The 72,089-nt window shown below is 40.1% G+C and overlaps 1 protein-coding gene across 1 annotated transcript; it reads left to right on the top strand.

Annotated features, from left to right (window-relative positions):
* The first annotated feature begins 12,972 nt into the window (after positions 1-12,972).
* LOC144531381 (matrix metalloproteinase-17-like) lies at positions 12,973-61,388 on the top strand. The gene is made up of 9 exons (XM_078271477.1): positions 12,973-13,083; positions 13,214-13,349; positions 29,050-29,336; positions 41,766-41,942; positions 42,952-43,054; positions 46,597-46,679; positions 49,625-49,777; positions 50,314-50,571; positions 60,969-61,388. The coding sequence occupies exons 1-9, from the start codon at positions 13,044-13,046 to the stop codon at positions 61,292-61,294; spliced, it is 1,563 nt and encodes a 520-aa protein (XP_078127603.1). The 5' UTR covers positions 12,973-13,043; the 3' UTR covers positions 61,295-61,388.
* The last annotated feature ends 10,701 nt before the right edge of the window (positions 61,389-72,089 follow it).

The following is a 72,089-nucleotide window of genomic DNA, read 5'->3' as shown; positions in this document are numbered from 1 at the left end:
ATATAATGCAGTTGTGGACACATACATTTCTAGTCTCGGATGTAATACAATCCCCAATGTTTTCAGTTTCTAGGAAAAATATCTTATATTCAGGCCAATATTGCAGTCAACTGTCAACTGTTTAGGTACTTAGGTGGAATAAACTTGGGTTTGGGTACAGTCAGATGGCTGAGATGGTAACTCTATATTTTGGAATGGTCTTTCATGCTTATAGGTTGTAGAAACTCCTCTTTAAAAATAGGCTGGATGTTATTTTGTATTAAGGGTTTGCAAAAAAGGGTAATGTTATGTACATGGAGATTGAAAGAAAAACTAAAAAATAACTGGTGGTTCCAAACTTTTGATTGGTAATGTATGTATAATAATGGTCAAAATCACAATAAGTCTTACTACCATGTATATGAAATGTAACATTTTCTGCCCTGAACGGCTCACCCCCTTACCTCCATGACCAAAAGCAAAAATCTTCATGTTCTGTTGTCAGCAAAGAGCACCCAAGAGGCAAGAGAAAGCTCTGTCCTTAATTGGCATTAATTCTAGGGGTGCAAGATATATCGACTCAATATCATTATCGCAATATATCGAAAGTGTCGCAATAAGTATGCAATATTTAGTTTATTTTGTGGAGCGCTGCGTCCCGTCCGTTGGCTGTGTGGCTTAGTTGTGTTCGATTTAGAGCTTGAAACGCTATAATGATCATCATTTCATTGGCCAGTTACCGTGCCACTTGCACATGTTAGTGCACGTCAGCGCACGGGTCCACTACATGAAAAACCCTATGGAGTGTACCACGTGTGTGCATATTTCAACAGTGTAAGTGAAGAAATTGATAGTGACAACAAAACGGAACGAATCAGAGAAGCGAAAGAAAAGTTGTGTCCTGTTCTCTTTATTTATATATTTTATACTGTACAACCAGTAAAACATTTATTTATTCATGTTGTACCAGTCCAATATGACAGTTGAAATAAACCTTGTGTTGTAATAAAACTTGTTTGATTTGTTATGATCTATTTTGATGCGTTTTCCCGTAACTTTTGTAATTTTACGTATGTTTAAAAATATCGAAATGAATATCAATATCGCAATATTCATAATCGATATCGCAATATCACATTTTGTCAATATCGTGCAACCCTAATTAATTCATGGATTCAATTGATGGAATCTCGAAACCCATAATGCCACAGCGCTCGCTTTTCCAATTAATTCAACTTTTCAAAACTTGTTTCTACTCTAGTGCAGCTTCATAACATGTCAAAGGTCCGTGAGGTCGGCCACAGGCCTGACCTCATCCTTGAGGTAGGAAGGGGGCGATGTAAACACTATAATGGACTGCGCTACTTCATGACCCTTTAAGAGTCAGGCAGGTTGCAAGGTTAAATGTCTCCCAGCGACTCATTTCCTGTCAGTGAGGCTGAAGATGAAGGGGCTCAGCAGCTGTTCATCAGGGTTAAACAGGGAGGTATTGTTAGACAGAGGAGGCCACGCGATTCTGCTTTTGAGAGATGTTGCCATGGTGATACATAGTCACAGAACTCATTTTTGTGTGTGTGTGTGTGTGTGTGTGTGTGTGTGTGTCTGTGTGTGTCTGTTTTAGCTGACGGACATTTATATAACAGGTCCAACATAGATAAATAATGAAATGTCTGAGTCTGATACTGGAGTTTCTAGTCTGAAAGTGTAATATTGTACAAAATGGGTGATGTACAGTGTTAGAATAATGACTCCTCCGATTTCAAACACAAGATGCAGTTGTTTCTACTTGCAGGTCAAAGTTAAAGAGCAGTGACCTTTGACCTGCAAGTCTGCCAGAGCCAACACTGAAACAGGAAACTCATTGTTCAACTCAACAGTTGAGACATGGGTGAATATTTGCAGGAGCTGGTGCAAGTGTGAAAATGCCGTGTACATTTTACACTTGCATCCACACTGGCATTGCCAGGTTCTTTCCATAAAGATCACTGTGTACACTAAAACACCAGCCTGAGAGAAAAATCTTCTTCAGTGTCTACTTTTCTGTTGGTAAACGTGCACTGCTAACGTCTGTTTGCAGGCTAGATAGCTTATTAGCTGCTCAGCTACATTAAGAAGCATGTAAACGTATCTAAAATGATCACTTGTGTTCCATACTCTTCAATACCACTGCTAACAACACACTGTTGCACTATTGCTTGTAATTTAGCATTATTTGTTTACTTTTTCTATTGTTCCCCTGCCAGCATTCTGTACCAAAGCTAATCAATCGAACATAGATATTGACACGCCGTCCCAGCCGGCTGAGACAAAGAGGACCATTTCCGATATTTCCCCATAGACCTTTTATTTTTCCTTTTTAATTACAAATAAAAACAGTTAACCGTACCTTTAAAAAAACATACATACAAACAACAATATTTTTGACTGGAAAAAGGGATGACTAAATGTGATTTCAGTTGGACTTTTAAGTGTTAGGATTCTTTACAGCTGGCTTTGGTGGGGGATGTAAAACGGGAATACAGACAAATTAAAATATAAAAATGTTTATAAAATGTCTGTATAAACAACACACCTGGAAGCAAACATTCCTCAAACTCACACACTGCCTCTTCGTCTCAACCCTCTTGTTTCAAACGCTACACTGATGCATCTGCAATTCAGCAACGCTTCAAATCTGCGGCCACATTAATCAATGTCTCACACGCATGAAGTTTGGCTTTCTATCTCAAATCTATTTCATCCTTGGCTTGGACTAGCAGCTTTGTTGCAGAAAGGCGGTGAGCAGTTCACTCACTCTGCTGTGTCCACAGCTACAAATTGCCATTGGGATACAATTAATTTGAAATATTATTTAATTAGGGAAAGTTTGGGTAATGTTGTTTGTCAGACAGCGCTGCCTCCCATCGCTAACAAGCTCTTTAAGGACTATTTGTAAGGCCTATACTCTCTTTCTATAGGTCTTCTTTCACTCTGAATATTTGTATGCATTTGTAGCTTCTTTTCTATTTCAGACAATACTGTATTACTATATTAAAGGATTACAGGAACAAGGGATCAGGATTACAGAGATAAATTATCCTTCACTTCCAGATACTGCAGCACAGACTGGAAGTAAGTCAAACCGTATACACTCAACAGCTCAATTATGTGTGTATTTGTGAGAAAGTGGAAAACTAAATGTGTGTGAAGCATGTGTTATGTCCTCTTTGAATTATTGTTTTATTGTGAATATAAATACAAGATTTGAATGTGTGTTTGTGCAATGTGTATGAATGAGCTCTTGGGCCAGTACACAAGTGTGTGGTAGTGGTAGTAGTGTGAGTCCTGGGAGAGTAAAAAAATCAACTATCTTTATGCTTTATACCCACATTTGCAACATTGGTTTGTAGAATTTTGTCTTGAAGTATTGTATACTGTAGTAAAGAATGTCTCTCCACACATTGTTTCAAAAATAATTAGTGTCACAAATCATTGGAAGAGAGTAGGTGTGTGCAATATGTAATATCACAATGTGTAATTTATACACAAAGTGTTACACCCAGCGTTCAAATTGATTTTTGAAAAATTGTAACGTTTGTTTTTTATTTTCGAGTTATTTAATTATGTGGCAAGCCTGAACAAATTTGCAAGCTGCCTCACAGGTCTGACAGCAGCAAAAAAACCTGACTGAATTTCACTGGAAGAACCCTTCCATGTTATCTCAAAGTGATTGGTTTCTTTTATGGTTTGACATTATTTATTCAGGACAAGAGGCAACATCCAGCCAAGGCAGTACATACTAAGTAAATGAAATGCCTGGATATGTACAGTATGTGTTTATATTTGTACATATTTACATGTAGGTGCAGGTATAGGTATATGCATATACTGTAGGCATTGCAGTAAAACCATTTTCTTGTAACCCAGGAAGGGAAAAGGGAGGGATTTATTCCTGTTTTTATGTGTATTCTACGGTGGCCTTGAAGTGCAAATCACAACAGCAAATAGAAAAACGCAACAGTAAATCATAAAACACAACGGCAAATAGGAAAACACGACAGCAAAATAGGAAAACACGACAGCAAATATGAAAACACTTCAACAAATCATAAAACACAACGGCAAATAGGAAAACACAACGGCAAATAGGAAAACACGACAGCAAATAGGAAAACACGACAGCAAATATGAAAACACGACAGCAAATCAGAAAACACAACATTAGGTATTAGGTTATAGTTCAACTATCATGGGCTTTTTGGGCTTCAAACCATGTTTTAATTAACATTACCATGTGGAGTTCTTGACCACTAGTAGTGCTAAGGAGCAATGTTTTTAAGACTGCAGTCCCTGTTTTTTTCTTTTTTAAGATTATTGCTTGGGCATTTTTAGGCCTTTATTGACAAGACAGCTGAAGAAATGAAAGGGGAGAGAGAGGGGGAATGACATGCAGCAAAGGGCAGCAGGTCGGAGTCGAACTCGCCTCAGCTGCGTCGAGGATTAAACCTCTATATATGGGTGCCCGCTCTACCGACTGAGCTATCCAAGCGCTCTAGTCCCTGTTTTTTTGTGTTCTCATTAGTGCTGTCAGTTAAATGCGTTATTAATGGCGTTAACACAAACCCATTTTAATGGCGTCAATTTTTTTATCGCAAGATTAATGTTCTTTTTGGCCTAGCAAACTTTGTAGTTTTTTTCACAGGCTGTTGCAACAACTAGTAATGTTAGAAAAACTACAACACCACACCGGATCTAGCTAGACCGGAAACAAAACAACAGGCACGCCGCACACACTTGTTTGGGCTTGCAAGCCGGCCAAAGAGTAGTAGGCTAACATTACGTTTTGAATGGATGGCGAGCGCGAGATGCCGAAATGGATGCCAATAAGATTCTGAATGGAAAGTTTACTTTTAAAAAGTTGCCAAATGGTTCCATTGACAAGACCAAAGTGATCTGTGTGTTTTGTCATTGTGAACTGAGCTACCATCGCAGCACGTCCAGTCTGAAATACTACATGATGGCCAAGCACACAGCTGATGCGAATTCTCTGCCCCCTCGTCAAAACCAGGCGTCAAAAGCACTAAGCAAGCTGATCCACTTTTCCATATTAAGAGCATTAAAATGAGGAAAAATAATGGGACAAAAAGAAATCAAGGGACATTTAGAATAGATAAAAATGTGCGATTAATTGCGAGTTAACTATGACATTAATGTGATTAAATATTTCAATCGTTTGACAGCACTAATTCTCATGTATGCACATGAGGATGCATATGCAGACACACGCAGGTTACTCAATACACATTACTGCCAAAGGCTTCACACTATTCCATTTATCTACAGGTGGCAGTAACACACCAAGAAATGTAGGAATATGTCAACAAAAAGACAGTGAAGAAAAACAATGCTGGCAAGTAAACATGGATGCAATGTACAAGTCATCTGCGACTCCGACAATCATCTCTGGAACGCAGTCTCCCGCTTCCCAGGAGGTGCACAGGAAGTGTCATGTCCTTAAATGGGAAATTTTGCGGGGCGTTTTCCTATGCTAATTAGGAACAACTGGCACGTGCTTTCAATTACGAAGACGTGGGATTCATCAATCCTAAGAACACAGGTGCGAACAATTCTGTTGTTTAAGAACACGTCATGAATCCGACGTAGACTTTTCTTAAGAACATATTCAAGGGAAAAATAGGTATTGGTGAATGAGGGCCATTGATCCCAAATAGTGCAAGGTCACGTTTCCCATGTTATTGTTGCATGGAAATTGCAGATAGAGTTGTGAGCTGTACTGGGGTCTCACTCATACATGTCCCACAAGTTTTGCATTTGTTCTAGTGAACCATGTCCAAGTTAACAGGAGACAAAATTATGTTGAAAATTTAATTAAATAGGCCCCTGCTTACTAATTTCCAACATTGCTTTATACAATCACAGATGTCAAGAAGGGATAGGTACCTCTGGATGAAGAGTTAAATCTCTGACAGCTGACCATTTTTGTAACTCAACCAAGGGACTAGAGGTGTCCAGAACAATGGGAAAGAGGGTTGTTAGAAAGGATGCCATGAGACAGAGCGCTGAAGGGTTAGGGTTAGGGTTAGATTCTGCCGGGGTTATGCTGAGGAAAATTGACTGTTGTTGCAGTTGGTGGTACATCAACAGGCGAGTTTGATTTAGGAGGCTGTCTAATTGTACCACAGTGAAGTGCATCAGCGCTTCAACTGTCTCCCACGAAGTATACAACAAATGATAAATGTCAGTTTATTGACAGTGATGAAAAGTGTTGCTCAGATTGATTAATTGCTGCACAGCTGCCAGTATTCAAATGTGCGTCTAAATGAGGAAAGAAAACACGTGTATTCGGGTCGTTTTGCAGAGCACTGGAGAGACTAATGACATTTTCCACAAACATGACTGTAAAAGAGTAGATGAGTGAATAATCTGGAGAAAAATAACTGATGCGGATGCATCTCTGTGACATTAATTATGAATAACTCATCTAATCTAAACAACAATGTTAAGTTGGGACAAAATATAAATTACTTGCAAATTAAAGTTTTATTAAGGTAGAGCCCCTCAGGCGGCCAAGCAAGACGTCGAGGACTTTCAGGCGGTCGTCGTCAGGGCGGCCAAGCAGGAGGTCGAGGGCGGGGCCCCTCTAGAGGCCGCCTGCGAAGGCGAAACCCTTCTGGAGGCCGTCCGTGAAGGCGAAACCCCTCTGGAGGCTGTCTGCGAAGGCGAATCCCTTCTGGAGGCCGGCGGCAAAGGCGATATCCCTCTGGGGGCCGTCCACGAAGGGGAAAACCCTCTGGGGGCCGTCCGCGAGGGCGAATCCCTTCTGAAGGCCGAGCAGGTCTGCGGCAAAGGCGAAACCCCTCAGGAGAACAGGCAGACCGAGCATGAGAAGAGGCAGCTGGGCAGAAGACAGGCGACGAGTCAGCTGGGCTGAAGACCGCCAAACAGGCAACGGGAACAGAGGTCGACAGGGGTGCCGGAGACCGGCAAAGCCTCAGGGGCAGTCTCTGGGGCGCCGGAGACCGGCATAGTCACTGGCTTGCCAGTAAGCGAACACTCTGGGAGGTCAGTCGACGTGGACACTGGGATTCTGGAAGGCTGCTAGCCAGCTCGGGGACACTAGAAGGCTCGGGGACACTAGAAGGCTCGGGGACACTAGAAGGCTCGGGGACACTAGAAGGCTCGGGGACACTGGGCAGTGCTGGGACACTGGTCAACTCGGAGACACTGGGCAGTGCTGGGACACTGGGCTGCTCTGGAACACTGGGCAGCGCTGGGACACTTGGAACACTGGTCAGCTCAGGAACACTCACTGACCATGTTGCAGGCTGGGTGCCAACTGGCAGCAGGGGTAGCTGACTGCTAGCAGGCTTGGAAGAAGATGGCCTGCTAGCATGTTGGGGTGATGGCTCACGGCTAGGAGTCTCCAAGAAGTCTTGAATCCACTGCGGCAGGGAGCTCCTGAGCCAGGGTCAAGTGGAAACTCTCCAGCGAGCAGAACTAAGAACTGCCTCCTTAGCCTCCCAACCTTGAGCAAAACTCCACTCCCCAACAGCGCAGATAAGCCTACATGTTAGGTCACAAAGTTCGTCCTCAAATGACTCTGCTGGGTCCATTGTGGTCAGATCATTCTGTTATGTATGTTGCAGGGAATGGTGGACCCAAAAGCAGAGAGCAGATAGGCGAGAGTTGAGCTAGAGTTGAGAACAAAGTATTTATCAACAAAGGGAGTCCCGAATGAGCAGGCAACAACTGATTCCAGGGCGAAGGTTATAAGGAGAACTGGAAAAAACGAAAAAACAAAAGGCGTCCAAAACACAGGAACTAGAAATAAAAGGAAATCCAGGGAGTACAAAACTTGATCTTGACTGACACACAAAACACTACTGGAACAAACAAACTGGCAGGGAAAAACCACAAAGCACGCTGACGCTGGGACATACTACAAACAATGATCTGACACCGGACAGGGGGAAGACAAAGACTAAATACACTGGGTAACGAGGAAACACAAGACAGGTGACACAAGGCTGGAAAACAGGTAAAACACATTAGGGCAATCACAAGGGTGGGAAAACACAGGAAGTAAAACAAGACAAGACAGAAAACAAGACCGTCAAAATAAAACAGAAAACAAGGAAAAATACAAAACAGAAAAAACAGATTACCAAAATAAGACAAAACACACCAAACCCATAACAGGCATCAACAAAGTCTCATCTTTATCCACTTTATACGTCATCATTTATTCATATTATTTTGTATTATTAATCGGAATCTGCAAAGCAACTAAAGCTCTTAAATAAAAATCGTACAATAGCCTACTCGACTCTGAAATGTGGCGGAGTAGAAGTAGCCTAATAAGTAGGAGAAAATGAAAATACTCAATTAAAAGCACCTTACAATTGAATCGAAGTAGCCTATGGTATAGTTACTTTCCACCGCTGATAAAATGTAATGATATTATGTGTAGCAAGACTAAACATTAATTCCCGACATGTTTATATCTGTCAGCAGCTCGGACACACTACTGTCGGCAAATTGCCAAAACTGCATAGTGTCCCTTTAAACTGAGTCAGGCGCAAGTAGAAGAAGAATTTACCCTGTCCAGTGCGCCCCTCCACCAATCCTCCGTCAGCCCCACCCCGAGCTCCACCTCCCACCTAGATCATGTCTTAGCAACATTGTCTTTAATCTGAAAATCAAGCCCCAGTTCCACTTAATTCTACTGGAACATTTTTAATTATTTTAATTTGTTATTGCTTGACCACGCCAATCAAAACTGAATGTTAATACACCAAGACTGCGCAGGTCATTTGAGCAGCATGTAGGCTAAATGGTAAGGACCCCCTGGGCCTGAGTTGGGACACTTGGTCAAGCCCCCATATCAGAAAGAATTTGCCCTGCTGAAGTCATTGAATACCAGCTTCAGGGCAGCTGGACTGCAGCTGAGCCAGTGCTCTGACTTCACTGCAGAAAGAAAACAGAGAGAGAGAGAGAGAGAGAGAGAGAGAGAGAGAGAAAATGTAGTTTGTTTACTAGTTAGTTTATTAGTTTCTTTATTTTTATGCATGAAGGACAGACTGTACAAACAATGGGTGGTGATTGGATAATAAATAGACACTATATTTGACCAGATTGTAAGAGAGGATTTAAAGTTGGGATAATGTGCAAAATGATCTATAAACTTCATGTAGCGTTTATTGATCATTTTGCAATCCATCTCTTTTTAATTCTACAAGTTTTTAATGTATGTGGTCGTTTTAAAAATATTTCTATATGTCTTACTTTCTTTAGAAATGGATGCCAAATAACTTATTTTGTGTGCAGCCATAGTGTTTTAAAGCCTTTCATTTAATGACTTTAGATCACTGCATTTTGATCTCTTTGATTATTTTCTGAGCTTGCTGATTATACTTAAATCCCAGCACTGAACTGAGCTCTCCTTTACTTGCAGAAAGTGTTTATAAGGCGGTCATATTGTTGCTTATCAAGTCATAAGTTGTTCCATTATTAAATCGGTTAGATTTGAATTACAAACTGAAAGGCACGGTTCAAGTTTGTTCTGCACTTTAATGTGCATTAATCTTTGCCATCAATAAGGTTTCTTTGCTCAACTGATTTCTTTGTTATTATGGTGCATTTGTCCACCAACCTAAAAGCTAGATTTAAAAAAGGGTGACTCAAGACAAGGAAGCCATCACATTTACAGAGATGGTTTTCTCTATGGTAGATGACCTTAAAGTCTTGATTATTTGAATGACAGGAAACTTGTATTTGTCTGCTCTCCTATATCTTTCTTCAACTTACTCTTAGCTTCCTGAATAAATTATCATAAAGAGAGAGCTTGAAGCGGTGGTTGAACTTTACCACCGTGCCATGTTCTTTTAGTTCTGCTTTACAACTCTGGCACAAGAAAGTAAAAGAGGCCACACTCGTTATTTTATGTAGAACATAACACAGCATTCAAAACATTGCTGCAATTGTTGAGTCAAACCAATGTAGCATCAAAGGCTTTAAATAAGGGTCCTCATTTGGGAGGCAGTACGTGATACACATAATTTTTGTGCATTGTGAATTTTGTGTATGTATGTATATATATATGTGTGTGTGTGTGTGTGTGTGTGTGTGTATATGTGTGTATATGTGTGTATGTTAATGAGCGATAAAAGAAGTTTCAGCCGTCAGTGTTTGACCTCTTATTGTTAATCAGAGACACACTCTGCACTCATTTATTTATCTTTTTATTTTAAGGGTGAAGACCCTAGGAGAAAAGCACAAGTATTGTTTGGTTTATTAAATTTGAGATGCATGTATATCATTCACGTTCTTCTTACAATCGGAATCGTATCTTTGACCTGTCAGTGTCTATTGTCTGTGAGAGTGAATTGTTGCTAAAGTTTATAAGCTTAAGTTTATTGTGTTTTATTTTTATTTTTTTCAGTTTGAACTTAGATGACTTGTGGGCAGTCTTTTAAAAGTTATGATGTCAGGGTTTGAATTAGTTGCTGGTTCCACAAAAAAGTTTGTCTAGCGGGTTTATGAGAGTGAAAACAGGGAGTTGCTGTTGTGTTGACAGTCAGATGTAATCCATCACTTGCACACCTTCCAAGAACATAAACCTCCTTGTTTGTATGGGTGTGCTCATTCACACAATGAGCAGAGTTCTAAGTACTAACTTTGTTAAATTTGCACTTTCTGGAAACTTGGGTCTTATTTTCATAGACACAACCATATTTTGTTATCTGTTATGTAACATCATTCTCACTCAAGTAATCATTAAGATCCATGATTGCGGCGATACGGCTTCAACAAAGTCTGATGGGGCAAGAAACATAAGCAGTCAGACACATTGTAAACAAGCCAAATGTTTGTCTAGACCACTTCATTTTGAGGTAAAACCTAAAGTGAGCAAACCCAAAATGAATATTATAATCCCTCATGGCACAGAAAAACCATGCTAACACAATTACAGCAAGTACGGTAGGTCTAAGTTGAAACAGGAACTGAAGTCGCATGGCATGTCCCAAATCTATCTGACAATAATGTATTACATACTGATCATCATACTGTACTGATAGAGGACCCCAGGATATTTTTTAATTCACAATGTGAATGACCACAGTATCCATACTGAAATGGCCAGATATGTTAGCAGGTTAGCATGCTATTCCCACATGTGCTTATTATGCTAACATAACTCATCCACAGAGGCCTGCCTACACAACTTAGCAACACAACTAGGACTCCATTGTATTGTATATAATTACAGGATGGAATACATAATAGAACTGCAGAAACTAGAATTGACCAGTGTGCAACCCACCCTGATAGGGCACAGGTTAGCAGGGTGATGTACTTTACCAATTTATACTAACAGGAAATTATACAATGTGCAATGTTAGACTGCAACTTTAGAAAATAAAACGCCAAAATGTTTTCTTAAGATATAATACTTATTGTTTTGTTTTCTGGAGCTCTCTCACAACCACTCAGTTATTGTTTAGCTACAGAGCAGCTCCTCCATGTTCTTTGTATTGCTATATTGTGGCGTTGTGAAGGAAGTGTCCATCAACCGCACACTCAAAATCAACCATATTTTGTCAACATAATGTCTGGTTGGAGTATACTTAATTTGATTACTTTTCCAACACTATATATTCAAACCTGCTTAGAATGAATGTATAGTATGGATTTGGGAAACAGAGACAGTCTGTTAACTGTGATGGATGTTGCAACAACTCATTTGGATAACAACCATTACCATTATTCTTCAAAATAAGTTTGGCCAACCTGGGATTGATTTGAAACCTATACAATTCTCTGACTGCTCATGTTTCTTGCCCTATCTTACTTCTTTAGTAATGTTGGTGAATACAATGTTACTAATGAAACGGAAAACTTCACTGGCTAACCTTTGGAAAACCTTGTCATCATTTATGTTCTTTGTTGATAGAATCAATTTAACTTCCCTGCTTTCTTTTAAATTATTTGACCTCTCCCACTCACCCCAGGCAATACAGTTTGAAACTCTTTAAGAAAATCGTTTTTTCCCATCCCGCCCGATGGTACTAGGGGTCAATTAAATGCCCCTGCAAACTCTTCCCAACCCTCTGCAGGGATGGCAAAGCCAATGATGAGGAGGCAAATATCAGCCAACAGAGAGCTTCACTGGAGCTAAATCATTCAGTTAATGTTTTTGTTTTTTTGCGTTGTCAATACAGAAGGGAGGTCTTGCTATCGCTCTGTGTCACCACCTTATTGGCTGCCAATTCATGAGGAAGGAGGAGGCGGCTTTAGTTGGGTGGAGACAGATGAGGGGAAGAGAAACATAAGAAAAATCTTAATGGATACAAGTCAAGAGAGAGAAGAGCATTCATCCGTCAGTCAGATCTTACAAATACATATATATATATATATATATATATTATTTTGTGAAACTACTGAGCCATACCATTCTTTGATCTGATGCCATACACATGCAAAGCATATTTGGTGTATGCTATTTGTATAAAATAAAAAAATTAAAAATTAAATTAAGTTTAATAATGTCTGTATCTTGCCCTTGATTGTCTGTGTTGTTGATGAAACTGTTCAGCTCCATCAGCAACACTGTCTTGCAAATAGAGACTTACAATGCCCCTTCCCATTTGTAGCTCTTAGCATAACAACAAAGGAGAAAGAGAAAAAGAGCCAGAGCGGGAGGTATAAACAGAATGACTACAGATGCGGGCTTCCTCATGGCCTCAAGTCTAAAATGCATAACATGTAATCACAACGTATTGCATGTCATCCATCTTGCTCCGTTTCCTGTCTTTACTGTCAGCAGACAGGTACACATGTACAGACTGTAAAATAACACCTCAGGAACTGAATGGACAGGTGTCAGACCTTTTCAGCAGCTTTGGGATACTTGGAGTCCTTGAAATGCCTGGGATGACTCCTGAACTCTGTGTCTGTGGTTTCCCTTCCAGGACTGGCTGAGTAAGTTTGGCTACCTTCCGCCCCCTGACCCAGTTACTGGTCAGCTTCAGACCAAGGAGGCCCTGACCAAGGCCATCAAAGCCATGCAGAAGTACGGAGGGCTGAAGGAGACTGGAGTCTTAGGTATGTGGCTGTGTTTGTCTGGGACGGTTGGTACTTTGGCTGGATGGAGGAAAAAATATAAAGATGAGTGAATGATATAATGCAATCCAATCAAGAAAGCTATCCAACTTTAGCCTCCTCTCCTCTTTAGACCAAGCCACACTGGGCTTAATGACAACACCCAGATGTTCTCTGCCAGATGTGTCTGAGGCAGAGATGACAGTGGGCCGCAGGAAACGAAGCCCGACTCCTCAGAACAAATGGAATAAGAGGCATCTGTCCTGGAGGTAGGAAATATGAAATATAAGGTCTAGTAAACACTATGTTGATATCACTATATTTCGGTATTTTACAGATAAAAAATGGGCTGAATAATATGTACAAAAGGTTACACTATTTACCACTGATCTCTATAATGGAAGGATATGGTGAAAATACACGTCCATTGAAAATAGATCATGGTTATATTATTTGGATAGGCCTACTCCAAAGTTGATTATGTAAAGGAAAATCATCTACTTGAGTTTGTTTGAGGATAATTTATTTGTTTCATAGCCGATCTGTTTATCTCAATTTAATGCAGTTCTGTACAGATTCAGTCTAGAAATTCCACCGTCCCTCCTCAAACTCTGCATCCTTTGAGGAATTATATTAGAGGACTCTTCCTCAAGCCGGAAATCTTCTGCTCTCCAGATCAATTCTGCCTCAAAGGAAAAGCATTTTGTGAAAGTGGCAAGCTGATTAGAGAGACCTTTAATAAACAACACACACATCTGTCCTCTCAGAGGATGCACAAAGACTCGGATGCCTCATTAAACTAATAAATAGAATGTTGTTTTAAGTGATTCAAAATTGCTAATCGCCAAAATTCCCTTATTATTGCAACAAGGTATAGAAAGTTCCAGAAAAGAGTTGTATATACGATTTGTATATACATTAATTAGATCCAGTCTAAGTCCATGCAGTTCTATTGCTATTATAGGAATATTCCACTGAAAATGCAAATGTAAATGTTTGTTTTTAAATCAAATAACACAATAAACAGTAATATGAACATTAACACAACATTAAGATTGATTTAAATTAATTATATATACAGTATATCTTCTGGCAGAGAGTGCTGTGTCAAAAACCAAAGGTCCCTTCTCATGAGTGCTTGTGTGCGTGCGTGCATGCGTGCGTGCGTGCGTGTGTGTCATTCACTGTCCCTCATCTTAATCTTAATTATAATGTATTCCAATGGTGATCCAGTCACTACAGAAACAAACTCTCAAAATGAGGTAAAACCCATTAGAAACTTATCAAAGCACTCTTGCACCTTAATCAAATTCTCTGGTGTTAAGCCTACAGTATGTTCATAACCTTCTAGCCTCTACACAATACAGCTAATTTCACTACTACCTTGTCACATCATCGCCTGCACATTTATCAAAAGCTCTGGCAGAAGCAATCCATTTAGTAATCTATTGGAAAAGAGAGTATTGTTTGAAACACTCTAAACATGTCCCATCTACAACATATAAGTGGTTAATGCTGCACAAGTGCTTTGAGAGGTTTCTGTGGATTAGATAAACTTGGTTTAAAAGGGCTTTTTGCCATGACTCTGGCTCACTGTTTGAATCAATTTCAACTGCTGTTAATCTGAGCTGGCAAAAGCCTTCACAAAGAGCATGATGCCAACTTTTTAGAGCCACCTTTCAAGCCTACAGGTGGTGAAAGAAGAAAGTCATATGTATGACTGTTTTAGAGAGAGCTGTTTTTTCCATAATAGAATAAAATGGATTTGTGACCACCTGAGAAACCACAGCACATAGTGTTAGACAGCAGAGGGGGAGCCAGTAAAACATGGTTGGTCCGGCTGATTCACACAAGCTATCAGGACTGACTCAACAATGAGCTGCCATAAGCTGGAAATCAGAAGAGCCAACACACATACATACAGTATATGTATACACGCACACGCCTATGCATCGCCTCCATCTAGGTGGGCTTTAACTTTCTTTGTCATCTTTGTACTGCTGCCAATCATACACCATGCTCCCGTCAGCTCACTCCACTCTGAAATAAGACAGGTTTGTCTTCAGTCCAGTGAAGCACCTTTGTCTTCACAGCACTCAGATTTGTCAAACAGTGTTCTGGAACAGTTGTGGACTATGTGCTGGCTTCAGATCCAGAGAGATTTCCATATGTTGCAGATTTTCAGTAAAGCGCCACAACAAAAGCGTTGATATTCTGCATAGATTGGCCGCCTCTGTAATACTCTTGCCGTGCTTTCTGCTGCTGTCTTTTTCAACTGATGTTGGAGCACTTGCATAGTGATTTCCCTCACAGCTTGGGTTGGTAAATTATTTTTATCATCTAATATTTCATGGTATTTCTGCTTTATTAGATTATATGGGTGAACAGGTCTGACAGAATAAAGATAATGTGCAAAACAGCTAATGAGCCAGATGCAATCTGACAGCCATATTAAATGTTAGTATTCTGATCAGTCGGAATAAAGAAAGGTACAACTATTTATATCGCTGTAACGCAGCATATAGCATTAAAGGTCCCATGGCATGAAAATTTCACTTTATGAGGTTTCTTTTACATTAATATGAGTTCCCCCAGCCTGCCTGTGGTCCCCCAGTGGCTAGAAATGGCGATAGGTGTAAACCGAGCCCTGGGTATCCTGCTCTGCCTTTGAGAAAATGAAAGCTCAGATCTGGAATCTGCTCCTTATGAGGTCATAAGGAGCGAGGTTACCTCCCCTTTCTCTGCTTTGCCCGCCCAGAGAATTTGGCCCGCCCATGAGAAAGAGAGAGACATCATGGCTTGCAAACAAGCAAAGTGGCAGTTGGTCAAGGCCACACCCCACCCTCCATCTGTCACCTTATTTTTGTAATTATGTCTGGGAGTCATGTGCCAGGGTTGAGCCCTTAACACTAGAAGTGCCGGAATTCCATAACTACTGCCGTGATCGGTCATTTTGACCGCCAGGTTCCAAACTCTATAATCTCTCATGATAAATACCTAATTGCGATATTGTATTATGTATTGTGTTAGGATATCTTTAGAAAAACGTAATAACACCGAAATGTACATTTTAACGAGTTTAATTATACATTTGAGTAGTAATACGTGTTTCAATAATTCATATCATGGCATAATAAACCGTAATTATTTCATACATTCATATCCCAAAAAAAATGGTGTGGAAATTCATTCAACTTAACTCATAATAGCCAAATAACAATTAAAAGTATCTTATTTGAACATTTAGCTATAACCTAACCTGGCACTGCCTTCGTTTTGGCGTCTGCTGTGGTGCGGAGCGCTGCTCGGACCGTGTTCTGCTTCCCTTTTTTCCTCCATAAACTCCGCTCTCAGCTCCTCTGCCAGTTGCTGCATGAACTTCCTCCGGACAATTTTACTGCTGGTCCACTCCTTAGAGAGGATGTGTGCAATGATTCCAGCCAGTTTGAGGATGTATAAAGTTATATGAACATGTAAACAGCCACCGGCCATCTACGTGTTCCGCGCCTTTCACAGAGCGAGCGCCCATTGTTTGCCTTCTGATTCAGAACGGAGTCCATCCACGCCGTAGTAGCCCACGTTACCGACTCTGGCTTTGCCTTCGGCCCATCGGTGATGCCCACACTTGTTACTTGAGACCGCTAGTTACGTTTCTCTGACAGAGACTATGGTAGTTACTAAGCAACCAAGATGCATCTTCAACCGCGCGAAAAGTTAAAAACAATACCGCGAAAATCCGAGCGGTCAATATGACCGTGTATGGCCAAAATAGGTAAAAGTGATTGTATTTTCTTTGCCTTTTGTGTAATGTATATAAAAACAATTTTAAATTAAAATACAGACTCTTTTAGGAAAAGTCAGGCAGCAGCAGGATTGTATTATTTTATTCAGCAAAGTTATTACACATATGTGATGGCCACAGCCGTGGCCACACAGCCATCTTAAAGGCGGTAACCTCATACACTCACATTTATCTTAGTTCATGCTGTTTTCCTTAAGATTGGTTTCTATACCTTTTCAGACACATTATATATTTTGTTGTAAACATTTATTTAGTTTTAAATAATGTACAGGACACTGGATTTGGTTTACATATATACTTTATTAGTTTTGGATTGTCTTTTTGCTATAATGGTTTTCTTTTGAGCTTACCAGTGTTGCAGATTCCACACCCTGGAGTGAGGCATGAAGGCTGCTGGGACAAAGGGGTGGCGTGGAACAACAGCAGCTTTATAGGGGTGGTGGCCAAATTGGACTCTACCACTACTTGTTATGTCTGGGGGGGGGGTAGCTTTATTTTTTCCCAAGATATTTGAGTTTTGATTTGTATTGTATTTAGAACATGTATTCGGTTAATGTTAATTAAGATTACATTTCTTTTGGAGTAAGTGTTTAGTTGTTTTTTTTTGTTATTTGTAGTTTATGTATTAGTGTTATTGTTAGTCTCCCCCTGTGTGTCAAACCTGGTCTGATCAGCCAGTATATAAGTCCCCTTTGTTTCTCTTATGAGAGGTCAGTTGTATTTTTTTTGAGTTTGTTATGTTCAGAGCTTAAGTTTGGTTTGTTTATTTGACCTCTTTTAAGGGCCCAAACTTTATTTCTATTTTGTTGTAATGTTTTTGTGGGTAAAATAAAAACCCCTTTTTTAAATCTTCTTGTGACTCCTCTTGCCTAACTGCTTGGTCCCTGACAACATATAAAATTCAAAACGGTCAAAATGACCATCATGGCCGTTCTAGTGTTAATCCCCAGTTTAACTTCTGCTTACCTCTTTTTCTCTTTGTCTTACACACACACCCATACGGCACACTGCACAGCCAAGTATGTTACGGCCCAGTTGTGTAACAGCCCACTGTTAGCTCATTATCTCATATTGTTAGCCCATTATCACAGCAGACAGCCTGGCAGTCATTAGCAGCAGCCCAGCGGATAACTCAAAGGGATAGGTGTAGCGAGCTGAGTGGAGGAGAGAAAAGATGGGGATGAGGATAACAAAGAGGAAAGAAAGTAAACAAGAAGGAAACATGAAGAGAAAGATTGCATCTTTTCTTTCTGCATTTATTTAGTCTGATGTAGTGGGTGGGTTTTACTGACTAAATGCTGGATTGAAAAAATAGACTTGTCATATTTCTAATGAAGTCAATGAATGGAGTGCAAGAATGAGCACTTTAAGAACATCAAAACACACTTAATTACCATGAAACTCCATCATAGATGTAAGTCCACAGTGGCATCATACTCTTAACATTTTGTGGTGTGTATATAATAGTATGTAAGTAAGTAAGTGGACATAACATGCAAGGATCAGAACGTAAACCGTCATCCAAATTACGTGAAATCGTGAAATAAACTATGTAGAAAAATAAGGATAGACAAACGTGCACAATCTGTCATAAATATATAATAAAAAGTGGAATTACATTGTTCATGACGCATGAATCGTACAAGAAACAGGAATTGTTGGTATTTATTGCCTGACATGTTATATAGTATTTGAGATTATTTCATTCTCTAAAATATGTCCTTCTGTACATGCAGGTTGAACAAACTCAGGTAATCACATCACTGCTGGACTGGATTTGAATTAGCTATCATGAGTAATAGATCCTCTTAGTCAGGGTAGCTTGCACCTTAGAGGCACCTCTATTATTGGCCAATCACAAATACATCATTGTGTCTCTATCACAAAACAGTTCTGCCACCCACAAGAGTTTACTGACAATCGCACTAGGATATTGAAGTCCTCAGCATGTATCTCTCTGCTGCCATTTGAGGCCACCAACCTGTGAAATTGGTTGGTGGAACCTTAAGAATAACTATAACTGTTATTGAGTGTTATCTTATTATGGGCCCATTATATTTTTCTTCAGAATTCACATGGCCATCTCAGAGTTGGTGACTGTGATAGTCAGGGTAACCGGGAAAGGGGAGAGAATGATTTGTGGAGAGATGGTAGACTCATGCAGAGCCTATTAATTTTATGTCTTTCATCTTCAGCCTGAATTACATAACGTGTGTGTGTGTGTGTGTGTGTGTGTGTGTGTGTGTGTGTGTGTGTGTGTGTGTGTGTGTGTGTGTGTGTGTGCGTGCGTGCGTGCGTGTGTGTGTGTGTGCGTGCGTGCGCGCTCTGGTGAGAAGTGAAGACTTCTTGGTATATGCAGCATGAGTCTGTGTTTTTGTCAGCAAAATATTTTCATGTTTGTGAGTGTGTTTGAGTGTTTGTGCCGCTACATGTGTGCATCTTCAAATGCATATGAGCATATGAATCACCGTCTGCATATGAGCTTTCAATTTTCGGGGTAATCAGCTTATGTCTACGGAGGATAGCGGAGCACAGGAGGTGAATAATATTTGTGTGTATGTATATTTTCGCATCACTTTTGATGTCAGCTCATGTCTCTGTGGAGCAGCAGAGCCACAGGAGGTAAGAGCCTGCTGAGAGGCTGAAGGCGGGGGACAGCAAAAGAGGCATTGAGTTTTCTTCATCCTTTTCTCTCCCTTCATACACCTCTCATTTCTTTCCCCTCTGCCTCTCTTCATCTGAATCATCACTCTGCATATGGAAAGGCCTATAAGAAGTACACGGAAATTAGAAGTCAAACAGGTGAAGTGTAATAGGAGATTGTGTGTGCGTGCGTGCAACCGTTTGTGTCTTTCCAAGTCAGCTTAAGCTCATTCACGTGTAGCATGCACGCAGGCATTCACACATTCACCGACACGTAACTCGCCTTACTCATTTGTCAAATGACGGTGGAAATTGTGCCATGAAATTAAATAGGTTGAGAAAGTGAAGTCCACCTCATCAGCTGTCTGTCTGTCCAACTAATTTCAAAGTCTGTTAAATCACTTTTTCCTAATCCGTGGCAGAGGAAGCAAGATGGGTTGCAGACCTGTTTCTTGCTCGCAAACTCCAGACTCTGTTTTGTCATTCAAGTGGTGACCTAAAACCTTGAGTGAAATGCATTGAAAGCTGAAATCAGGAAGCTTTTGTTGCAATCTTTGTTGCCTGAAATACTGTTTGAACTACAGTTAATGTAGCCCTATTCAAACAGGACTGAAAACCTTGGAATTGCAAAACCTGGAAAACATCCAGCAAAGTGTACTGCTGATTTCATGGGAAATACAAACATGCTATTAATATATCTCAATTGTAGAGTACGAAAAAGCGTCTCCAGCCGTGGAAATTGTGCAGGTTTGTGTGCTTCATGGACATATCAATGCAAGGTCGTAATTTCCCAGCCCAGTATCCATACACATTACATCCATATAGGACGACTTCACAATTTACGTCCAATGACAACATTCAGGGCCAGATGTACGTACATTTGCGAAAGTAGCGCCATGGCCAACCCGCAGAAAGCTCACGCTGTGATACATCATCTTACGTCATGTTTACCAAACCTGCAGTCCATCAAGTAATCAGCGCCTTTTTCCACCCACTATACCGTAAATTGCGCGCATTTAAAAGCGCAATTGAATGGGCGATGGCAAAGAAATCCTGCTTGATGCGTGTTATTTCGGCATTAGAGGTGGAGAGATAAGGACTGGTGCTATGATACGGCTGAGTGCAGACTGCGATATTCCCACTGCTGATGCTATGACTGTTTGAAATGATCCTGATGCCAATATTTGTAATGTAGCGAGGAGTTTAACAACTGCTGGAATGGAATGTGAACGCTGAGTCTAAGATTCTATGTCATCTTTGATTTCTTCCAGTAACTGTTATATTGCATGGCTGCTTAATCTGTAACGCTCAATGATTTTGTGTTCACTCAGCTGAAAAGGTGTGATCCTTGTGGCAAAAATATTTTCAGCTCATCTCTTGCTCGGATTAGTGCTGCCATTTCACCAGGAGGCACATGCGAGGAAACCCGCTTGCGGTTGGTTTACACCTGCTTTTAAGAGGTGGAGAATTTTCACCACAAAATAGAGGCGCGCTTTCACGGGGGGGGTTGTACATACCGCGGCATACATAATTAGGTGCACTTTACGCTTCCCCTCCCATCACTTTATGGGAAACTCCCACTTTCCCCTTCAGCCACCCATGAATGCATATGCATGACACGGAAAAACGCAATTTGCCATTTTCAGGTCCCGCGACAGGCAGTCTGCGCTTTTACCTCAGTCTGTTTGTACATACCTCGCCATGCTTTTACGCTCACGTTGCGAAACAAATACGCCTGAAGTGGGCGCAAAAGCGTTAGTATAGGATGACCAGATTTCCTATACTATACTTTATTCCAATAACACCAAAAGAATTAAAATTATTTATTGAAAATGTTAAGCATTAAACACTTCATTTCTGAATCAATGTATGCTGCAAATATCTTTATGTAAAGAGAAACATTACAGATTGTAATAACTTTGCTGAATAAAATAATACAATCCTGCTGCTGCCTGACTTTTCCTAAAAGAGTCTGTATTTTAATTTAAAATTGTTTTTATATACATTACACAAAAGGCAAAGAAAATACAATCACTTTTACCTATTTTGGCCATACACGGTCATATTGACCGCTCAGATTTTCGCGGTTTTGTTTTTAACTTTTCGTGCGGTTGACATTACAGATTACAATCCAAATATAAAAACATAACGGAATATATTGCAGTAAGGCTCTCATGCATTCTGTATTGCTTTCAACTATTTATTCTCCTGTAGATCAACTTTACAAATTATATCTGAGTCAGCACACATGTAGCCTAGGCATCATTTACTCTTCCCTCCTGTTTTGCGTCTTTTGTTGTGGAAGTAACCTCCTTAAATGTGCATATGACAATTATTCATCTCAATGATACATTCATTCATATGATATGGTAGATCTCAGACCTTCTGACAGACTCAGGGCCCCTTTTGGGTCTCTGAATGAGACAAATAGTTTAGCTAGGGAAGTGGCTGTACGCTGCTATACATCGGAGGTGGAAAACCGAAACTACTGCTACAGAAATACACGGAGCACAAACGCAACACCTCTGCTGCAGCATGTCCACAACTGAGCGCGTCCATAAACCTGAAGCTGCCCTGCATTATACAGCGAGAGTGGACACTAAGCGACACACAGGTCTGCTTCAGAGCTCCGTGTGTTTGAGTCTGAACCATAGACTGAAAATGTCACATCACAGGAACTTCAAACTAAATTATTAGTATTGCACTCTTAAACTTTGTGTTGATGGCATCAATGTATTAGACTGATTTGGCTAGGATTCCTCTGAAAATGAAACCTTTCACAGGGCTTTCCTCAAGTAGAGACGGTTGCAATACAGCAAGGTCGGACCCCGCACGTAGCTGCCCATTCTATTCGCCTCGGAAAAATAAACTGGACAAAGTTACATTCGGGGCTACACTCAAAACATTTGGGGCTGAAGCCCCAGCAAAATCGGCAGACGCCACTCCTAGTGTAAACCGGGACATTTTAGTGTCCCAACAGGCTTTTGTCGGGACTCGGGACACGCAATTCAAAATCGGGACTGTCCTGGTCAAACCGGGACGTCTGGTCACCCTACGTTCGTACATCTGGCCGTTAGTGTCAGCACAGGAAGTAGTGTTCCCTGTACTGTATGTAGTGAGGTAGAAAGTAAGTGCAATTAATGTTAATTCTTTTCTTAACCGTAACCAATTGTTTCAGTTACCAAACCCTACTTATACCTTAACCACAGTTTATTTTTCCATAACCTCAATCTTTCTCTAACCTTAACTCCATCATAGCTGCCATGCACAGGTATTGCAGAAAGTAAGAAGTGTTTAAACAGTAACATTGAATGTAATCTAGGGGGCAATAATGTTCTTGTCTGCCGACAGGTTTGATTTTTCACTGTGGACCGATGGGACATGCCTCACCCAACCCTTCACTTTCCCAAATCCCAGTTTTGTCCTCCCTGCTTGTATAGTTTTACAGTTCTACTTCCAATGGCAGTGTCCTCTCACTGTTCAGCCATTTTAATCCATTTGAAAGAAGCAAACAGTTATAAATTAGCATAAATCAGCAGTAAGTGCTTTTGGGCTGTTTGCTGCCCTGCATGGGGTTCACCTCTCAGCCTACATACAGACTTCCCTAGCACTCAGGGCTTAAAAGCAAATACCATGTTGTTTTCTGCAGTGTTGTTGGAAAAAGTTATTTAATTTATGTTTTGATTACAGTTGACAATGTGTATTACAACTCTAAAGACACTACAATTGGACCTCAGTGAAAGCTAAGGCAGTAAAGGACATTGGTTTTGAAACAAGAATAGATATTTGGTTAACGATGAAATTACATTATCTTTCATTGTCAGGTCTCTGCCAGTGAGTGTAAATGTAGTTTTTGGTAGGGTGAAGCCATACAGAAATACAGAAATGAACACAGCATTACTCCTTCATCTATTACGCTCCTATCTATCATTGAAGGCATGATGACCTATTTATCATTTAGTAGATATTTGCTACTGTAAGGGACCGTTTGGTATTAATGGAATGGACCACCGGAGGAAAATAGGGGACGGTCATGTCTTTTTAGTCTTTGTTGAGGGGAGGGTCACCCAATGTTTTTTAGTCTAGGGGGTATCCCATGAAAACAGCAACATTTCAAAGTGGCTTGTTTGATGCATACTTTTCCATGTATTCATTTAAAATTAAACATTGCAGTTTAGAGTTTAGATTCTTTGACCTAGCACGACCCGACCCGGCCGGGCCGTTATTTTCCGCCACTATCCTCGGGCCGGGCCAGGCCCTTGATCAAGCATTTTTTTTAATCATTACTTTATTAGCCTAATTGGGTGGGGAGAAAGCTATGCCATAATGACAAATATTATCTATATAGGCAATATTTAGGCCAAAGTAACAAATGTGTCCAAAAAGTTACACAAGTTGGTCTACAGTTACAAAATGCAACAAGGGTCATGCACGGAGTCTCCTCCTCTCGCACGCATGACACCGGGGCTCCTGGGCTTAAGTGCAACATGGAGCTTGAGGATGTAAAGAAAAAAAGACAAACAGGAGAATTACCTTTGAGCAATTTTGGAGTAATTCAGAGGTATTGAACCATTTTAAACAAGTCGTGGGCAGTGACAACATATGTGTCGGCTTTGTCGAGTGCATTAAGTGCTGCATGCTGCTCGCCTATGACATCAAATAAAACGGGGACTTGGACGATGAACAGACACATGAAGCAGGCTCGCCGTGGCAGAAAAGATGATAGTCAGCCTTCAATGTCCTCTTTTGTTAATTTTCCAAGCATAGGCTACCCCTGAGGGCGAGGCAAGCCCTCACAGAGAAATGCGTTGGTTTTTTTTTACGTCTTCATTCGGATCCATTTGCGATTCATTCCATTCTGAATAAACAAACAGCGCAGTTTACATGCTTCGTCCTTGTTGCATTATTCATTAAGATCATTTTAAACAGATTTCTGTAGTTCAAACAACTCTGAATTGTAGTTGAGAACGTCAGTTATAACGGCCCACGTATTAAAAAAATGTCGGGTTGAAATCGGGCTCGGGCTCATAATTCCAGTTAATGTGTCGGGCCGGGCTTGGGTAGGGTCGGGCTTGATTTTTTGGGGCCAATCTAAGCTCTATTGCAGTTGGTGAGGTGCTATAGATAGGATCTCCAATCCTATCTATAGCGCTCCAACCAGCTCACAGCGGTGTCTGTGAAGGTGGACATGCCGGGCGGCAAGCTTGCGACCCTGGCAGGCACCCGCCCGCTGTCACGTCAGACTATGGACCTTCTAAACTCCGACAGAGTCGGACCAAATTTGCATTTAGCCATCAATTTTTGTAAAACCGCCCATATTTGAGCTCTACATAGTTGATTTCTCGCATAAGAAAGTCTCAGAAGTGAATTTAGTAATGAAATAGCAGACGGACAATATATGAAGTTTCCAGTTGTTTGCCACAACAGCAATCCATGGTTGATGTGATTGTTGCAGCACTTTGCACACCAACACACTTAACTTTGAATTTCTGATTGGGCGGGCCAGCTGTCAATATGGGTTATTTCCCAGTGTGCTTTGTCGAATGGTCATAATGTTTTATTATTTTATTTCATGTGAATAATAACCTAGTATTTGAAGTAATGCAGTAATGCAGGAAGTGTGCATTTAGTTTCCATACATATTGTGTTTCCACAACAATGTTAGTGAGTACATCTACTGAAATGGCCACCATAACAGTGGAGTGTGATGTGTAAGATGAGAAAGCAGAGGTTAAGTCATGTATGTCATGGTTGTAAAAAAAAAACAGTGGCTATCTGTACATCTTTGCTAAGCGTAAACCAGTACAAAACGCATCAATAAATTGTTGGGGAGGGTCATGCCTTTTTTCCCAATCATTTTGGAGGGTCATAGAAACATGTATTGCTGGCAAAGGGAGGGTCAAGTCTATTTTGACTAAAGATACCAAAACTCCTCCGGTAGCCCCTCGAATAAAAAAACAGTCCCTAAGTGGATATAACTATGGAGGAAAGAGCTCTCACCAAGTTTCATTTTTTTAAACACTGAATTTAAATGCAATCTCTCTCGTTCCTTCTCTCATACTCACACCCTGTACTGCCTTACAAGTCTGTAACATAAGCCATTTTTAAAGAGCTTTTGTAATGAGGTACATTTTTTGCGAGAAAGGAAAAGGAGACATCACATACTCTGTCAGAGATGGAAATGTGTCTGTGTGATCACTGATCCCTCTGAGTGTAGTAGCCTGGAGAAATGCTGAAACTTAGGAACTCGTCATTCTGATTCTGACTAAAGTTAGGATTGTGGGAGATGAAGCCATGGGGAGTTGTCAGAAATATTTCTGCCATAGGAGAGCAACTGTGTGTCTGCTTTTCACTCCCTCTTTTTCTCACTCTCCCTTATAATACAGTATCGGCCTCTCTTTCCTTCTCTCTCCTCATTATCTTCTTCTTACCTACATCAGGCAGTTCCTTCTCGAATTTTGTTTTTCTCATCTGAAATAATATAGTTGGTACCACCTGGTGAAATTAATAAAAGGATTAACCATATGATCTTAAATTGTTTAAAGGTAACCAAGATTGATCCGATCCACACATGTTTGGAAGCACGCATAGAAATACACACATTGACAAACACAGCCATTCAGCCTCAACTTGTTCACTTGAATTACAGCTTATATGTAAGTGAGTTGTTTTTGGAGTGTAATCATTTACTTTCAAACCTCTGTGATGAGCTGTAAGGGTGGGCACATGTTTGCAGAGCCAGTCCCAGTGATGAGAGTACTGGACAAACAATCCTTCTGTCTTCCTATTTCACTAAGCTGAGCGCACTTCAGACTTTGTGGTCTTCATACAAAGTCGTTAATCGATTAAATGAGTCTGAATCATACTGGGAAATGCCCAGTAGACGATAATGTTAATAATAAGCAGCCCAGTATGTTATTGGTTATTTTGCATACATTTAACCATGCCAGATAAAAGAGCTCAGCATTAATCAGGAAAGATACAGAACCAAGAAAGATAAATGAACCTTTGAAAGCATAATTTTGAACCGCTGGTGTACCTACACCATGACCAGAGAAGCTAGGCTGGCGAAAGAGCAAGAGAAAACTGTGGGGGAGCGGCTTCAGTCAGAGGTATGAGTCACCAGCCCTCAGAAAAAGTCCCTTATCATAAAAGATTTGTATGAATTGAAACAAGTGTCAAATAAGTGATTTGTGGCTTTCAAAATGCCAGCTTTAATAAAAGAAGGAAAAGGAATGACAAAGTGCTTTTTATTAACACAATTGTTTGTAGTGACATAACTTCTGAATCTATTTGTGACCCAAATGTGATTTTGAGTTTAAAGTTAAAATCCTTAAGATGTCAGCCTATAGTAAAATCAAATCCTTAAACAGCTACTTTGTCAGAAGTACAACAGAAGTATATATGCAGCGAAACAAACTCACATTGTTTAAATAAAAAGTCAGTCATTATTCGGCCTTTTTCCATCATGCCATAAGCAACCACTGATCTGATTTCATGCTGCACAGTGAGTAGTTTCCATACAACAGCAGGAATTGGTTACCTTACTTCATGCAATTTTAGAACATGCATTGTTTCCTGTGAATCCCTCGATTTAATGAAAATCGTAATGGTTATAACTTTAAGGCTCATTCTCTCAAACCTTTTCCATTATGCCCCCAACAAAAAAACATTCACTGGTTCTTGATAGCCTTGCTAGCATCAGAGCACTCTTTTTTGGTATTTTTTCCTTAATGAATAAGATTCATTCATCTTCAACTGTGCGCCGCAATTAATTTTTTAAAGAATGGATTAAAACACCAGCCAAATAGAAAACTAGTGTGGTATCCCATGAATAACAGACAATTAATTTATAAGCCGGTTTATCCACAGATTCTGAAAAGTCACTGCTCAGCTGAACTCACCTTCAACTCTCCCTACATAGTTAACAGTCCTCTTTTCTCACCGGAAATTACTCCCATTCACCAGTATGTTCTCCTTTCAGACTCGGAGAGGAAGAACTTCTGTTTGTACATGTAGAATTATGTCGGTATATGTGGGACATCTTGCCCTTTAGTATTAAACTAGTCCTCAGGGCTGTCTATGACAATCAATATGTGAATCAATATCCATGTTTTTGCTCCTTTTTTGACTAAGGTACATGTTTGCCTCATTTGATGCAAGACACGACACTTGAAAAAGAGGTCAAAATTGTCAATAAAATCCAGCTGTCTAAGACCTGGAGCACATCTGAGCGTGATGTGCTACCAGAATAACCTTGAAAACTTGTGTTAGTATAAACATTGAAAAGGATGTTGATGGAAGAAAGTACATGGATGATTTCCTGTACTATAAAGTGCCTTCAGTGTTTTTTTTTGTTGTATCTAAGCAATCACAGATGAACAAGTTTAAATGTTGGGACACTGTCTTGTTAGCTTTTGCTTTTTGAATTAATAAAGGAATATCCATCAACACACCACTTTGTTCATTTTTAACCAATTTCTAGCTGGTTGGCTCAGGAGCCTTGATTAAATGTCCTAGAGTAGCCTGCACCGGCTGAATCTCTTTGTGTATTTACACAAAGTGCTTTTGTGGGGGAGAAAGAAGGCGAGTGCACCGTGTAGAAACAGAAAAGTAGGAAGTGGCAAAGACTGGAGAGTGGAGAGAAAAGTAAGGGAATGAGAGAGACAACGAGAGAATGGAGGAGTTGAGATTCAGAAGACAACGGGGTAGACATACCTAGCTTGACGTCTAAGTGGTTTTCTGTTTATACTTTTTCCTGTTTCTACTGTCGCTGACAGAAAGAAATAGCTTGAGAGATGTTAAGTGTGATGAGAGGAAGGAAGATAATTTAAAGAAGGAAGGAAAATGAAAAACTGACAAGTTGTTCCTGAAGGCTGATGCCATAATCTCTTCAGATGCACATTGTATTCTCAATTTATTACAGTATGTGTGAGCACCTAACCATGAAACACAAAAAAATGATGGAATCAAATAAGATATGCAAACAGACATTTTTGTTTGGGTGCAGGTCTGTCTCAGTGGTAAACATTGTGTAGTTGACCTTTTATGCTTTAGTGCTTTTATATAATTTCAAGCTATCTCTCCACTCTGCTCTTCTCTTGCCAGTACCTACTGTATCCTGCTTTCTTTTTACGCTTCATTCAGTCTCCGGTGCTCAGCGCCATCTTTCCCACACTTACCTTTTTCATCCTTTCCCCGTCTTCATGTTCATCTGTGATGTGTCACTCTTACACTTGACATACTCCTCATCTTGTCTCCTTCCATGGATTTGACCTCTCTTACCCTATCTTCCTTTCATTTTCCTTTTCTTTTTGTTTCTTGTCCATCATCATTATTTTCTCCTCTCACTTGTCCAGCTCTCCTCTCTTGTCTCCACTTTAACTTTGTTCTTCTGTCAAGTCTCCTGTCCACATTCTTCATCAGCTTTCAATTCCTCTATGCCCTTCTTCCCCTTTTCACCCCCTCTTTTTCCTCTTCTACTTGTATGTAACATATTCCCTCCTTTCTCTGTCCTCTCTCAGAGTGAGGACCTTCCCTAAGGACTCGGCCTTACTGGGCAGGGACACTGTTCGAGCCCTGATGTACTACGCCCTGAAGGTCTGGAGTGACATCGCACCACTAAACTTCCATGAGGTGGCCGGCAGTGATGCAGACATTCAAATCGACTTCACTAAGGCCGACCACAATGATGGATATCCCTTTGATGGGCCAGGGGGCACCGTGGCGCATGCATTTTTCCCCGGAGAGAGGTTCACAGCTGGGGATACACACTTTGATGATGATGAGGCCTGGACCTTCAGATCTCCAGGTGAGGAACTGTTGCAATCTGCTACATTAAACCACAGTGTCTATGTTTTAGTACAAATGTATAACATATTTTTGGTGTAGGGATGCTAATTTAGAGCCTTTTTTCTGACCGATAGCCGAGCCTCGTTAACAGATCGTTAATTGTTAATAGATAATGGAGTCCCTGTTCACTCATCCTGGCTCGGACATACTTTTAGCGCTCTGTGGACAGCTGCGGACTTGTACCGATCATGCAGCCACGATGTTCCATCGATAAAAGCAGCCACTTTTCCTGGAACTGCTTGCACAATGGACACAAGTCCAAAGCGGTCCGCAGCATTTATGTCTGAGCCTGTCTCCACCGAATTCACCTGCGAGGTTGTCAGCTGTGTGTCTGCCTGGCATACTCTGTGTGTAGGACAACCAATTTAACCCTCAAGTCCTCATTGATATAGTTGCATGTGTCACGTAGCTCTTCGCTGTGTCTTTTATCATGCAAAAAAAGTATTCTAATAACTTTTTTTATTTTTGTTTTTATAATATTGTTTTTAACTGATATTAATTGGTCAAAAATTGTACTGTCTTTTAAGGGTTTAACGGTTAACCCTAATTTGGTAGAGCAGTAGTGGTAAGGTGCACATCTAAGGGCTGGATACAACTGAAAAGAATGAAATACCCTCACTCTGCTAATACTCCCATACATTTATTGTGCTGCAACATTTCGACCCTGCTGGGTCTGAGGAAGACCCAGCAGGGTCGAAACGTTGCGTATGTATGCCATTACTTAATGAAATTTTAGTTAAGTAAATTGGTTGATCTTTCCACATACCCCCTGGCAACTGCAGAAGACCCCCTGGGGTACCCCTGGTTGGGAATCACTGTTGTAGATGATACTGTAGTACAGTTCTTAATTGCTTTCTACTTCTTCGCCAATCAACTCATTGCAATGTCTGTGTACATGCCGACATCCTAAAATGTCTACAAAATAATGAAGATTGTTGGCAGAGAGATCTTTGCACTACCCTGCGTGACCGGGACACTTCATATGAATCCCACTACTTTTCTTGGCAAGACCCGCCCTGTGTAGTAGCTGAGTGGTTAGGCAGATTGTTGAGGTTAGGCATGGACCTCGAGGTTAGGGTCAGGATAGTCTATATTAGGGTCAGGATAGTCTATATCCACGACGTTCCACATCCGGGATTGCTCTGGTGCTGCTGGAAATTCCGTCGGATCACGCTCTTTTCGCCGGGATATCCGTTACCTTATGTTTTCTTTGTTTTGGAATATTAAACTTTGGTCAATTTATGAGGACTATGGTTCTGCACCTCAGATCTCTGCAGGGTAAATCCAGACAGCTAGCTAGACTATCTGTCCAATCTGAGTTTTCTGTTGCACGACTAAAACAACTTTTGAACGTACACATGTTCCACCAAAACAAGTTCCTTCCTGAGGCTATTTTGCAGCAGAACCGTAGCTCTGTCGGGCTCTTAGTGTGGCCCATGACGATTGTGATTGGTTTAAATAAATGCCAATAAACCAAAGCATGTTTTTCTCCCATCCTGTGTGCTGTGTGGACTAACCAGACCCTCCTCAGCAGCGCTGTGGAGGAAGGTCTGGCAAAGCAAGACTAGGGTCAGGATAGCCCCATTGGTCAAGGGATAGGACCTGAGCATGCGAGCATGGACACCTGGCCAATCCTAGCGCTTCAATGCTACACAGGGCGTGTCTTGCCAAGAAAAGCAGTTGGATTCATGATGACACGACATTGGTTTTCAAAGGTTTCTGTTTAGTAATGCTGCCTAATAAATTCATGGACAGAAAATTAATAATCAGCATATAATAACTGATAAATTGCTTAAGCTCTTGAACCAAAAATGCCCAACATTGCATTGCATTCCAGTTTCTGAAATGTGAGGATTTGCTGCTTTTCTCTGAGACATTTTGTTGTTAAAGTAAATATTTTTGGGTTTTGGACTGTTGCTCTGACATAACAAGAAATGTATAGACTTCATCATGGGCTCTCAAAGCTTGTTATAGCATATCATATTTATTTAGCATTTCAATGATGATTGAAATGATTGATTGAAAAAAGATTGAAAGATTCTAGTAGGGCTTCACAATTGATCGAATTTTAATCCCGATCACGATTTTGGCTTCCCACGATCAAATTCACGTGATCGAGCGATATTTAAAATGTTTCATTCCGTTCATAGAACGCTCTGTATCAAAGTTTTTTTTTTCCAAAGCTCCGTAAACCACTCTCTGATCACGTGCCTCCATGAGCCAATCAGAGTTGTTCCCTGCACCGCGCAGCTTAGTTTAGGTGTAGACAGTCACAGAGGACAGAGTAACGTGAGGAAAATTCCACAACAGGTAGCAGTCGGTCATAAATCGACACGAGGGTTACCAGTTTACCAGTAAACGCAACATTTTGTCCCGTCTGTGTTGTTTTTCAGACAACAGCAGTGACCAGTGCTAGTTTGAGTATTTTAGCTCATAGCTTTAGCGGCAGACTGTTGTACGTCCCGCTGTTGGAATCCTCTACAGTGAAATGCAGTCACACTACACCGTTTAGCTGTCAGCATTTTAGCTGTGTTTAATCCAGTTACTACTGTAGCTAATGGTAGGCTAACGTTAGCTGCTGTGTAACGTGTTATTAGTGTTTACTAGCAGGACACACAGCGATGTTTCTGTTGCCTCTAACGTCTGTTTTGGAGCATCAGAGCGCAACGCAGACATTTAAGTGGCACCGTAATGAGGCACCGTAATCTGCGTTGCTATTTCGTCCAGTAGATACTGGGCACCGGTTCCCTATTCCCGATTTTAACATGCGCCGTTAACGTGAACAGAAAATTACGTCGCCTATATCTTTTCACGGCAAACGCGTATTTGTGGAAAGCGGTCGCACAACAACTTAAATGGCATACTCCTTCATAGTATCCTTCAACAAAGGAGGAATGTAGCACAATATGGATGTGAAAGCAGTTATAATTAGCCTATGTGACAATAAAATTTGTTTTGGTTAAAATCAACAAATAATCGTGATAATTAATCGTGATCAAAATAATTGTGATTATCATTTTGGCCATAATCGTGCAGCCCTAGATTCTAGACTATTATCCTATTGTAGTGAGGTCAAGGCAGAAGTTTTAGTAAAACTAAATCTAAATTATTTGCATGGCTCGATATCATGTTTTAGTTTTTTGATGTTTTGATTTTGGTGAACCGATGCTTAAGTCAATATCAAGATGGCTTATTAACCTGAGCCAGGTCAATTATATTATATATAGTTGTATTGTGTCATCATTAAGTCTGTTATTACTGTCATCGACACAGGCTGTTGACACTGGCCAATTCCAGTGAAACATATTCATTCAGTGTGTTTTTGCTTTGAGCTTTGGGGGCTAATTGATTGCTTTATGCAGTGTTATCCAGAATCATCTGGCCAAATTACTTTCATCAAACAGTTTTGAAAGAGCTTGATTACCCGCTGAGGGAGATCTGCAAGTTTGAAATGAGGAACGAATGACAGCGGCTCTAAATGGAATTCAATCAGCTCTGCCAATCAAAAACAGACCAGCTAATATTAGAAATATCCGTTTATCTTGGACAGCCCAGGAAAACACTACCCAGTGCTTTGGTGTTTTGGCTGTATAAAATAACCTCCATCCATTCAGTCTTTCACACGTTCACTCGCTCACACTACAATATCTGTCCTCTTTGCAGACATCATCATTCACCCGCCTCCTCTTTGCACTCTCTGTGTCTTGTTATCTTATGAATAATTGTGAATTTTCTCTGAAACTCTTTATGTGTGTGTGTGTGTGTGTGTGTGTGTGTGTGTGTGTGTGTGTGTGTGTGTGTGTGTGTGTGTGTGTGTGTGTGTGTTCACTCTAAATTATTGGTGGCACAGCAGGACCATTTTTCAAAAATGTTACCACATTGTCACGCTCTCTAAACCATGGCGGTCTTGTCACTCATCATCATCCTCATTTCTCCCCACTGTCCTTTGCAACTTCTTTTTAAAGGAGGGGGAGGGAGGTGGCAAGCAGGAAAGGGCAGGGGAGCATTATAAGTCCTCTCATCCGGATGAAATGAGCGGATGGAGTGATGTAGTCGCACTGAATGCATCGTCAGGCAGAGGCTGTCTCTGCGCGGTCACACGAATGACAGCATAAATCATTAACTCTCCTTTTCTCTGACTCGCTTTCTTTAGTCTTCCTTTCATTTGGATGACTGAACTTAAAATGCCCTTCCTCTCTCCTCTGCTCAGTACCTCCATTCATCCCTTCTTTTTGAAAGATGGATGGACAGCGAGGTAGAGGGAAATGTGATAAGAAGAGAGGTAGAGATGACGTGAGAAATATTTGGCGAAAACCTCTCTCACAAGTTTCCAAACTAAGAAAAAACAAGTGAAGCATGAAAGTTCATGTAAGTATGACACAACAATCCCAATTCAAGTCGTTGGATTACTAGGTCGAAACAAGTCTAAACCTGTTTGACGTAATAACTGTTTTATTTTAATTAGTCAGTGGAAACCAGCTGCAGTTGAAAGGATGCATTGCAAGGTTCAGTATGTACAAATGGGAATGATGACACACACACACACACACACAAAATATAAAGAAGTTCAAATCTTACCTGCGCACACCTGACCAATTGCTGCGTGAATTTGGCGTAATTTTCCCATTGTTTCAAAAGGCTAAATAAATATACCTCCATCCACAGTGTCTGTTTGACATATCATCAAGCTGAAAACATTGTGGTTTTGTGGTTGGTGTGAGGGAATTTGACCACTTAATTTTGGATAAGACAACCTGGACTTTCACGGCGTAGGTGTTTTCTTTTTTTTGTATGAAGTATGTCAACTCCATGGCAGAGGAATTTTAAAAAATTAATACATTGATGGAATTTTCTAATTATTTCTGCTGTTTGTGAGTGTTGTGAATGTTGGTACTTTGCCTTTGTTTCTATACAATTGCAAACAGTACCTAAGCAGTAATTGTTATTGTTACTGCCATGCTGTGTGTACCACCGTCTGCTGAAAAGTCCCCGAAGCCAAGAAATGAAGGGGTGCCAAAAGTTTGTGATACGCAGGGTTTGCCATTACTCCTCCTCTGTTTCCAAATGAAGCCTTTTCCCCTTCAGTAGAAACAGAATTGCACGACTTGGCAGCTTATTCCTATTTCTACCTCTTTCTCACCTCACCCTCAGACATCCCAAATAGAATAATTCCTGGATGAAAGATGAATTCATGAAAAAAACCTGACATGAATACCTGGCTAGAAGCAAAACAGAGATACATCTATAAGCAGGCAGTATCTTATGAAGCAGCTGCAAAATATGAGTGACTTTGCCACACAGACGCATTGACGTAGGAATGAGTAGGCCTGTACACTGATTTTCAGGGTTATGTGTGCATTGTTTTGTGCAATACACTGTAAGAAACAAAGCTCAGTTACAATTCATACACCAGTACTTAATTTGAGATTGCTGCATTCTGAGAAAGTTGACATTTGTGGGCCATTCCCATGGGTGAATTCTGGGAAATCCTGCAATTGTATTTGGATGTCATAACATATTTGTTGTAAGTTGTCTGTGTGGTGATTGGTTGCCATAGTGCTGCTGTGATGCTCAGTTTCATTTTGTTCACATTTCTTATCATATCAGTAGCTCTGATCTTTTCACCCTATTTACTTGGTCGTTAAGTGTGCATACAGTTATTCGCTTGTCACAGACAATAAGCAGGAGAAAAAGTCAACTCTGCAAAAAAAAGGGCTGATATTTTGCGAACCAAAAGTTCATTCGCTTGTCTGATATCACAGATCTGAAGGATGAATTTGATTAAGCATTATCTTTCTTCCGAACTAAATTTTAAGTGTTGAAATAAATCACATCTCTCAGCTAGATGTTAGCCAAAAAGAATTGTGGATTTAACCAGGGGAATTGGGATCAGACAACCTTGATGTTGATGGAATAACTTGTGTTTCCCTTCATTAGTAAGAGCGGTATGGTAGCAGTGTGGTAACAGAAAACAACTTTGAATTTAAAAGCTCAATCTCAAATATCTCAGATCTGGATTGTGAAACTGGTTTAACATTTTGTTTCATAGAGTAACTTCATGCCAGGGTAACATGGTTTCATTCTGTTTAAATGTTGTCCAAAAGAATGGTCTATAGAAAGACCCAGAGCCCCATGGTGTGTTTTGACCTCATGTTTTAGATCAAACCCTGAGTGTATGTGTGTGTGTGTGTGTGTGTGTGTGTGTGTGTGTCAGTGTGTCCCAGCTGGTGAGTCTGTGATGGGGCCAGGAACTGTGTGGGTCTTCTCCTTTTGTTTTTTGCACTGTCAGGGCTGTGAGCCATATGTTACCGGACAGCAGCTCAATCTGCTCCAATTAGACCTCCCACCAGGCCGCAGCAGTGGCAGGACAAGCAGAGGATGCTGTAGTGTAGCCTCAGTGTGTGCTTGAATGTGTGTATGGGGCGATGCGGGAGCACGGACAGCTGCATACATGTAAGTTTGGTTAAGAGATATGACCTGGGCTACGACTGTCATTTATTTCTCACTGTGCCGTAACAGTCTGCTTCCACAGTGCTTTCCAAAATAGTTATTCACAGGTTATAATACTAAGCTGCAGTGAAGATTACTGAATAAGCCAGTAAAATTGCTTTTAAAAAAAACCTAAAATCTGTATGAACAAAGTTATTTACCTTAAATGACCAAATGACCTTAAAGTGCTAATTTTTTTAAAAATAAATTGTATTTTATCTTTTTTTTTGTGATCAACTTTTTATTAGTACCTTCAGACATACAAAACTAATTCCACAATGTGTGACAGGTAATATCAGATGGTGCACAGAACAGAGAAACACAAATTGAACAAGAACAAAAACCCTCTCCCACCCCCCACCCCCTGCGGTCTCGAGTAAAACAAAACAAACAAACAAACAGAAACCACACCTTGCCTAATCACTCTCCTCTAATTCTTGTGGGGTTGAGGTCATTAAGTCTGATATTTGTGCTGCTGTGCTTTCCCATAGGCTGATAGTTGATGATTTGGCTTTGCTAATCCTTGCTGTAGAGAGCTCAAGCATAACTATGTCTAGAAAATACGGTCTTAAGTGCTAATTTTAAAGATAAGGTTGATTTTGCCAGCCATAAATTATTCAGGGAGACTAAAGAATTATGATACCATTGTGCTTGTACAGTAGAGTGGCCTTGGATGTAAGAGAAAATATGGGTAGATTCTCTGAATCTGGTTGGATGTTCGTATTTTCAAAGATGCTTCTTTCTTCCACTGTAATGAATCCCATGCAGGTGTGGCTCAGGAGGAGGTGGAGCAGGTCAATCCCCGGATCCTTCTGTCCGTGTGTCAAAGTTTTCTTGAGAAAGACACTGAACCCCAAGTTGCTCCCTGGGTGCTATATGGCTGCCCACTACTCCTAAGGATGCAGGTTAAATGCAGAGATTGAGTTTCACTACATTGTACTTATGTATGTAATAAATACAAATTCTTTCTCAGGGTGGAATTCACATCCAGTGCATCAAATTTTTTTCATCTGTAAAAGAAGCACAGACTGCTATTTTTGAACCGTTAAATCTTCTGAAGACAAAAAAACGTATCAACTCTCTTTAATCAGCTCCCCAAAGATAGCCACAGACTGGTGGAATTCTCTCGTCCTCTGTGGTGTTGGAGTGTTCATCTCACCTCTGGATTATAATGCTTTGTTAAGCCGTTGAGTTTGCCTTCTTTCCCACTCTGAGGCTGCCAGACTGGCGAACTGAGGCATAGAGGAAAAAGTTAATTCAACAACTCTTAATTTATATAAGTCACACTCTGCCAGCCTTACCTTGCTGCTATCTCACAACATCCTCCCCCAGCATCATCAACTTGTCTCTAAGGCATAGCTGATGTCAGTATCACTGCTTCTACGTGTCGTTCTGCCTGCAAGTACAGCAGACATTAAGTCCTGCTCTCAGCTCTGCTCCCACAAAGCTATCAGATTCATAAATTGTTGTTCTTAGCATTTTTTTTCAAAAGCATGCTAATCCCTTGAGAAGATGTAAACTTGTTAGCTCAGCCCAGAGGGTAAAAAGTGAATGTTGGTGCTTCAGCAGATTGTAGAGCTATGTTATCGTCTTTAAAAAAATGAACCTTATCACACAAATCCGTAGCTGAGTAATTGCCTTTGCTAATTCCCTTCCCCCATGTCCTGGTGCATTGTTCTCAGCGGGACCCTAAATCTGGGTACGCCAAGGCCATCTCCTAATGTGTATGATGATGCTGAATAGTGGAATATTAAGCACCACATTTAGCGGACCAGTTCACCCCCACTGTGTGATTGATAGTTCCGACGTCCATTAGGAGTCGCGAGAGGGTGGAATCTCTGTGAGGTCAAATGTGGTGGTTTGGAAGTGCTGTTTTTGCTTTGACAGGCAACAGATTGCTTCTATTAATTAGCGCTCTGCCAGCAATCTGCTTTTGCAACCTGATTACCCTGACTAAAACAAAAGCGTCATTAGGTAGGTGAATTTTTCATGACATTCCTTTTTTTCTGTGTGCGCTGCTCTGGAGTGCATGCATCCTTGTGTGTACTGTTTATGTCTCTTTCTGGATGTGCTCCTCTGTGAGAGAGAATAAACACAAATTGGATAGTTTAATGCTACTATATTGTCATTCGTATAAACTTCTTATCAGATAATATGACATACAAACATATATTAGGGTGACCCCAGTCACTTTCCCCCCCAAGTGTGCATTAGACAGTATTCACTTTGAATTTTAAATCTTACATCGTAAATGTCTACTTACCAAAACTTGATTACAAAATAAGTGTGCAAGTGACCGACAATGTGCAGGATTTCTGGTTTCTTCTCAAGTATGTAATTGTAACATTTGAAAGTTATGATGTGAAATCTGTAAGGAACAATAAAGGTGACCATAGACAGGTTAGAAAAAGAAAAACTGTCCTTCTCTGTCCCTGTGGTAGAGGCGAATAGGGAGAGTTATGTAGGAAAGTGCAGTTATAGCCTCTAAAAGAACAAGGAACATGGCAGAGTCACTAATATATGGGGAGAATTGTATAATTAAGACTATTTAGGCTACATTATGTTGTTACATGTTACTAATATTAAGCATCACTGAAAGTGTAATTGAAAGTTTTGTCTTTAAACCCATCATTTATGTAACGTCACATCTTGCCTTTGCCACATTTGCAGACCGATGCTGGCTGTAAGAGAGCAGACAATAACAAATTATTCATGTGCAATACAAAATAGAAAACAGGAAAAAACTGCAAATAATACCACAAAACAGTACCAACACAGAAAATAGCAACAGGATCAGAATCCAGAGACAATAAACAAATTGCAACTTACTTATTTTTGGATTGCCTTTTCTCCAAAATGAAGTAAATATGACATGAACTGATCAGTCTAGTTCTCTCATCTTCTGTAAAGGGTACATATACTGTATATATTTCCACAAATGTGTCTGTGTTTTCATGAGTTTAATGACTACTAAGTTTGGATGGAAACTGAGGCAACACAGCCATTAGGTTGCTTGTGGTCGCTCTTGTTAAATTTGAACAACTGTGCCAGTGGACAGACTTGCAGTATCAGTGAGTTTGCACAATATAAGACTGAGCTGTGTTCATGTACCTCCAGTGGATAAACATGTAAACACAGAGCTCTGTTAGGGCACACTGGGAATGCAGGAGATATCAGGAAGGGATTGAGGACAGTGTTGTTGTTTTTTTTACCCACAAAGACAGCAGCTGCTTTTGTACATTACGGTGCTGTTGTCCATTCTGTTTACCCATTCAAGGGAAAGCAGGTGTATTGGTGAGGAGCACTGCTCAGGGGAAGAAGCTGTTCTCGTGCCTCGCTGTTTTGGCTCCAATTGTTCCAAGTGGCAGATATTTTGGAGAGTGAGGAAGTTGTTAGCAATGATCTCTGGTTACTCAATTATTTGTCTGGTCTCGTCTCATCCCGTGGGAGCAATGTTTTGCATAATGGTGGACTGGATGTTGGCTGTTGGCCACACCACTGTCATTGACCAGCTGTATGTCCTCAGCTGTTGCATGAATCATCATGCCATTGGATGAGCCTTCTTGTTGATTGAGTTTGAGTGGTCCCAAAGGAATATTGTACTTTCTAGGAACTTAAAGCCTTTACATTGTCTTTTAACAGACTTGTGTTGTGTAATGTTGCGCTAGGTGTAACTGTTAAGCAGGTAAACGAACCAACTGACAAAGCTAATGTTAGCTTGCCAATATATGACCCAGATAGGTTGGCATAATTGAATATTTCCCACTCAATCTAAAACTTAATGAATATGAAACAAATGTTTTCATGTATTCATACATAAATAAAGCACAATAAAACTTACATTTACAAAGGATTGGCACTTAAGTTTAATATATTGTTCACCCAGTAAAACTGTAATTCTTTGAAGCTATGCTACAGCTTGTGATGCTACAGCGACTTCCTGTTTACAGGGATGAGCAACAGCTCACCCAGAGACTGAAGGCAGGATACATTCAGAAACCCATATCTCACTCAAAACAGCATGGATGGTTTTTTTCCAGAAAAAGTGATTTTTTCATATTATGGGCACTTTAAAATATTTACCTTTATATCGGTTCCCAGGCTGTCAATGTTACTCCAGAACCACTGTGACTGATTCTTCCACACACATGCTGGCCCTGTAGGCAAACTTCAGGGCATCCACCCAGGGGTGTGTGCTGTTTTTGAAGTAGCCAGACATACTTCTTTAAAAGGGCCGATAAGTTGAAAGCCATTGCCTTCTGTGATTCTACTGTAGTTTTTGAGGACTGGATGAATGGAAGACAGGAAAAGTCTGGAGGTCTAGTAAATGAAGTAATTCTCATCTTTATCATTATGCAATGAAAGCATTTAGGTCGATAGAAACCTGCTTATCCAGCAGAACAAAGATTAAACCCCTAAATATAAAATAATTCAATAGCCTGTAGAGCCACACAAAACTCCTCTCTGTCTCTCTATCTCGCTTAGCCTTCCTAAATGAATCTGGTTCATCCACCCAATTTTCTCCACTCCTACTTTGTCCACAGGCATTACATTCTTTCTTTTAGTCTCTTATGGACTGTGAATATGATGACATGGTTCATAGTCTGTTCTGAGCCCCTGTTCTCTCTCTTTCCTGCCTTTTGTCCACCTTTCCTCTCTGCACCATGTGCTTGTGTAGATTAGAGTTGGCATTTGCCTCCTGAATACCCCAGTTGGGTATACTAAGCACAAGTGCATGTCCCAAGCTGAGGCCAACCATAGGTTAACTGAATGCAGACTTCAGCCTAGCCACCAAGGAACTCTAAGCTAGCTTGGCTCTCCATATTTTTGCAAATCTAAATCTCCAAGCCCCAGGTTTTGTCTTGTTTGGCAGTGTCAGACAAAGAGTTTGGGAGGCTTTTTTCTTTTTCGTTTTCTTGCTGAACATAGAGGGAAGAGTGTTTAAATAGCCTGCAGCCTCTTCAGGTGTCTCTACGCACTCAGGTTTTGATTGTGAGCTGAGGGACTCCGACAGTTTTACCATAGTTATCTCACTACACCACATGCCTAACAGCACTCAAAGCCTCCTGAGCTGTCTGTCATGCTTCTTAATTTGCAGCATAAGCAGATGAGCTGAAAAGGGATAAAATACCTGGACAGGGGTTTGACTGGGTCAATGTAAATTGGTCACATTGGCGTATGTGGCCACTGGGTCTTTCCAAAGCCATTTACTAAAGATCTTTCATGCCCTGTTCATACACAAACTCATGGTATATTGAACAATGCATTCAACACATTTGACCATTTGAACCATGCTATCGGTCATGGATTTAAAGCAGTTTACCAGAACCCATTCGCACATAACCTAAATCTACAACTTGTTCCATACACATAATTGTAAGCCATAATATTCTAATGGTTATCACATTTAGAAAAACTATCACCATCTTATGTCTCTAAATTAGTGGGAGGACCACAGTTGTTACTCTATTCCACTGTACCTATAGTATCTATAGTCACAATAGTAACTCATGTTAATGAACAGTGTCCACATTAAACTCATGTTGGGATCAGGTGTTTCTAGATAATTCTCAGGTTGTTGGTTTATTATGAAAGGGTTATAGATAATATATACTGTTCAATGGAGAATTGTTAGAAAAGTCAGATTGAGCATTTACCACCCATTTTCAACCACTAAGTATTCTGTATTTTAAAACAAAGTTTAGATTAAAACTACTGTGACATACATTTAAAGTTGCCACAGTTCCTTGCAGCTTCACTAGCACTGTTGATAGCCTACCCTTTGACCTTTGCATTGTTTCTACAGTATGTTGCTTTCCCTTGATTGTTATTTCAGCTTTTTTTGATAATGTTTTACCACCATAATGTAAACTCGTTTTTTCTCTCCTGTCTCCTTCAGACTCTCATGGGATGGATCTGTTTGCAGTTGCAGTCCATGAGTTTGGTCACGCCATCGGCCTGGTCCACACCTCAGCCATAGAGTCCATCATGAGACCGTACTACCAGGGACCTGTAGGAGACCCTCTGAAATATGACCTACCTTATGAAGACAAAGTCCGCGTCTGGCAGCTCTATGGTATGAAGTCATCAACTTTCTGTGTGTGAAAGAGTTAAAGGGGTCAATTACATTAGTTGCATTTCCATCAGAAATTCCATTAATAAATCTGCCTTGAGTGTTAGAAAAAGTGCACACACACGTGAAAATTGGTATTCCAGTAATTGATTGGTACAGGGGAAGATGCTGTCAGGGAAATTAAACAAAGTGGCCACGTAATTATAAAGCGATGTCACTGCCTTTCCAAGTATTTCCAAAGTAGTTGGAAGTACAGTTCTCCAATTTTCTGCATTACAGTAAGCTTATGTCATTATCTACTGGACATATACTTTTCCATCATTGTTCACATCATTATATTATTATGAGCATGAAATTCATGCTACATTCCATAATGGCTAAATTAGCTGTTCATTGAGTCGCAAAGATGTTTCTGCCTCTTGTTGATGTCATAAGTGCTGTAAAGTGTGTGTGTGTGTGTGTGTGTGTGTGTGTGTGTGTGTGTGTGTGTGTGTGTGTGTGTGTGTGTGTGTGTAAACATTGTGGAGACATACACTACTGCTTTCACAGAATCTTCCTGTATTCCACTGACCATGACTCGAGAGCCTCTGCTGTAATTATGTATTTTCCAGGGCAGGTGCAAACAGCCGTTTGTTGGTGAAAGCTCAGCAGACTGAAGATACAGAGTCGTCCTCATGCAGGAAGCCGCAATTGATGAGCTCTGTAGAGGAAGGCTATTGATTTAATGCAAACATGGATGGAGTTAATGGACCTCATTGTGGCATGAGTCCTTATTGCACCATTCACTTTAGGAAAGATATGTGAGGAAAGAGAATGATGAGCATGGAGAGGAGTGAGGTGATGTCAGTGAACAAAGAAATGAAAGCAAACAAAAAGGAGAATTAAAAATAGTATGTGCCACTATGGAAAATAGTAACTTTGCAAAAGAGCAGGAGTAGAGCAAATAACCAAGAATCAAAAGAATGTTATTACATGTTTCATTCATTTGAGTTGACATTTAACGTCTTCCTAGGTGTTAGAGACTCAGTGTCCCACACAAACCAACCAGGCAACCCCTCCCAGACGGCTGAACCTCCTGTCCTGCTGGACCTTCCTGAAAACAGATCCACTCTCCTGTGAGTAGAAGATGTTAAGATACTTTCACATGCAACAAAAAACCTAGTATAGTCAGAGATGTTCACAAGTCATTTTTTGGAAGTCCAAGACAAGTCTCAAGTCTTTGAGCTCGAGTCCAAGTCAAGTCTCAAGTCTTTGAGGGGCAAGTTGAAGTCAAGTCTCAAGTCTTTTGCCACGAGTCCAAGTCAAGTCTCAAGTCTCTGACCATCTGATCTGTCCCTAACACTGTATTGTTTTTATTTTTTTAAGATTATTTGTGGGCATTTCCACCTTTAATGGATAGGAAAGCTGAGATATGAAAGGGGAGAGAGAGAGGGGGGAAGACATGCAGGAAACTGTAACAGGTCAGACTCGAACCCTGGACCTTCTGCGTCGAGGAATAAACCTCTACATATGTGCGCCCACTCTACCAACTGAGCTAACTGGCCACAACACTGTATTGTTAAATCTTATGAATTCAAAGCATGTCCTGTAGCTACCATCCATACAGTACAGTATCAAAATCAGTTGTAGGATAACTTTATGGGGGCATCCCTCTAGCCCTCGGACCTGGTGAAATATTAACCTAAGTCTGTCACATCATCAACTATAAAGATACAAATTGCCTGTTCCCAGCATTAGCACAACACTTTGCGATGGTTAGCGTGTTACCTGTGACGATATATGCTAAATGTAACGTCTCTTTCACATTAGCAAGTGACTGACCTATCTGGGTGCGTTTTGAGATACCTGATGAAGATCGACGTTGTTGATCCGGTATCATTTATCTTGGTGCCACACACCGTGCATGTAGCTGTTCGCTTACTGCCACTGTTTACGGAGTTATTGAAAGCAAAACTAATGACAAAAGGCACAACTCCGGTAGGACTTGGTGTCGCCATCCTCAATGCATTTTTGATATGTGAGTGCGCGCACATAAGGCATAGCGCATGCGTTACGTTGCACATTATGGCAAAGGGCAGGGGACATCATATGTTTCCCCAACGTTTATGCGCCAATAAAATAAAATAGAAATACATGAATAAATTTAGATTTAAAAAGAAATAATTGCATGAAAACAGGTTGTTGACGAGTCTCAAAGCTCGAATCCGAGTCAAGTCGGAAGTCTTTTTGGGTCGAGTCGCATGTCAAGTCTGAAGTCAGCTGTTTATGCGACTTAAGTGCGACTTGAGTCCGAGTCTCAGACTCGAGTTCCCATCTCTGAGTATAGTGCTATGCATCATTAACTTCAATAACCCCTCAGTATCTATCTCTAGGATCCTACTTTTGCACCTCGATCAAAGCTGCAGTTTTGTTTCGTGAAAGCAGTTTTTTCCAGCCTTAACTCATTCAGTGAATCTCAATCAACATGACGCTGCCCAGGCTGTAATGGCCAGAGTAGTGCAGCAGAGAGGAGCGTCAATAAAAATGGGATGGCACGCTCACGACAGGGATGCTCGCTTTCCCCCATGCTATTTGCAATCTCTCTTGAACCATTAGTCCAAGCCATAAGGCAAAATAAAATCTGTAATATCCAGGTTAAATCCAGTAGCAGCTCAATATCATTATTTGCAGAAGATATTTTGTTGTACATTGCTGATCTTGAGGACTCTATCCCAAAAATACTTAAGATTTTCAACAAATTTGGCTCAATCTCAGGCTATAAAATTAACTGGAATAAATCTAACCTTCTTTTATTGAACTGATACATCAACCATCAGTGTTACAATATCAACCCAAAGCAAACCCTTGCTACTTTAATTCAGCAATATATTTGGAATAATAAAAAACCTAGGCTAAAATACTCTACCCTGCAACGTACCTCAAAGACAGGAGGCTTGGCCCTCCCCAACCTTAATCTTAGCACAGGTATCAGTCCTAATGACCTCAGAATCACAAGAATTAGAGGAGAGTGACTAGGCAAGGTGTGATTTCTGTTTTTGTTTTTGCTTATTTGTTTGTTTTTGTTTTCCTCGAGACCGTGGGGGGAGGGAGAGGGTTTTTGATCTTGTTCAATTGTGTTTGTCTGTTCTGTATGTTAAAAAATATAAAAAATAATAAAAAATGTATCTAAAAAAATGGGATGGCACAGTACAATTTTGGCACCAAAAGTGACGCTTGCTCCACAGTCGACTCAGACATCTTATCCAGGCAAGGGCTACTTCTTGTCTTGGCAAATGTGGACATGCTCATAAACCTCTGCAAAAATCGCATAAACATTTTAATGTTCACAATGTTTTCCTCAGGCTGATATAAATTCCTTGACTAGGCATGCATACACACCCATACAAAAATTGGCTATATTAAAGTCAGGGCAATGATAGATGTTATCTATACTTCCATAAGAACGCTACACTCTTAATAGACCTCACACAGGTGGTATTTATTGCAGGGTCATTTTATTGGATCTTATTATGGAGAGATTTCTATTTTTCTGATGTTCCCTCTACGTCAGCATAATTATATTGTGATTGTCTTTTACTTTTCTTACTTCCCCCACTTCCACTGCGAAACAATGTGATGAATCCATGCAGGAATACTTAATAATTATTGCATAAGAGTGTTTTGGTGCTTGAAATGAAGTCATGAGGTGCCAACAAAGCAAATTAGCAAAGAGGTTGGGAGTGAGCTTGGGAGCCTGGCTGTCTAATTAAGTAATTCCCTAAACCAAGTTGGGCGGCTATCAGCCTGTAGTTTTTCAGATTATCAAGAATAATTAGGCTTAATTTAGTTCATTTATGTATTTGTAATGGACATACACACACACACACACACACACACCACCAACCACTAACCTTAAAGTAGCCCCCAAGAGATCCAATGAAAGACAAAACACTTCATCCTTGTCTTCATCCTGAAGGTTGGTGCAATTCAAATTTCCTTTCAGAGAACACACACGTGTGCATGCACACCAACAACAGTAAACAACCAGGTAGTACTAAGAGGGAGGTCTAACCTAAACGGGCAATAGTATGATATTTAACCATCTTTTTCTCATGACTTTCAGACTTCCCCTGCCTTCATTAATCATTTCCCACTGACTCCATCAGGTCATGCTGTGTGAAAAAGCTGGATTAGGCCTGACAAGGGCACCTACGCTGACCACTGGGCAGTGGTGTAGTGTTAATAGAGCTATGAATAGAGACCTTTGTTTGTAATATAAGGCCTGGCGGGCGCCCACTCTTAGCCCTGTGGTGCTAATGGCTTCATCATTGGCAGGCCGGCCACGTCAGTGCTTTAAATCACTTAAAAACTCTGAGGATAAACGCACCGAGGGACCTCAGTGTGATAATATCTCCTCTCTTGTTTCGCCTGGTTTTACTGATTCATGCACAGGCACCCAGTCGCAGCAGATGAAAATAAATATGTAAAAAAAATGTAGATGTATAAAAAGATCTTGAAAAGGATCAACACATATGTAATTTAAAGATAACAAGTATTAATGTTTTTTTTGACAAATAAACTTAGTTTTAAACTAAGTTTTTACATAAGAGTAAAAAAAAATGTTTCCCTCCTCTTTTCACAATCTTCTCTCCTCCTACTTCACTAACATCTCTCTCAGGCTGGCGCGAGATGCCCCAGACAGATGCACCAGTCACTTTGATGCAGTGGCACAGATACGAGGGGAGGCCTTCTTTTTCAAAGGTACGGAGTCACAAAGGGAGAAAGACAGACGCAAAGCTACAGAGCTGCGTGGGAAAAATAAAACCAAAATAGCTAAATGAGCGGAAATAAAAGCAAATTAAAAAAAGGAGAGAGGATGAGAGTGTGGGGTTAGATGCAGACACCCGACTGAGCCAGCTGAGCCCTGCCAAGAGACCGCTGTCCAAAAATTACATCAGGCTTTCATGCTTCCCCTTGGAGGAATGACCCCTAGCCTCCCACTGACAACAGAAACAAGAAACAGACTCACTTACCTTCAGCAGTAGAAGTGTTAGCAAAGTACGCTGAACTTTAACTAACACTTTTAAAACTGTTTTAACCTTTTTAAAATATATGATTGTTCTAACCATTTTGCCTTTTGGATGTTGTTTTTTCTGATATTTCAATTGTTCAAGTTGTAGATTTTGCTTTCAGTTCTAGTCAGCCTGTAACATATGGGATGGCCTGCCACACATGTTTAACCCGGACTAATCCTTGAGAGACATGACTTAGCCATTTGGTTAATGGTTTGGTTAGTGTCTGATGCGCCGCATCATGTTTTTAAAAAAAATGGTGAACCTTAATTTTCATTTCCAAAGAAAAAAGAAAGAAAATTCCAGCACACACTTGTCACCGCTGCATTGATTTATTTGGATGGTAACCAACTAAATAAACCAAGGCAGAGGTGACAAGTTTGTGCTGGAATTTCCTTTCTTTTTTCTTTGGAAATGGCTCTTCGGTGGAATTAATTCCCTGCACCCGAAGGAGACAAAGCAAGTGGTGTGCATGCTGTTTTTTACTCTATGAACTAGGGCTGTCAATCGATTAAAACATTTAATCTAATTAATTACATGCTCTGTGATTAATTAATCGAAATTAATTGCGTACATAATTAACGGTGCCTGAACCGATACTTTTTAAGAAAGTAAAAAAAGAAAAGAAAAAAAAAGGGTACTAAACAACAGTTGGTGACATTAAAGAACGGCTTGTTTATTGCTAAGGCCATAGGGTCAAAATTAAATAATTTAATAATAATGTATAACAATAACAATAACTTATTTCACTAGTAAATTGCTGTTGAACGACAAAAACAACAACCAGATAGGAAAAGGACATTTACAAAAACTTCAAATGCACCACGAGGCTGTAGTTTACCAGTTTCATTGAACGCACCGGCTGTGTTGTTTCTCCGATGGCAGCTGCAGATTGTTACATCCCGGTGTTGAATCCTCTACAGTAAAACACAGTCAAACTTTACACCGTTTAGCGTTAGCTGGCAGCATTTTAACCGTGTTTAATCCAGCTACTAGCTAGCGGTAGGCTAACGTTAGCTGCTGTCGAGTATAGTGTTAACTAGCTAGCGGTAGGCTAACGTTAGCTGCTGTTGAGTATTGTGTTAACTAGCGTCACGTGCAGCGGGGTTTGTGTTTCCTGTAACGTCTGTTTCAGAGCAGCAGAGAGAAGCGCAGACATATCAGTGGCACCAGATTTTCGTCTGTATGCAAACGTCAATATGGAATGGATTAATCTGCGTTAATTTTTTTTAACGCGTTATTTTTTCTCAGATTAATTAATCGAAATTATTACTTATTATTTTGACAGCCCTACTATGAACCTTCATTTTCAGCCCGCCTTGAAGCTGTTCTGAAATGTCACGGGTAAACTCTGCTGAAGGTGAAGATCACAATAGACAAACTGCAGAATAAAGGAAAGAACTAATGTCTTTTGATTAAGATTGATAATAAATTAATTAGCAGTTAACATAGGGCTGCACCATATGACGATTAATTGCACATTTTACCTCTATAACGATAATTACATGTTTTTGTGATTTGACGACACACTGCATTTTTTTATTTTTTTTGTATAAAGTTTTAAAAAAACATCTTTTGCATGTAAAAATGTAAATAGGCTTATACAATCTATTTCTTAACTGCTAATTAACTTGTTAGTCCTAACTTTGAACCCGTAAGTTGCATTTTAAGCTCCTCTTTTTTTCTACTTGTGGAGAGCTACGTGACACATGAAACAATATTATTATGAGGACCGGCGAGTTAAATCGGCCGTCCGAGAGTATACCAGGCAGACCCACAGCTGACGGCCTGCAGGTGGCAGCGGTGGACACAGGCTCGGACATACACGCCGCAGGCCACCGTGGACTTGTGTCAGTCCTGCAAGTGGTTTCAGGAAAGTCGCTGCATGTGTCCGATAATGCACAAAACATCAACGCTGGTACAAGCCTACAGCTGTCTGCGGACACGGAGTGCAGAAAGTGTGTCAGATCCTCCCGGATGGGTGAACTGAGACTCTGTTTCCTGCTTGTCGGTCAATAGTTAATGATCAGTTAACATTTAATTTCATTGTGCTTTCTTTTGGAAGGCTGGCTGCCAAAAATTGCCACTTACTTAAAGTTAAACGCTAGCTATCAGTAAACAGAAGGTAGTGTCTGGTCTGTGCGCCAGTGTTTCTGTGTCGGCCCGCCCCCGCATTTAGCGACTGGCGATTGTTAATTTCGGACCCTGCACACGTGGTAGAATGTTTTTGAGGAGAAAGTAGGCCTATCAACAGAAATGAATTATCAAAATTATCGTCATGGGAAAAATGCGTCGATAACGGCTTCAGAATTTCGATGTCGATACATTTTTAATTAATCATCCAGCCCTAAGTTAACCCTAATTTAGGCCTTTATTGAGAAGAGAAGTTTGTTCATACAAACCAGCTAGTCAACCTTACTAATTGGAGTAATACATTTAGATGCTTTTTATAACATTTCTACACAAACATGCCAATAACAGCCTTTATTCTATTCTAGTTTCCCCTTGGGGAGTTCATAAAAATAATAATAATCATATAATAATAACAAATAATAATGGACAGACACCACAACTATTATTTGTCGTCAGCATCCTGAATAGTGCTGATGCTTCTAACTGTCCTGTTTCTCATAGGAAAGTTCTTCTGGCGACTAACAAGAGAGAAGCACCTGGTGTCTCTGCGTCCTGCTCAGATCCATCGCTTCTGGAGGGGCCTCCCACCCAATCTGGACAGTGTGGATGCTGTGTATGAGAGGCCTGGGGACCACAAAATAGTCTTTTTCAAAGGTAGAGTAAAATCTACATTTCAATGTGTATCAAATCTTGGAATGAGTCTGTAAATGTTCAATAGTGTCAGTGCTCATCTGCAATCACAGGATTTTATTTTAAGTCAAAACTTAAAGGATTTTTTTTTTTTTAAACTTGTCATAACTTGCAGACTTATAAAATGTGATTCATCCATGCTATAAAGAGGCAAGATGAAAAGAGACTGTTCACGCCTTTCTTACTGGGACTTTGAAGGAAATTGCGACATTTTGCGATGTGAGAGTGCAGATAAGTTCTAAATTGAAAATAAATAAATAAAAAACATGGGTGCAGAATCAAGGGCATGTTTCACATTTGATATAAAAGGTATAACAGCTTTCCTGGCAGAGAACGTTCTCCGTTGGCTGCGTAACAAAAATATGTGTGAATCTTATTTTTATTTCACAAGCGTGTCCTTTACATATCTTTTAGATCTCTTGCCTTTTCAAATGTATCATCCCAAGTGCTGTATAAAACTATACATCATTAGGTAGATTTTGTGTGCCCACCCTCTTCAGGTCTGAAGTACTGGGTATTTAAAGACAATAACGTGGAGGAGGGCTACCCTCGACCAATCAGTGACTTCGGCCTACCCTTGGAAGGAGTGGATGCAGCCTTTGTTTGGCTACACAACGACAAAACCTACTTCTTCAAGGACAACCACTACTGGCGCTACGATGACCACCTGAGACGTATGGACCTGGGCTACCCCAAAGACAGCTCGCTTTGGAAGGGGCTGCCGCCACAACTGGACGACGCCATGAGGTGGTCTGATGGTGAGTAACCGTATCATCAACCACAATTTTCTAGCTGCCTATTGAGACCACAGCTGTTTTACTTTACCCCAGAACCTTCCTCTAGCTCCTTCTAGTGAATTTCCAGGTACTTCCTGGCAGGTTGGAAGAAGCAGTACCTCTAGAGTGGCCTGGTTCTGCCCTCTCCTAATGGGTCATGCACAAAACTCAAAGAGAGGCAATTGTTGACTTTTAGGTCATTTGTGCTCTTCAAACTGTCACGTTGAGTAAAGCCAGTCATTCTGCAGAGAAATGTAATTTTGACCCCTTGTCCACGAGATTTCACACTAACGTTTAAGGCTGAAGGTGAAGGTTGAAGTTAGCTTTGTTTTGCGGTTTAAGGCATCAATATGCTTCAAGTGAAATGCTTGTCAGATCGTCTAACAGTGTCTGAAACCCCCATTGCAACAGTGGAAATGAGGGTTCGGTATTTGCCTTTAGGTGTGGTCGGATGACACATCACGTGGCCTGTTACAATACGTTTATTGTTGCAACCAAGTTATCTAAAGTGTGGTCAATATCTCAACCTCTTTTAATTAACTTTTGAAGTACAATCTACGGTGCTGTCTCCTGTGCTGAAAGTAAAGTAAGTAAGCTAAAAGTAGATTTATATAACACCTTTATTCAGCAAGTGTCACAAAATACCGAAATCTGGTGCCACTGATATGTCTGCGCTTCTCTCTGATGCTCTGAAACACAAACACCGCTGCACGTGACGCTAGTTAACACTATACTCGACAGCAGCTAACGTTAGCCTACCGCTAGCTAGTTAACACTATACTCGACAGCAGCTAACGTTAGCCTACCGCTAGCTAGTAGCTGGATTAAACACGGTTAAAATGCTGGCAGCTAACGCTAAACGGTGCAAAGTTTGACTGTGTTTTACTGTAGAGGATTCAACACCGGGATGTAACAATCTGCAGCTGCCATCGGAGAAACAACACAGACGGTGCATTCAATGAAACTGGTAAACTACAGCCTCGTGGTACATTTGAAGTTATTGTAAATGTCCTTTTCCCATCTGATGGTTCAACAGCAATTTACTACTGAAATTAGTTATTGTTATACATTATTATTATTAAATCATTTCATTTTGACCATATGGCCTTAGCAATAAACAAGCCGTTCTTTAATGTCACCAACTGTTGTTTAGTACCCTTTTTTTTTTTTTTTTCTTTTTTTACTTTCTTAAAAAGTATCGGTTCAGGCACCGTTAATTATGTATACGATTAATTAATCACAGAATATGTAATTAATTAGATTACATTTTTTAATCGATTGACAGCCCTAATTCCACAAAATAAATGATCAAAACCATAACCATATAAGTAATCTATCACCCAGAGTGAAAAGGTGTGTAGAATAAAGCCAGTGACATATTTCGACCTCTTCTATCTTTATAAAAAATAGTTTATAAAGACATACTGATTGATGACATTTAACATATAAATGATGAATCACCACTGTCTGTTTCTTCCAGCGATAAATGATTACATTTCTCAGAGAAAAATAAAGTTGTAACACTCCCCCAAAGCATCAGACCACTGGTAGCTCTGGAATCTGCTGGTGCCAAAGGCAAGACAGTGCAATATCCTTCTCAGGGGAAATCCTTAAAGATGAATGAATTACAAGAGAAATATTAGACAGGGATGGAACAATTATGCAAGTTAGCAAACATGCAGCTTCAAGTCTTGGATGAAGTTTTACAATCAGATCACAAATCTGAGGAAACTTCCCAGGAGCAGTAAAACACTGAAATAGTTGCAATCACTCACTGTACAGTAAATAAAGGTGTATGTGTTTTTAGCCATGTTAGCAGCATGACTCTATGGATGAACATTCATTGTCCCATGAGGATGAATTGAGCGTTTAGCTCAATGCACCCAATTATTATGGCAATGCAGTGGTGCCATTGTCATTACGTTACATTATATTGATGTTTGAGTGGGAATACGGGGTTCAACACCTTGTTTCATTTGAATAAAGAATAATCTTACTACATCTTAAAAGTGGTTTGAATTCAAATGTAATGTCCACTTCTATTTCTCATACTATATGAGACATTTCACCTGGAAAAATCGAATCCGATGTTAGATTGGTTATCATTCATACAGTGGTTCTATTTATGTTCCATTTTATTTCAGTTTATTTGCTTTTTGGCAGTCTCCCTGATTGTATCCATGCACATTTCATGTTGGCATAGCTGCAGTATGCAGATTAGTCACATTATTATTTTTTTTTCATGTCAAAATATTTTTTTAACCTTTTTAACCCTGCCACTACACTCTGCTTTACATTCTCACAGTGGAACATGACATGTTCAAACCTTGGAGCTTGCCCAGCGTTATCACAGTGAGCAGCTCCACTGTGGCAGCTGAGTGTCATGGCCACACCGCCTGCTTCCATCAAAGCATCAAAGTCATCCGATCACGTGCATGTTAATGAGAGGTTTGAAATGGTCTAACACTATACGTTCTGTTAGGCTTGTGTGTGTGTGTGTGTGTGTGTGTGTGTGTGTGTGTGTGTGTGTGCGCGCAAGCACATTAGGCTCTGAATGATGTTAGGGGGCATTTTTAGGTTTTAAAAATAACCCCCAAAAACCAGATACTGAGTCCTGAAATTTGAGGCCACTCTCAGTGGGAGCCTGCATGTCCTTTATGCCCCCTGCAATATGTGAATACAGGGAAGCTCTTTCCATTGGGCCTGTCAGGTGTTTAGTGGTCTGTGTTCTGTCTTCGGTCTTGCTCCAAGCTCTTTGATGTGTGCGTGTGTGAGGCAAGGCCAATTGCACAGCACCAACTCGGCTTCACCCCCGGCTATTATCACCACAGATCCTGGAAGGGTAAACTTGGAAACCTACTTGCACAAACGCACATAGACAGACCATGGGGCATGGGAACTGAAGCCACATCAAAGCCTGTTCTCCATTTGTTTTTAACAGCTCAGAGTGAATAGAGGAAGAAAAGACATAAAAACAGACGGGGAGAAAAGAGTGATATGACAGCAAGAAGGAAAGAGGAGATACGGTGACACCTCGTTATGAAACTCGAACAGAAAAACGGGGAGGTATATGTGACAAGGGGAATCCAGACGAGGACATATGGGGACACCTGAGGATGAAGAAAGATAAAGACAAGAAGAAAAAGAAAAAATGTTTGGAAGATAGATGACTTGACTCAGAGGACAGATAGAGAAATCATAGAGAGACGGAGAAAGGCAGTAAACCCATAGAGACTAGTTGCTGAGGAGGGAAAAACGGAGGCATAACGGGCATGAATGTAGCTGTAATGATGATGATAATCATAGCTGCTGGCATCAGTATGGCACCCAGGAATAATTTTGCCTTGTTTTCATGGTGAGAAAAAGGTAAAGGGAGTGGAAAATTTATCAGGCATGAATATTACTGTATCTTTAACCTGCGGATGAAGTAGTGGTGTTGCATTAGAAGAGTAAAAGTTACAACCTTTGTAACCATAAATCCAGGAAGTGATTCATGTAGTGATTTTGGAATCAATGGCAACTTTGTGGTGACAAGCTCCAGAAAATACTAAAACAAAGAAAGAAATTATTTAGTTAAAGGTTGCTTAGTAAGTTATTTGTTATGAAGCCACAAACAAGAAAGCAAAGACACCGATGACGTGGTGAGCTCAACAAGTTACTCTACAACAAATTACTCGCAACCAACATTATCACAAAAGCTTTCGCTGTGGTAATTTAAATCCCTTTTTAACATACAACCTGAAGAAAATACACTTTTACCGACAAAAACAACCATGTTTTAGAGTAACAGCTTAGGGGGACAGGATACACCTCTTGGGTCTGAAGGAAGGGACTAGTAATAAAATACATTTACAGTTATAATGGCAGTAATGGCTTTAGCTCTGCTACATAGCCAAAGCGTGCTATATCTTCCTCCTTGTGCCAAGAGCTCCATTGTTGTACACAAACTATTAAAAACACATAAATGAGCCACACCATTGCACTGGGTGACATGTTCCTTCATTACCATGAACATAGGCACTGTCGTTTATTTTGAGTAAATCCCACAAACACTGTCTTGCTACCACAACTACTAATGGTCCGTTCATGCCACCTGGGAATATCAGGGACGTAATAACCGTGATAACGTTGTTTTACCGACTGCCAGCATTGATGTGCTTCACTGTTTATGCGTGTTCTTCTTCTGTTATATTGGCATTTGGCATAACAACTTGTTGCATGACTGCCACCAACTGTTGGGCATAGCCTAGAGCATCAGTGTGTGAAAACATGGAGGCCGCAATAACAAAGATTTGCTGCTGTTTTCTTATGCGAGTGCCACTTGACTTGAATTGGTTTACTTGTTACTGGCAATAGCACACTACTTTTATAACTAATTTAGGTTACTCTGTTGAAACCAATGGACGACTACAACCTAAATCAATAGCACATTGTGGACGTTGGCAAAATATATTACATGCATGCATGAATTTTCTCACCCTTCAACACATTTGAACGATCGTCGGCCATATTTCTGTACGTCAGTTGTCAACGACGCATCACCAACTGGGAAACTCTGTTAACAAACTCTAGCCCCAGTTTACCACCTCTGATTCCCACATGAAGTGACGTGAATGATGACGTTTTCACTGGGAAAATGTTTTTCCGATGCCCATGAACGGTTAGTGTATTAATCCACAGCTGAAATAGTCCCCAATAAATACACTATTTACTCCCGTGATGTAACGTTTGTTTAAAACCACAGTGCCCAGCTGTTTTAGGAAACTACTGATTCTTTGTTAGAAATGAAACTACATATTTGTATTTAAATATATTTACATCTTTAGTATGAAAAAATGGGTTTGAGGTGTGTACATACATTCATGTAATGTGTTGACAAGAATATGAACATATACAGTATCAACAGCCTTATTCTTTATTTCTCATGTTTCAGTAATGTATTAATAGAGCAGTCCATCAAGACCAGATATTGCCATAAGGTAAATCTAATCACCCTCTCGAGAAATGATTGCACAATGAATAACCTATTTTCAGACTATGATGCATATTACTGTTACCATATTAAAAGAAGGAGCCCTAAGTATCATTATTTGTTCAGTCATTGATTCATCTCCACTCAAAGAATCTGGAGACCATTTGTATTCTCAAGCTGATTCAGGGGTAGTTGGTGAGATTTTACGTAACTCCATTCACTACTTTGGACAGCTCCATGACTTTTCATCTCTGAGGAAAAGAAAGAAGACATTTTAGCAAAGTGGCATTCAGCCCTGTGGGCTTGGACTTCCGATAATACTGATAGATGGATAACAAGGGTGACTTTGTGAGTATGTGTGCTCTTGTACTTATATCTTTGGGAAGATCAAGTTCATTTCTAGACTTAGAGAATGATGACCTTTTTGGAAAGTGAGGATAATATACTGTATTTATTTTATACTCATTGCAAAGGGCTTAAGAACTATTTTGGGACTTATTTTTATGGTTATGGAAGGACTGAGAGTCCTGAGACGTTTTAGAGGTAGAAAAATGTGTGTGTGTGTGTGTGTGTGTGTGCACTAGAGCATACCTTGTTTTTATTCTAACATGCTGCAGCCCACATTGAGTATATTCTCATTATTATGCACAGGGGAATGGACTCTACTGGGTCCCACTTGAGGGGTAAAGGCTCTTTGAATTTTTAAGCACCAATTTATAGTGGAAATGTCTTTATTTATGTAAAGGAAAACACAAAATTCAGGCACCAGGTGACAATTTAAAATATACAAATATAATGCAATAAGACAATCGGGCATCCTGTAGCCTATTGTTTTCAAATATTTATTCTCCTGTAAATCAAGTTTTCTCATTTGATGTTATCTGTGCTGAGTCTACACACATGTAGGCACGATTTACTCTTCCCTCCTCTTTTGTGTTTTTTGTTTGTGGAAGTAACCTCTTTAAATGTGCATGTGGCACCTGTTCACATCAATGATACAATAATTCAATATAATTCATTTATAAACCCCTGAACTGTAATAGCTTGTACAGTGGGGAGAACAAGTATTTGATACACTGCCGATTTTGCAGGTTTTCCCACTTACAAAGCATGTAGAAGTCTGTAATTTTTATCATAGGTACACTTCAACTGTGAGTGACAGAATCTAAAACAAAAATCCAGAAAATCACATTGTATGATTTTTAAGTAATTCATTTGCATTTTATTGCATGACATAATCATCATCATCAGAAAAGCAGAACTTAATATTTGGTACAGAAACCTTTGTTTGCAATTACAGAGATCATATGTTTCCTGTAGTTCTTGCAGCAGGGATTTTGGCCCACTCCTCCATACAGACCTTCTCCAGACCCTTCAGGTTTCGGGGCTGTCGCTGGGCAATACGGACTTTCATCTCCCTCCAAAGATTTTCTATTGGGTTCAGGTCTGGAGACTGGCTAGGCCACTCCAGGACCTTGAGATGCTTCTTACGGAGCCGCTCCTTAGTTGCCCTGGCTGTGTGTTTCGGGTCGTTGTCATGCTGGAAGACCCAGCCACGACCCATCTTCAATGCTCTTACTGAGGGAAGGAGGTTGTTGGCCAAGATCTCGTGATACATGGCCCCATCCATCCTCCCCTCAATACTGTGCAGTTGTCCTGTCCCCTTTGCAGAAAAGCATGCCCAAAGAATGATGTTTCCACCTCCATGCTTCACGGTTGGGATTGTGTTTTTGGGGTTGTACTCATCCTTCTTCTTCCTCCAAACACGGCGAGTGGAGTTTAGACCAAAAAGCTCTATTTTTGTCTCATCAGACCACATGACCTTCTCCCATTCCTCCTCTGGATTATCCAGATGGTCATTGGCAAACTTCAGATGGGCCTGGACATGCGCTGGCTTGAGCAGGGGGACCTTGCGTGCGCTGCAGGATTTTAATCCATGACGGCGTAGTGTGTTACTAATGGTTTTCTTTGAGACTGTGGTCCCAGCTCTCTTCAGGTCATTGACCAGGTCCTGCCGTGTAGTTCTGGGCTAATCCATCAACTTCCTCATGATAATTGATGCCCCACGAGGTGAGATCTTGTATGGAGCCCCAGACCGAGGGAGATTGACCATCATCTTGAACTTCTTCCGTTTTCTAATAATTGCGCCAACAGTTGTTGGACAGTGTGTGGACAGGTGTCTTTTATACAGGTAACAAGTTCAAACAGGTGCAGTTAATACAGATAATGAGTGGAGAACAGGAGGGCTTCTTAAAGAAAAAATAACAGGTCTGTGAGAGCCGGAATTCTTACTGGTTGGTATGTGATCAAATACTTATGTCATGCAATAAAATGCAAATTAATTATTTAAAAATCATACAATGTGATTTTCTGGATTTTTGTTTTAGATTCCGTCTCTCACAGTTGAAGTGTACCTATGATAAAAATTACAGACCTCTACATGCTTTGTAATTAGGATAACCTGCAAAATCGGAAGTGTATCAAATACTTTCTCCCCACTGTATGTGTTTCAGCAAGATTTGTGCTGAAAATGTTCTGCACATTCAAAACACATCCCATATATCTGTGTTCTCTGAGAAGTTGTGGAGTCATGAAGGCGTAGCCTAATTTAATAAGAATAAAGTCACAATATTGCTGTGCGTTGCGTTACTGCTCTAACAGCTTGGATTGCCTGGACATAAAAGATTATGTCAGGTCCATGCATTTGCTCAGCCTCTCTGATAAACCAAATCTTAATATTTCTACCATAATAGACCAAGTGGTATTTTTGACACATTTACAACATAGTGGGTAGAACATGAATGTTTTAATTGTTCTGTATCATGTTTGTGTTGTTGTTGAAAGCAGTGGAGCTTAAACATGTCTGCACATTCTCCTTTCATTCGTCACCTGCTACATAATTTTGGTTTTAGTGCATCTTTCTCTAACGTGCTACTCTCCACTGTTACTAAAATAAACTTATGTATAAGGAATCCACCTAATTGGGTCACATATCAGTTAATGTATGAAGTAACTGAACTAGCATTTCTTAACTGATGATTTATTAAGTGTCAACTAATCACAAAGTCATCATTTAATGGTGAGCAACAGGAATCCATTATACATCATGCATTACAGTATCATGAGTCATGCATTAGTTATTATAAAGCGTTACCAATATATGCCTATGGTCCCTACTATAAATTACGCCCATCCCTTTATGCCAGAATAAGATTCAGTTCTTTTCTGTGGATTTTGTGAGTAAAGCATTCAAGCCAGAATAATATTTACTCCACAGTTACAGCTCCAAGGCCATTAACGAGGTAACATTCTTCACTTCGCTCAAGATCCTTCACTTGTTTATCTCTCACCTCTTATTCATTCCAATCACCAGTTGAGAAAATGAATGAGCCACAATACTATCACCTGTTTACTTCTCTCCTCTTGTTTGTCTCAGTCAACAGCCTTGTGGGAGGTGGTGGACTTCCAGTTTACAAATTCAGTTTCTGAACCAAATTCTGTTGTTTTTTTGGTCCTATATGAGCACATGTTCAAACAATCCATGAAGTTGATTTATATACATTTAAATAAGATATTACATTGGCATGCTAGAAGAGCAAAAAGAGTGTGTGGTCAAAAATATTGCGGCCTATTTTATGAACCTATTTTTCATAATGGCACGTAACGCGTATTGGAGGGAGGCTTTGTTCATACAAAGTGCTATTTTCATCAGAAGCACACAGTGTTTATTGTTTTCCATTTTGTTCCACCAATGCCCATTTGGTATTTTGGAAACTCTAATTAACTTAAGTACCCTGAAGTGAAAGGACAGGCGCAGTAGGGGGGCTTGTCAGTAACGATCAGCTGGCACAGTGCAATTATGGTGTCAAGAATGCTCAAAAGGGGTTGCTGTGTTCTGTGCCAGCACAAAGAATCCCCAAAACGACATAAACCCCTTTTATGTATGTAATTCAGGCCAGTTTTACTTATTAATTCTTTAAATAGAACATACGGGTAAATGCACATTACAGTATAAATATAATTTTGATGCAACAAAAGCAATAATACCAGTAAGGCAGAATCAGTTCAGACATTCTGATAACCAACTCCTCTAAGCAGCAAAACAAAATACACCTTCTCTCCAAAGACTCTTAATTTAAGAAATGTTTATGCATTCTCCTGCTGGCGCTCAATTATCCAGTCTCTTCCAACGTGGGTGCTCAATCTTGCAGCTATCACCAGCAAAGTTCTTGGTTACAACATCCAAGTATATACAGGATACGTCTGCTACCTTAAATTTGCTTTAGTCCCTAGTTAAATCATCGTCATCCCATAATACCTAACATCAACCAAAGAATATAAGCTTGTCACAACACATGGTGAGTGGTAACCCTGACGTTTGCCAGCTAAACTATTATTTTCATACGGAGAGAATGGAGCCTACAGCAAGTGCACCAACTGCTAATCAGGTTGTTGGTTTTAGTTTTTGCGACTTAAGGCTAGTCTTGTGTCAATACACTTAGAGCTCTATTTTTATGTGAGTACATTCTGCAAAGTGCAGATTTGAGTCTGAAAAAGAAAATTCAGTAAGAGTGTGACTGGAGGTTACACAAACACTTCAACAGGGAACAGTACCCCATTTCTCATGCTATTTTCTACAGAGTAAGAATGAATATCGTGTATTTTTTGTTGTTTATGGTTATGTAACATTGAAGAGCAGGGTCTGGTATGAAATAGATGGTACATTCAGATGGTTTTTGGAAGGAAAAAAGAACTTCAAAATCTCACATGATAGTGGCTGGTTTGCTCAGTGGGTAGAGCAGGCGCACATATACTTCGAGACTTATGCATCGACGCAGAGGTCCAGGGTTTGAGTCCGACCTCTGACGATTTCCTGCATGTCTTTCCCCTCTCTCTCCCCTTTCTCACCTAGCTGTCCTGTCGATTAAAGGCGGAAAAGCCCCAAAAAAGAATAAAAAAAAAAAAAAAAAGAATCTCACATGATATGTTCTGGAAATCATCCATGCTAGTTTGACAACTGATCTGGACTCTTTTTCTCCAAAACTCACCTGTGGGTAAACTGGTAGGATTGCACTACTGGTGTATTGAATGAAATGATATGATTCTCCACGATGGATGTAAGGCTGTACCCGCTCATACTTTTGTAATCCCACCCTGTTTCAAATTATTCCCACCCCGTCTCGAACAGGTGTACCGTGGGGTATGTTAATAACAGTGTGAAAGTACTAAGCATAAACACTCTGCACTGTGGATCACTGATTCATGATATTAAGGCACTTGATGTTGTATGTGTTCTTGTTGCTTGTGTATTACACATCAGAGCAAAGCCAATTCTGTACCTTGTGTATACTAAAGCACATACTATTGCACTCTATTCTAATACCGAATCTCTGCTCTCTTTTCAAAGGCTCGTCCTATTTCTTCAAGGGAAAGGAGTACTGGCGAGTGCCGAGCAGCGACATGGAGGTGGAGGCAGGATACCCCCGCCTCATCGCTAAAGACTGGCTGCTGTGCACCGAGATGCAGTCGGACTCTCCGGACACAGAGCCCAAAAGCACGGAGACTAGAGTCAACGTGCACCATCACCCAGACCACGCAGAGAATGGATACGAGGTGTGCTCCTGCACCTCTGACACCGCCTCGCCTTTGGGCGCCCGCCCCTCCCCGTCTCCCCTGTGGCTGCTGCCACCTCTCTGGACGCTCTCGCTGGCCCTCCGCTCTGAACTGCTATGATGTCAAAGCATGGGACAAAGTTCTTGAGCTGATTGGTTCAGCCAGCTGGACACTCAGCAGAAGCAAAAATTTGAATATTTTCTTCTTCTTACATTATTTGGTATCCTTTTGTGCTAATTTTGCTGTTATTTATTTTACATGTCATTTGGTGGGCGCTGCTAGCTAAAGTAGTCCTCCTTATGGGCATCAACCTACACATACTTTACAAAGTTTTTTACTGAATGGTCAAACTGCCTCATCTCTGCAAGGAAAATTGTTATATAAATGTATTCCAAGAGCACCAACAGTGATTATTTGTCTTCATGTGCAGCAGGTTCATAGCTGCAATGCCTCACATACAGACAAGTTAAAGGCATTCTGGGATGAAGGCAGGTGCAAAGGTGAACAGTGTACCAACACACACATTGTTGCTTATTTTATGAAATTACAACAAAAGCTTTGTTACATGGTCGGTTCCCCATAATTAGCTCAGAATTAGTTCAAAATTGCCAAAAAACATACAGTATGTTCGCACTTACTTATAGTGGTATCTAGCCATGTAGATGGTTCTATTTTTATGTAATAGTTTCTGCCTCCATTCAATACAGTGGAGGTGAAAGGAATTTGTGCTGTTCAACACACTGAAAAATTACACTTGGATAACTACACAATATTGTGCCTTTGCAAAAAGGATCATCCATAGAACTCATCAGGAGCATTTCCTCTTTCAAAAGTAGATTAAGTTAAAACAGTTTACAATTAAGTATGTAGATTATCCAGAGTAACATTTGGATTTGAAGTTATAAAAGTTATTTTTCAATGCTGTGTGCACCACCAACACTTTCCATTCACCTAACATTCAGTGTGACTGTGTAAGCCATAAGGATGGATGGATGAGTAGGTGGATGGATTGTCAGCACCGGTTTCCTTCCCTCAACTGCACACTCAAGTGAGGGACTGCTGCTCATGTACATATTCCAACGGTTTCATCATTTGCACCTCTGGTTCAGAAGCATTCCCTCCTCTTGGTTTAGTTGTATCTTATGTATCAAATTCAGATGAAATAGTATTAGTTTATTTTACATTATTTGATCAGGTCATAGAGTTTGAGTAGTTTTTTGACTGTTTGAAAATTTCCTTTAGCACTCCTAGCTCCTTGTAAAGAGTCACAACTTGTCCCTTGGATTTATTCTTGCTGTAAAGATATATTTAGGTTAAAATGTTCTGCAGTTATTGCATAACCAAGTGGACTGTGTATATTTTAAGCTGTGTTTTCTAATGTAAAATATTTTTGTAGAAAAATTAAACAAAATCTGAATGATTTTATTGGCTTAATAAATGTGTATGGAGACCGATTATTTTGAGTACTCTGTTGCGGCTGTGTGGGTGCGAGAGTGTAATTAGTGTCATTAAAAAGGAGCCCGGCCTTGAAGACCGATGAAGTTAACATGACAGCTTGCAGACACCAGCTGGGAGCTGCTCTCCGTCTCTCTGGTGTTCTTAATGTTTCCTCGTGTAATGGTCACTGCTGTTCATCAGGAATGCAAACCACATCATGTCCATCACACCACACACTCACTCTGAGTCTGCTCTATGAACATATTTGCTGGCAGGGGATTATGCAGTATGTTTAAGGAGAGAGAATCAGAAAGGCAATGCCACCTATACCAGAAATATTCAGCAGCTCAGATACTGCTAACTCACAGATCAAAGTTAACAGGATGTTAGGCCTGTCGAGTCATGGTACACGACCGGGGGTGATATACAAGAAAATAACACGTGAAATTTGTCATATGCTATACAAATTAATGATAGTCTAATGAAAAAGTGGAAATGCTCTGTAAATTGCTGTATTACACCCCTAACCTTGCCTAAAATCACATTTATTTATTTTTTTTCTTGATAGAGACATCTTACTTTATATGATAAATATTGAATGTGCATCTTCACTAAAAAGGAACACTGTTCTTTACTGCAATTTCTAACATTTAATAATTTATTGATTCAATTTCAATTCAATTGATTCAATTGTTCAATTCAGCATGTTTAAGGCATGATTCAATATTTTGTTTTTTGTTTTCACCCAAAAACGTGCAGTGAAGTTTGCACTATTTATCTGCACTGAGTAGAGCCTCCTCAGGTTGAAGGCACAGCCTCTGCCTCTCAGAGAGTCAGGCACTAGCTTGTATGTCGTCTAAAAGGTTAAACCCGGGGCAAATTAAGTTCGCAAACCACCCACTGCTGCTCATTAAGACAATTGCTGTGAGAGCCACATAATAATCTAAGACGACTCCGATTTTTATCACCTCCTCTTTTCTTTTATCTGGATTTTAACAGCTGAACAGTAAGAATATATTGCTTAAAGAGATTTAAGTGAGCAAATCTAACTGAAACTGTAACAGTGGGGGGAAGGGGCAGAAATAGTGGAAATGATGCCCTTGCAAACACCCAACAATACCACAGTTTGACACATTACATGCAGTTACATTACACACTTAAATAATGTCCTAATCATGCACAGGCACAAATACAATATGTGCATGTCTATGCAGGTGCAAGTGCTGCTGTGGATGTTTACTCTACCCAAAGGCTGCGGATGAACCCATACCAAAATAATGCAGACCCAAAAACTTCACTCTGTTTTGAGGTAAAATTAAGTTTAAAAGTTTAAAAAGTCACTCAATCGCCATTTCTGCCAACAGCAGCAGTTTTCCTTCCCTCCTCTTGACACACTCGAGTGGTATTAATTAACTGGTGTGGCTAAGCAGCCACCAGTAGAGCACCTGCACCCACAGGCAAATACAGCAGGGATGGGTCACTTTCAGGCTGTAAGTCCTGTTTGGCAAGACACTATCAACAGAACAATGTGTTTAATTTAGTAATAATGGAATGCTGTTGAAGATAAAAGTTAGCATTTTAAAACTACAATTTCACTGAATATGCTAAAATAGTGTCATCATTCATAGAGCTTCTCCTATAGTTCCCACTTGACACTCTCACTGCTAGTCTCCAGATGGGGCCAGGCACAACCAATCAATCACTCTGTAACTAAAATATTCAAGAGTGGAGGAGCTGCTTGCAAAGCTGAGAAGTTGCAGTGGGATGGTTAACAGGAAGAGAGCATACAGTAAGAGGTGAAACAAATGGACAGGAAGTGACAGATTAATAGACAGATACACAGCACAGATAAACTGAAAATAGAGGAACTGGCAGCCAGATAACAAAACCGAAAAATGTAACGTCATCTCTAAAGAGATAGAAGCAATTTAGCAGTACATCATCCACAGGCGAGATAGTAATGATGTTTCCCCACAGTAGCTGTTTATACAATTCCGTTTATCACAACTTGGGCCTTTTTTAATAGTTTGACTAGAGATGCTCCAGTATCGGAAAGACCTCTGATTCTGCCTAAAATGCTGGTATATGTTTGTGTTTGTTCATGTTTCACAAAGAGTTTAACAACAATAATAGCAATCATATAACAGCCATACAGGGTTAGTAGTATACAGCTGTTGAAACATGATAAAAGTGTTTTTTAACACGCTGGTATCGGATCGGTACCCGGTATCGGCCAATACGCAAGTTAAGGTATCGGAAATGGTATCGGAAAATATGTAGTCTTGACCACTTCTATCATCATGCTCACCAAAGTAACCTGGGTACAGGGTGACAGCGCTACATTAAGGTCCAACAAGATCAGATTCACAGGTTATAGCCAGGTTGTCTAAACCATTTTATTTGGATATTAAACCTGAGGCATCCAATATGTTGTTGGACTACTATGGCAAGTCAGAAAGTCAAAGTTGAAGTAGGAAGAGTCGGTATCAGGTTGGTCTGAACACTGCGATGGATGTTTAAAACAGTGTGTTTTCTCTTCCAAATCCTAATTTGATCATCTGATTGCTTGTGCTTCTCGCCCTGTCTGACTTCTTTTTAGTTATGCTGTCACGTTCACCGATCTCAACAAACATGATCAGTGTTACTGATATAAATCAATTTCATAACTATGAAATTAAGTTGTAATAAACTGATTTAAGCTTTAAATCAGGAATTAGAAAATAATAAAAGCCTTGCAGAGAGTACTGTGTCAAAAACCAAAGGTCCCTGTGTGTGTGTGTGTGTGTGTGTGTGTGTGTGTGTGTGTGTGTGTGTGTGTGTGTGTGTGTGTGTGTGTGTGTGTGAATGTGTGCGTGTATACGTGCGTGCCTGCCCGTGCCTGTGTGTGTGTGAGTGAGAGAGTGAGAGCTTGCCTCAGACAGGCGAGGTTAGTGCTCTGCAGTGATAAGAATTCTGAACCGTGCTCTCTATCAGACACTCTCACACTCTCTTTGTACTGCTGGTAGCTTGGCTAACCCCATACAGACACATGCATATGATTGTGTGTGCGTGAGTGCGTGCGTGCGTGCGTGCGTGCGTGCGTGTGTGTGTGTGCGTGCTTTTGGCTTTCAGGACAGCCTTCCATAGACCGGGAGGGGGTGGTCATAGGAGAGAGGAGCAGCTGTTGTTTTGGCTGTCCATTTTGCATTTCGCCTGTCCTCACGCACATATCAAAGAGCTCGGAGCAGGACCCCTGAAGTTGGCACATGTGCAGAATACACATCAACAGACCTCTAAACACCTGACAAGGAACAGTGTTGGAGCCCTGGGAGATGCTGCAAGGAGACGGGATGCCAGAGTGCTCTCTTTTGGATCACAATGAAATCTGCCAACAGCCCAATTGTAGGAACTACAGTAAGTTGTTGGTAAAACCTCTTACTTATTTTCTTCACTCCCAATAAGTAAATTACTTGAGCCAATGGTGGTATGTATGCTGAGAGGAAGGTTGACATACCTCTCGCTCATCTGATCAACATTTATCTGATGATGTTCACTTGGGTTTAGTCTTTATGCTCACACACACATTTTCTGTTGACGGGCTTTAATTCCCTGACCTGCCTGAGAAGAAAAAGTGCACAGTGAAGGTTTTTTTCTCACTAATTGTCAGCATAGGACCCTAACTGATAAACCTAATGAAATTGTTTATGTTTCTCCTTTTTGTGGCTGGTCTGACATTTTTTAATCTGGCAAAATAAACACCTGCATGCTGGTCCATTCTTCCCTCTCACACTACCAATCATCCTCAAGTACAGCACATCAAATCCAGGTATAAATGCACATGGAATACTCAAGAGTTATGAACCCCACCATCTAACTCTAACACCCTCTGCAAGCATGACTAAACTCAGTCAGATAGGAGTGGGTTCAGTCATGGTACAAATATGTAGATTTATTTAAATATGTGAGAGACTATTGTCTGTGCACGGATCCCTTTCTTTAACCGGAAATGAAACCTGAAGGCCTTTGCACGCATTATCAATGGCAGGGTTCCCGTAGGCCAGGCAGAGACAATCAATCAGACTGAGGTGAACCACGCTGAAGCTGAAATATTCACCACCGGAGCAATTCCCTGCAAAACTTAGTATGTCTCGTGGGATGTTTGAGAGGATTTGGTAGGACGTAAACTGTGAGATGTACCACCTGTTGTGGTGGCAAATGGCAGACTTGTAGAACATTTCTGAATTGCAGTTATGTTCTTCATGACTTATTCAAATAATGTAAAATCAAGGAAATGTCAGGTTGTCACAGCGGGAAGTTCCTGGCCTTGAATTCTAGATTTGGTCCTTTCTATTTGGGTGTTTTTGTGTGGGTTTACTTTAGTTACTGCACTGTCCTCCCTCAGCCCAAACACATGCAGGTGTTTCTGATCAGGTGTTACATACTCCTTATTATAATATTTACAGGCACCTACTTAATTCAATGCATGCAGCCTTGATATGTTAGATGTAAATTTGATTATGGATATGTATACATTGATGTAGCGTTTGCCCATTGCATTGCCCTTTGTGAGGCCTTGTTGTATTTTTTATGTATTTATCGATGCTGTATCCCTACAGGTTTATCTACCAATGCAATATTTGGGAATGTATGTGATGCAGTTTAGCCTTTTGGGCTTTAAGCATTCATTTGATAGGAATTGACTCACTAATGTAAGCATTTTGGGGCCCATTTATGATTGTTAGTGTAGAGAGTGCTTTACTTTTCTAGCTTCATGTATAATATTGGGAGGTATTGTCATACAGTAAATTGATATTTGGTATTTATGCCGTCCTAATGACTTACAGCCACTCCCTATTTAAGGCTTTGATTGTCACAAACCATTTGCCTGATTAACAGCACAGAAACGTCACAAATAGATGTATTTTTACAAGATAGAGACAGTGTGAGGGAGTTTGTAAGTTTTTACCTAATCGTCCCTCTCTTACGCTCCTGTGTCATGAAATAGATGAGCGAAGTATTCTTCTGTGCAGACTCTAAATTGCCCATAGCATGCAATCATAATCATGAGTGACAGCAAAGTATGGCTTAGCTTTTATAGTAATATTAGCTTATACTGAAAAAAAATGGGTGTAGAAACGGCTGTTTGAATTTATTCTTAAAACCACTGAAAATATGCAAAAAAGTCAAACCTACTGTACTAAACATATCTTTGCCTTTAGTATTTGTTGGCGCTCTGCTCCCCTCTGCTGGTGATGAAATATAATATTTTAACATAACATGTTGAACCAGCAGGATGATGAAAAAAAAGTTGATGCAGAGTCTGGTTAGATGAAACATGATCCTAATAATCTAATTAACTTTAGCGAAGAAATAGTGTGTACTGTATTTTTTTATTTAATAGTCCATACTCAAAACAGTAACTGAAAAATGCATTGTTCGAATAGCTTCAACCTAACCCTGTGTCACGATTGTTAGTTCTGTTCTGTTTCCTGTTTTATTTTAAAGTCCGTCTTGTCTCCCTTGTCCTGTATAGTTTACTTCCTGTCTTTTGTTTTTCCGCCTGTTTGATTGTTCGGCCCTGATTTGTTTCACCTGTTAGTTCTTGTTAACCTGTGTATTTAGTCTGTGTTGTCTTTGTCTTGTGTGGGAGCATTATGTCTCTATGCTGTCATGGATTCTGTTTTTGTGTACCGTGCTGATCTTTCCTGTTGTGGATTCTGTTTTTCCCGTTTGTTCCTGCCTGGCTACCTTCCTGAGGACTTTGTGTAAGACTCTTTTTTTGTTAATAAATTACCTCTTAACTGCATTTGGGTCCAAGCCTTTCCTGACAAACTGTGACACCCTGTCCAGTGATTGATTAGAGACTTCTCTCTATCTGCTTAGGCCACCTATATGTGAAGGTATAGTATCGGTTTTCTGTTTTTGGTTGTAGTCCATAATGTTTTCCAAGTCATTTTAGAGTCATATTCCATGATTATGTTATAGATCATAAACTACTTGGGTTTAAGTGAGTTAAAGCCCTTTCAGTGTTTCACTCATACATTCCTTCAGATGTCTCTGGTTCAGAACTGGTGCAGTGTAGGTAGCAGACATATCTGCAGGGGTCTCAGCTCTGATCTCCTCTGTATCTCATTAAATATGTCTGTGGGCTTCTGTTTATAGACTTAAAGTCTGCCTCCCTGGGTCTTCCTGTCAGTTTTTCCTAGATCTACAGCCACTTGCGTGTCTGACCTTTCATGCTTAATTATTGATAAATATATTCTACTTTAGAACTTCTGCAACAAACATTTGCTCTAAACTCTGTATCCTTACTTTGTAGGCCTCTTTTCTTTGTCTTTTTCCAGGATGAAATGTCCTTTCGAAATTCCATCTACCGTTTTTATCTTGAGCTGCCACTCCCAGTCTCAAGAGGTTTGTTCTCTCCTTCTCTCAAGGGTTTATTCCTCATCTTTCATCCCTTTCCCCTCTGCCTTCACTTTCACTTCCCCTTCTCTTTGCCTTGCCTTTCCTCCTCCCTTCCTCCTAATTTTGTCATTTAATTGTTCCATTAGCTTCTGTCTGTCCTCTCGTCTCTTTTCATCACACCTTTCACGCTAAAAGTCAGAGTCGTCATTCACTTTCCATGCTCATCTTACAGTTTTAAGATGCCCTTGATTAGCCCTTTACAGCACTTAACACACGCATGTTTTCCTCATGTTAAAATCTTCCATGTATCAGTGTAGGTTTTAGGAATATTATTAACATTTTGAATGCAAAAGACAAAATATGAGCATACACAACAGCTTACAATATAGTAATAGATACATACAACACTATCACAAGAGATTTCCTCAGCCAGCATTATATTGAGCTGAATATTGTCAATTTGTAAATTGTGTTTAGAAGACCTTTAGCCTCAAGTCAATCGCAGTAACTCCACACACGTTATCACAAAAGTGAGAATTAATAGTGTAATTTGCATACTTCAAGCATTACTATGTTATTTGCAGATGATTGGTGCTGGAAGAAATTTCATTCGTCATGCCTCCGACAAAACTCCTCTATGCTCAAACAATAGTGCAGGAGTACAAGTAAAAGAGTGCAGGAAATGAATGTAAATATGTCTTTATCCCTAGAGTTCTTTTTTGGCAATTGCATTACCTTCCTCCTAATATTTTTACTCCTGTAAAATAGCCTTCAGAGAGAGTACTTTGCGTTATATTAGGAGCAGAAAAGCTCGTTTTCCTTACTGCATGTGTCAGCGTGCTCAGCAGACCAGGGAATTATGTCTGCAGAAAGTGCTGCTTCCGACTAGAGGCATTTTTAAAATCCCTCTAATTTGTTTTAATGTTTATATTGTTCATGATTAAGTGTGTATTGGCTGAAATGTTTTTCAATTTCTGTGTATCATCATGTTATCTCTCATATTAATTATGTATATGTATGTGTGTGTGTGTGTGTGTATATATATATATATATGAGAGAGAATAAACGTGTGTATATAATGCACCTATACATATTTTTTATATTTATTTTATAAATACATTTTTCCTCACAAACATACTGCATTACTCATTACATACTGTCTCTTTGATCTGGATTATCAGAAAACTAGGTTTTGCACATACATATAGGCACACTGGCTTAGGGTAAATACTGTATATACATAGCTGTTTTTGTTATTTGTATATTTTATAAATTTTTTTATATATGCATTCTGTTTTTCTCTTGTCTTCTTGTGCTGTTGTAACACTAAATGTTACATTTCCTTCCAAAAGTTTGATTTTATCTTTTTCAGGGCACTGTTAATGGACAACTGTTGAGGCTGAATTGCATTTTGGGTATTAATTGATTACAAGGACAAGTTTATCAATTTTGTACAAGACAGCGACCCAAGGCAAATATATCACTACAGTTGTGAGTAAATGGAGTTTTTAAAGAGAACATCCAGTAGGTGGCAGTATTGGCAAATAAGAGCTTTGGTGAAACTTTATTGTGGTCTCTAAACATTTCTCCTCATCTCTACAGTTGTGGGACAATGGTAAATATTAATGCACCATATATGTGTTAATTGTATCATAAAACTAAAGTAAAAGCAAGTATATATTGGCCTAGGGTTAGGGTTAGATCTATTTTTGTGATACTTATTACATAACAGCATTGGAACAACTTTAATGTCACAATGCAGCTTCACGATTCTCTTATCTTTGCATAGATCAGTTATCAGTTAGGCTGACATTTGTGGGTGCTGTGAGATGCTGGAGGAGATTGTTTCCACCCTCCCACACAAACACACACACCTCCTTCTCCCTGGATTTAAAATGACTTGCTTGGGGAGTACCTCAGATTATTCATCCCACACAACTCAGCCACTCACCATACCACTTTATCTGAAGCGCTGTACAGATCACAGAGCCACATCTCCGAACTGCCACATGCACTGGTCATGCACTGCATCTTTCAGCTGCAGCTCCGATTAACTTTTCTAAACTGTTGCAACCACAACATTTCCTGTGCCATGAGTTATTTTTACTGCAGCAGCACTGTTGCATTACAGCAACAAGACACAAAACGAATGTAATTACTCACATCTAACCCGTATCTGATTTCTGGTGTTCTGCAGTTCACTTTACTATTTTAATCATTGCAAATTACCGGATAAAACTGAAGCAAATGACCTGAAGTCCAATGCAAAATGTTGACAATTCTTCATTTGCATTCCCATTACAGCACTGCCCAATCATGCTGAAATACCATTAGCAGAAGCAGATGTTAGTGACGTCTTTTTCTACACAAATTTGACTTTGTAGCATATTTGCAGAGGTGACACATGCCGCGGGCCGGAACAGACTGAATTCCATCTTCAAGCCTGAAGTTGATTTAAGCAGAGGAGAAACGTTTCAACATGCCTGCAGATAGAGTAGGAAAGCCTCACAAAGGCAGCGAGCCACTCTTTCTAAGTGTGCTGTAAAATCAGAAGAGGTGGATCTGGTAAATAATATAACACATCCTCAGCCACAACTTTCCCAATATACAATATACCCTCACACCATCTAATCTGAACCCAAAATTCAAAAGGAGGCACTATATTTGGTTGTAAATAGAAAAACGGTGAGTGAAACAAGCAAAAAACTATTTAAAGAATGAGAAACATATTGCACATAATTCACCTCTTTCCAGTTTCCTGCTCATTCTGATGCCTGATGTCCAGTTTGTTTTAGTTTCTCTCGACTGAGGGTGCAGCAAATGGCAAAAGCAAGTCATAGCTGATCTGGATCTCCTCCCAAATCTGAGCTCACTGAGTTCTTAAAGGGCGATGAGGCATTAAGGTCAAACTAATCTGAGTGAGTGCTCAGAACAATTCAGCTGGAATGTTTGATTTTAGTTAAGTTAACCTTTATACTATATTCTTCATTTCTTGAAGTAAGTAAACAATCATAACTCTTTTTGCAGATACTTTCATTTGTCTTAAGAATAGTAGCGTTTTAACCCCTCATCTAGTTTTTGTTCCTTTTTTTTC

The sequence above is a fragment of the Sander vitreus genome, chromosome 16, assembly GCF_031162955.1.
Source record: "Sander vitreus isolate 19-12246 chromosome 16, sanVit1, whole genome shotgun sequence".
Classification (NCBI taxonomy): Eukaryota; Metazoa; Chordata; class Actinopteri; order Perciformes; family Percidae; genus Sander; species Sander vitreus.
Note: the sequence above shows the minus strand (reverse complement) of the source record. Positions and strands in the feature narration are given on the sequence as shown.

Excerpts from the sequence above, each read along its gene's own strand:
- LOC144531381 (XM_078271477.1), top strand. The coding sequence starts at position 13,044 with ATGCAGAAGTACGGAGGGCTGAAGGAGACTGGAGTCTTAG. Across the intron at positions 13,084-13,213 it reads GAAGGAGACTGGAGTCTTAG|ACCAAGCCACACTGGGCTTA; the intron begins GTATGTGGCTGT and ends TCTCCTCTTTAG. Across the intron at positions 13,350-29,049 it reads AAGAGGCATCTGTCCTGGAG|AGTGAGGACCTTCCCTAAGG; the intron begins GTAGGAAATATG and ends GTCCTCTCTCAG.